Source organism: Melanerpes formicivorus, unplaced genomic scaffold, assembly GCF_026170545.1.
Source record: "Melanerpes formicivorus ecotype bairdi unplaced genomic scaffold, bMelFor1.0.p_v2 SCAF_31, whole genome shotgun sequence".
In the NCBI taxonomy this organism is placed as follows: Eukaryota; Metazoa; Chordata; class Aves; order Piciformes; family Picidae; genus Melanerpes; species Melanerpes formicivorus.
The window spans coordinates 1902611-1974699 of record NW_027142383.1 but is presented as its reverse complement, the minus strand read 5'-3'; positions in this window follow the sequence as shown (position 1 = coordinate 1974699).

Below are 72089 nucleotides of genomic sequence, written 5' to 3'. Positions count from 1 at the left end.
TAGCCCTAACCTAACCCAATCAAAAACCCTAACCCTAACCTAACCCTAAACCCTAATCCTAACACTTATCCTAACCCTAAACCCTAACCCTAACCATAACCCTAACCCTAACACTAGCCCTAACCTCACCCTTACTGCCTAACCACTAACCCTAAGCCTAAGCCTAACCCTAACCATAACCCTAAACCCTAACCCTAACCCTAACCATAACCCCTAAACCTAACCTAACCCTAAACCCTAATCATAACCCTAACCCTAACCTGAACACTAACCGTAATGCGTAACCCTAACCCTAACCCTAACCCTACCCCTAACCCTAACCCTAACATTAAACACTAACTCTAACCATAACCCTAACACTAACCCTAACCCTAAACCCTTACCATAACCCTAACCCTAACCCTAACCTCACCCTTACTGCCTGAGCACTAACCCTAAGCCTAAGCCTAATCCAAACCCTAATCCTAAACCCTAACCCTAACCTTAACCATTAGCGTAACCCCTAACCCTAACCCTAACCCTACCCCTAACCCTAACCCTAACATTAAACCCTAACTCTAACCCTAACCCTAACACTAATCCTAACCCTAAACCCTAACCCTAACCCTAACCTTCACCCTAACCCTAACCCTAACACTAACCCTAACCCTAAACCCTAACCCTAACCTTAACCATAACCGTAACCCCTAACCCTAACCCTAACCCTAAACCTACCCCTAACCATAACATTAAACCCTGACTCTAACCCTAACCCTAACACTAATCCTAACCCTAAACCCTAACCCTAACGCTGAACTTAACCCTAACCCTAACCTTAACCATAACCGTAACCCCTAACCCTAACCCTAACCCTACCCCTAACCATAACATTAAACCCTAACTCTAACCCTAACCCTAACACTAATCCTAACCCTAAACCCTAACCCTAACCCTAACCTTAACCCTAACCCTAACCCTAACACTAATCCTAACCCTAACACTAACCATAACCCTAAACCCTAACCCTAACCCAAACCCTAACCCAAACCCGAACCCTAACCATACCCCAACTCTAACCTTAAACCTAACGCTAACCCTAAAACCTATCCCTAACCCTAACCGTGACCCAACCCTAACCCTAACCCTAACCCTAACCCTAACCCTAACCCTTAATCCTAACCCTAACCCTAATCCTAACCCTAACCCTTGCCTAACCCTAACCCTAACCCTAACCCTAACCCTAACCCTAACCCTAACCCTAACCCTAACCCTAAAGCTAACCCTAAAACCTAATCCTTAACCTAACCCTAACCCTAAACCAAACCCTAACGCTAACACTAACCCTAACCCTAAACCCTAACCCTAACCCTAACCCTAATCCTAACACTAACCAAACCCTAACCCTAAAACCTAACCCTAACCCTAACACTAACCCAAACCCTTACCCTGAACCACAACCCTAATCGGTAAACCTCATCCTAATCCTAACCCTAACCCTAACCCTTACCCTAACCCTCACCAAACCCTAACCCTAACCCTAACCCTAACCCTAACCCTAACCCCTAACCCTAACCCTAACCCTAACCCTAACCCTAACCCTAACCCTAAACCCAACCTAACCCTAACCCTAACCCTTACCCTAAACCCTTAACCAAAACCGAACCATAACCTTAAACCCCACACCTAACCCTAACCCTAACCCTAACCCTAACCCATAACCCTAACCCTATCCCAGACCCTACCCCTAATGCTTCCCCTAACCCTAACCCTAAATCTAACCCTAACCTAACCCTACCAAAAACCCTAACCCTAACCAAACCCTAAACCCTAATCCTAACCCTAACCGTAACCCTAACCCTAACCCGAACCCTAACCGTAAAGCCTAAACTTAACCCTAACCCTAACCCGAACCCTAGCCGTAAAGCCTAAACCTAAACCTAACCCTAACCACTAACCCTAACCCTAACACTATCCCCAAACTCTTACGCTAACCCATAACCCTGACCCTAACCCCTACCCCTATACCCTAACTTTAACCCTAATCCCTAACCACCAGCCCTAACCCTATCCCGTAACCTTAAACCTAACCCTAACCCTGATCGTAACCCTAAATCTAGCCCTAACCTAACCCAATCAAAAACACTTACCCTGACCTAACCCTAAAACCTAATCTAAACCCTAACCCGAACCCTACCCCTAACCCTAACCCTAACATTAAACACTAACTCTAACCCTAACCCTAACACTAACCCTAACCCTAAACCCTAACCCTAACCCTAACCCTAACCCCAGCCTCACCCTTACTGCCTAACCACTAACCCTAAGCCTAAGCCTAAGGCTAACCCCAACCCTAAACCCTAACACTAACCCTAACCATAACCGTATCCCCTAACCCTAAACCTAACCCTAACCCTAACCCTAATCCTAACATCACCCTTACTGCCTAACCACTAACCCTAAGCCTAAGCCTAACCCTAACCATAACCCTAAACCCTAACCCTAACCCTAACCGTAACCCCTAACCCAAACCCTAACCCTACCCCAACCCTAACCCTAACATTAAACCGTAACTCTAACCCTAACCCTAACACTAACCATAACCCTAAACCCTAACCCTAACCCTAACCCGAACCCGAACCCTAACCATACCATAACTCTAACCTTAAAACTAACCCTAACGCTAAAACCTATCCCTAACCCTAACCGTGACCCAACCCTAACCCTAACCCTAACCCTAACCCTAACCCTAACCCTAACCCTAACCCTTAATCCTAACCCTAACCCTAATCCTAACCCTAACCCTTACCTAACCCTAACCCCAACCCTAACCCCTAACCCTAACCCTAACCCCACCCCTAACCCTAACCCTAACATTAAACCCGAACTCTAACCCTAACCCTAACCCTAACCCTAATGCTAAACCCTAACCCTAACCCTAACCCGAACCCGAACCCCAACCCTACCCTAATTCTAACCTTAAACCTAACCCTAACCCTAAAACGTATCCCTAACCCTAAACCTGACCGTAACCCAACCCTAACCCTAACCCTAGCCCTAACCCTAACCCTAACCCTGACCCTAACCCCCTAACCCTAACCCTGACCCTAACCCTAACCTAACCGTAACCCTAACCCTGACCGTAACCCTAAATCTAGCCCTAACCTAACCCTATCAAAAACCCTAACCCTAACCTAACCCTAAACCCTAATCCTAACCCTAACCCAATCCCTAACCCGAACCCTAACCCTAAACATAACCCTAATCCTCGCCCTAACCCTAACCCCTACCCTGAACCCTACAACAAAGGTGAACCCTAACCCTGAACCCCAAACCTAACCCCTAACCTAACCCTGTCCCTAACCCCTAACCCTAACCTGAACCCTGACCCTACCCCTAACGCTACCCCTAACCCTAACCCTAAAGCAAACCCTAATCTGACTGTAACCCTAACCCTGATCGTAACCCTAAATCTAGCCCTAACCTAACCCAATCAAAAACCCTAACCCTAACCTAACCCTAAACCCTAATCCTAACCCTAACCCTAACCTGAACACTAACCGTAAAGCGTAGCCCTAACCCTAACCCTAACCCTACCCCTAACCCTAACCCTAACATTAAACCCTAACTCTAACCATAACCCTAACACTAACCCAAAACCTAAACCCTTACCATAACCCTAACCCTAACCCTAACCTCACCCTTACTGCCTAAGCACTAACCCTAAGCCTAAACCTAACCCTAACCCTAAACCCTAACCCTAACCTTAACCATAGCTGTAACCCCTAACCCTAACCCTAACCCTACCCCTAACCCTAACACTAACATTAAACCCTAACTCTAACCCAAACCCTAACACTAATCCTAACCCTAAACCCTAACCCTAACCCTAACCTTAACCCTAACCCTAACACTAATCCTAACCCTAAACCCTAACCCTAACCATAACCCTAACCCTAACCTCACCCCTACTGCCTAACCACTAACCCTAAGCCTAAGCCTAACCCTAACCCTAACCCTAAACTTAACCCTAACCCTAACCCTAACACTAATCCTAACCCTAACACTAACCATAACCCTAAACCCTAACCCTAACCCTAACCCTAACCCTAACCCAAACCCGAACCCTAACCATACCCTAACTCTAACCTTAAACCTAACGCGAACACTAATGCCTATCCCTAACCCTAACCGTGACCCAACCCTAACCCTAACCCTAACCCTAACCCTAACCCTAGCCCTAACCCACTAACCCTAACCCTAACCCTAACCCTAACCCTTAATCCTAACCCTAACCCTAATCCTAACCCAAACCCTTACCTAACCCTAACCCTAACCCTAACCCTAACCCTAACCCTAACCCTAAAACCTAAGCCTAAACCTAACCCTAACCCTAACCCAAACCCTAACACTAACACTAACCCTAATCCTAACACTAACCTAACCCTAACCCTAAAACCTAACCCTAACCCAAACACTAACCCTAACCCTTACCCTGAACCACAACCCTAATCGGTAAACCTCATCCTAATCCTAACCCTAACCCCAACCCTAACCCTAACCCTAACCCTCACGAGACCCTAACCCTAACCCTAACCCTAACCCTAACCCTCACGAGACCCTAACCCTAACCCATAACCCTAACCCTATCCCAGACCCTACCCCTAATGCTACCCCTAACCCTAACCCTAAATCTAACCCTAACCTAACCCTACCAAAAACCCTAACCCTAACCAAACCCTAAACCCTAATCCTAACCCTAACCGTAACCCTAACCCTAACCCGAACCCTAACCGTAAAGCCTAAACCTAACCCTAACCCTAACCCGAACCCTAACCCTAACCCCTAACCCTAACCCTAACCCTAACCCTAACCCTAACCCTAACACTAACCTAACCCTAACCCTAAAACCTAACCCTAACACTAACACAAACCCTAACCCTTTCCCTGAACCACAACCCTAATCGGTAAACCTCATCCTAATCCTAACCCAAACCCTAACCCTACCCCTAACCCTAACCCCTAACCCTAACCCTAACCCTAACCCTAACCCTAACCCTAAACCCAACCTAACCCTAACCCTAACCCTTACCCTAAACCCTTAACCAAAGCCGAACCATAACCTTAAACCCCACACCTAACCCTAACTCTAACCCTAACCCTTTCCCTAACCCTAACCCTAACCCATAACCCTAACCCTATCCCAGACCCTACCCCTAATGCTTCCCCTAACCCTAACCCTAAATCTAACCCTAACCTAACCCTACCAAAAACCCTAACCAAACCCTAAACCCTAATCCTAACCCTAACCGTAACCCTAACCCTAACCCGAACCCTAACCGTAAAGCCTAAACTTAACCCTAACCCTAACCCAAACCCTAGCCGTAAAGCCTAAACCTAAACCTAACCCTAACCACTAACCCTAACCCTAACACTATCCCCAAACTCTTACGCTAACCCATAACCCTGACCCTAACCCCTACCCCTATACCCTAACTTTAACCCTAATCCCTAACCACCAGCCCTAACCCTATCCCGTAACCTTAAACCTAACCCTAACCCTGATCGTAACCCTAAATCTAGCCCTAACCTAACCCAATCAAAAACCCTTACCCTGACCTAACCCTAAAACCTAATCTAAACCCTAACCCTAACCCTACCCCTAACCCTAACCCTAACATTAAACACTAACTCTAACCCTAACCCTAACACTAACCCTAACCCTAAACCCTAACCCTAACCCTAACCCTAACCCCAGCCTCACCCTTACTGCCTAACCACTAACCCTAAGCCTAAGCCAAAGGCTAACCCCAACCCTAAACCCTAACCCTAACCCTAACCATAACCGTATCCCCTAACCCTAAACCTAACCCTAACCCTAACCCTAACACTAATCCTAACCCTAACACTAACCATAACCCTAAACCCTAACCCTAATCCAAACCCTAACCCAAACCCGAACCCTAACCATGCCCCAACTCTAACCTTAAACCTAACGCTAACCCTAAAACCTATCCCTAACCCTAACCGTGACCCAACCCTAACCCTAACCCTAACCCTAACCCTAACCCTAACCCTTAATCCTAACCCTAACCCTAATCCTAACCCTAACCCTTGCCTAACACTAACCCTAACCCTAACCTTAACCCTAACCCTAACCCTAACACTAATCCTAACCCTAACACTAACCATAAACCTAAACCCTAACCCTAACCCAAACCCTAACCCAAACCCGAACCCTAACCATACCCCAACTCTAACCTTAAACCTAACGCTAACCCTAAAACCTATCCCTAACCCTAACCGTGACCCAACCCTAACCCTAACCCTAACCCTAACCCTAACCCTAACCCTAACCCTAACCCTAAAACCTAACCCTAACCCTAATCCTAACCCTAACCCTTGCCTAACCCTAACCCTAACCCTAACCCTAACCCTAACCCTAACCCTAACCCTAACCCTAAAACCTAATCCTTAACCTAACCCTAACCCTAACCCAAACCCTAACGCTAACACTAACCCTAACCCTAAACCCTAACCCTAACCCTAACCCTAATCCTAACACTAACCTAACCCTAACCCTAAAACCTAACCCTAACCCTAACACTAACCCTAACCCTTACCCTAACCCTCACCAAACCCTAACCCTAACCCTAACCCTAACCCTAACCCTAACCCTAACCCCTAACCCTAACCCTAACCCTAACCCTAACCCTAAACCCAACCTAACCCTAACCCTAACCCTAACCCTTACCCTAAACCCTTAACCAAAACCGAACCATAACCTTAAACCCCACACCTAACCCTAAACCTAACCCTAACCCTAACCCATAACCCTAACCCTATCCCAGACCCTACCCCTAATGCTTCCCCTAACCCTAACCCTAAATCTAACCCTAACCTAACCCTACCAAAAACCCTAACCCTAACCAAACCCTAAACCCTAACCCTAACCGTAACCGTAACCCTAACCCTAACCCGAACCCTAACCGTAAAGCCTAAACCTAACCCTAACCCTAACCCGAACCCTAACCGTAAAGCCTAAACCTAAACCTAACCCTAACCACTAACCCTAACCCTAACACTATCCCCAAACTCTTACGCTAACCCATAACCCTGACCCTAACCCCTACCCCTATACCCTTACTTTGCCCCTAATCCCTTACCACCAGCCCTAACCCTATCCCGTAACCTTAAACCTAACGCTAACCCTGATCGTAACCCTAAATCTAGCCCTAACCTAACCCAATCAAAAACCCTTACCCTGACCTAACCCTAAAACCTAATTCTAACCCTAACCCTAACCCTACCCCTAACCCTAACCCTAACATTAAACACTAACTCTAACCCTAACCCTAACACTAACCCTAACCCTAAACCCTAACCCTAACCCTAACCCTAACCTCACCCTTACTGCCTAACCACTAACCCTAAGCCTAAGCCTAAGGCTAACCCCAACCCTAAACCCTAACCCTAACCCTAACCATAACCGTATCCCCTAACCCTAACCCTAACCCTACCCCTAACCCTAACCCTAACCCTAACATTAAACCCTAACTGTAACCCTAACCCTAACACTAATCCTAACCCTAAACCCTAACCCTAACCCTAACCCTAACCCTAAACCTAACGCTAACACTAATCCAAACCCTAAACCCTAACCCTAACCCTAACCCTAACCCTAACCCTAACCCTTAATCCTAACCCTTATCCTAACCCTAACCCTAACTCTAACCCCTAACCCTAACCCTAACATAAAGCGCAACCGTAAAGCACTAACCCTAACCCTAACACTAATTCTACCCCTAACCCAAAACACTGACCCTAACCCTAACACTAACCCTGACCTTGACCCTAACACTAACCCTAACCCTAAACCCTAACCCACTAACCTAACCCTAACCCTAAAACCTAACCCTAACCCTAACACTAACCCTAACCCTTACCCTGAACCACAACCCTAATCGATAAACCTCATCCTAATCCTAACCCTAACCCTAACCCTAACCCTCACCAAACCCTAACCCTAACCCTTACCCTAGCCCTAACCCCTAACCCTAACCCTAACCCTAACCCTAACCCTAAACCCAACCTAACCCTAACCCTAACCCCTACCCTAAACCCTTAACCAAAACCGAACCATAACCTTAAACCCCACACCTAACCCTAACCCTAACCCTAACCCTTACCCTAAACCCTTAACCAAAACCGAACCATAACCTTAAACCCCACACCTAACCCTAAACCTAACCCTAACCCTAACCCATAACCCTAACCCTATCCCAGACCCTACCCCTAATGCTTCCCCTAACCCTAACCCTAAATCTAACCCTAACCTAACCCTACCAAAAACCCTAACCCTAACCAAACCCTAAACCCTAACCCTAACCGTAACCGTAACCCTAACCCTAACCCGAACCCTAACCGTAAAGCCTAAACCTAAACCCAACCCTAACCACTAACCCTAACCCTAACACTATCCCCTAACTCTTACGCTAACCCATAACCCTGACCCTAACCCCTACCCCTATACCCTAACTTTAACCCTAATCCCTAACCACCAGCCCTAACCCTATCCCGTAACCTTAAACCTAACCCTAACCCTGATCGTAACCCTAAATCTAGCCCTAACCTAACCCAATCAAAAACCCTTACCCTGACCTAACCCTAAACCCTAACCCTAACCCTAACCCCAGCCTCACCCTTACTGCCTAACCACTAACCCTAAGCCTAAGGCTAACCCCAACACTAAACCCTAAGCCTAACCCTAACCATAACCGTATCCCCTAACCCTAACCCTTAATCCTAACCCTTACCCTAACCCTAACGCTTACCTAACCCTAACCCTAACCCTAAAACCTAACCCTAAACCTAACCCTAACCCTAACCCAAACCCTAACGCTAACCCTAACCCTAACCCTAATCCCTAACCCTAACCCTAACCCTAACCCTAACCCAAACCCGAACCCTAACCATACCCCAACTCTAACCTTAAACCTAACGCTAACCCTAAAACCTATCCGTAACCCTAACCGTGACCTAACCCTAACCCTAACCCTAACCCTAACCCTAACCCTAACCCTAACCCTTAATCCTAACCCTAACCCTAATCCTAACCCTAACCCTTACCTAACCCTAACCCTAACCCTAACCCTGACCCTAACCCTAACCCTAACCCTAACCCTAACCCTAACCCTAACCCTAAAACCTAACCCTTAACCTAACCCTAACCCTAACCCAAACCCTAACGCTAACACTAACCCTAACCCTAAACCCTAACCCTAACCCTAACCCTAATCCAAACACTAACCTAACCCAAACCCTAAAACCTAACCCTAACCCTAACACTAACCCTAACCCTTACCCTGTACCACAACCCTAATCGGTAAACCTCATCCTAATCCTAACCCTAACCCTAATCCTAACCCTAACCCTAACCCCTAACCCTAACCCTAACCCTAACCCTAACCCCTGACCCCTAACCCTAACCCTAATCCTAACACTAACCTAACCCTAACCCTAAAACCTAACACTAACCCTAACACTAACCCTAACCCTTACTCTGAACCACAACCCTAATCGGAAAACCTCATCCTAATCCTAACCCTAACCCGAACCCTAACCCTAACCCCTAACCCTAACCCTAAGCCTAACCCTAACCCTAACCCTAACACTAACCTAACCCTAACCCTAAAACCTAACCCTAACCCTAACACAAACCCTAACCCTTTCCCTGAACCACAACCCTAATCGGTAAACCTCATCCTAATCCTAACCCAAACCCTAACCCTACCCCTAACCCTAACCCCTAACCCTAACCCTAACCCTAACCCTAACCCTAACCCTAAACCCAACCTAACCCTAACCCTAACCCTTACCCTAAACCCTTAACCAAAGCCGAACCATAACCTTAAACCCCACACCTAACCCTAACTCTAACCCTAACCCTTTCCCTAACCCTAACCCTAACCCATAACCCTAACCCTATCCCAGACCCTACCCCTAATGCTTCCCCTAACCCTAACCCTAAATCTAACCCTAACCTAACCCTACCAAAAACCCTAACCAAACCCTAAACCCTAATCCTAACCCTAACCGTAACCCTAACCCTAACCCGAACCCTAACCGTAAAGCCTAAACTTAACCCTAACCCTAACCCGAACCCTAGCCGTAAAGCCTAAACCTAAACCTAACCCTAACCACTAACCCTAACCCTAACACTATCCCCAAACTCTTACGCTAACCCATAACCCTGACCCTAACCCCTACCCCTATACCCTAACTTTAACCCTAATCCCTAACCACCAGCCCTAACCCTATCCCGTAACCTTAAACCTAACCCTAACCCTGATCGTAACCCTAAATCTAGCCCTAACCTAACCCAATCAAAAACCCTTACCCTGACCTAACCCTAAAACCTAATCTAAACCCTAACCCTAACCCTACCCCTAACCCTAACCCTAACATTAAACACTAACTCTAACCCTAACCCTAACACTAACCCTAACCCTAAACCCTAACCCTAACCCTAACCCTAACCCCAGCCTCACCCTTACTGCCTAACCACTAACCCTAAGCCTAAGCCAAAGGCTAACCCCAACCCTAAACCCTAACCCTAACCCTAACCATAACCGTATCCCCTAACCCTAAACCTAAACCTAACCCTAACCCTAACACTAATCCTAACCCTAACACTAACCATAACCCTAAACCCTAACCCTAATCCAAACCCTAACCCAAACCCGAACCCTAACCATGCCCCAACTCTAACCTTAAACCTAACGCTAACCCTAAAACCTATCCCTAACCCTAACCGTGACCCAACCCTAACCCTAACCCTAACCCTAACCCTAACCCTAACCCTTAATCCTAACCCTAACCCTAATCCTAACCCTAACCCTAGCCTAACACTAACCCTAACCCTAACCTTAACCCTAACCCTAACCCTAACACTAATCCTAACCCTAACACTAACCATAAACCTAAACCCTAACCCTAACCCAAACCCTAACCCAAACCCGAACCCTAACCATACCCCAACTCTAACCTTAAACCTAACGCTAACCCTAAAACCTATCCCTAACCCTAACCGTGACCCAACCCTAACCCTAACCCTAACCCTAACCCTAACCCTAACCCTAACCCTAACCCTAACCCTAAAACCTAACCCTAACCCTAATCCTAACCCTAACCCTTGCCTAACCCTAACCCTAACCCTAACCCTAACCCTAACCCTAACCCTAACCCTAACCCTAAAACCTAATCCTTAACCTAACCCTAACCCTAACCCAAACCCTAACGCTAACACTAACCCTAACCCTAAACCCTAACCCTAACCCTAACCCTAATCCTAACACTAACCTAACCCTAACCCTAAAACCTAACCCTAACCCTAACACTAACCCTAACCCTTACCCTAACCCTCACCAAACCCTAACCCTAACCCTAACCCTAACCCTAACCCTAACCCTAACCCTAACCCCTAACCCTAACCCTAACCCTAACCCTAACCCTAAACCCAACCTAACCCTAACCCTAACCCTAACCCTTACCCTAAACCCTTAACCAAAACCGAACCATAACCTTAAACCCCACACCTAACCCTAAACCTAACCCTAACCCTAACCCATAACCCTAACCCTATCCCAGACCCTACCCCTAATGCTTCCCCTAACCCTAACCCTAAATCTAACCCTAACCTAACCCTACCAAAAACCCTAACCCTAACCAAACCCTAAACCCAAACCCTAACCGTAACCGTAACCCTAACCCTAACCCGAACCCTAACCGTAAAGCCTAAACCTAACCCTAACCCTAACCCGAACCCTAACCGTAAAGCCTAAACCTAAACCTAACCCTAACCACTAACCCTAACCCTAACACTATCCCCAAACTCTTACGCTAACCCATAACCCTGACCCTAACCCCTACCCCTATACCCTTACTTTGCCCCTAATCCCTTACCACCAGCCCTAACCCTATCCCGTAACCTTAAACCTAACGCTAACCCTGATCGTAACCCTAAATCTAGCCCTAACCTAACCCAATCAAAAACCCTTACCCTGACCTAACCCTAAAACCTAATTCTAACCCTAACCCTAACCCTACCCCTAACCCTAACCCTAACATTAAACACTAACTCTAACCCTAACCCTAACACTAACCCTAACCCTAAACCCTAACCCTAACCCTAACCCTAACCTCACCCTTACTGCCTAACCACTAACCCTAAGCCTAAGCCTAAGGCTAACCCCAACCCTAAACCCTAACCCTAACCCTAACCATAACCGTATCCCCTAACCCTAACCCTAACCCTACCCCTAACCCTAACCCTAACCCTAACATTAAACCCTAACTGTAACCCTAACCCTAACACTAATCCTAACCCTAAACCCTAACCCTAACCCTAACCCTAACCCTAACCCTAACGCTAACACTAATCCAAACCCTAAACCCTAACCCTAACCCTAACCCTAACCCTAACCCTTAATCCTAACCCTTATCCTAACCCTAACCCTAACTCTAACCCCTAACCCTAACCCTAACATAAAGCGCAACCGTAAAGCACTAACCCTAACCCTAACACTAATTCTACCCCTAACCCAAAACACTGACCCTAACCCTAACACTAACCCTGACCTTGACCCTAACACTAACCCTAACCCTAAACCCTAACCCACTAACCTAACCCTAACCCTAAAACCTAACCCTAACCCTAACACTAACCCTAACCCTTACCCTGAACCACAACCCTAATCGATAAACCTCATCCTAATCCTAACCCTAACCCTAACCCTAACCCTAACCCTCACCAAACCCTAACCCTAACCCTTACCCTAGCCCTAACCCCTAACCCTAACCCTAACCCTAACCCTAACCCTAAACCCAACCTAACCCTAACCCTAACCCCTACCCTAAACCCTTAACCAAAACCGAACCATAACCTTAAACCCCACACCTAACCCTAACCCTAACCCTAACCCTTACCCTAAACCCTTAACCAAAACCGAACCATAACCTTAAACCCCACACCTAACCCTAAACCTAACCCTAACCCTAACCCATAACCCTAACCCTATCCCAGACCCTACCCCTAATGCTTCCCCTAACCCTAACCCTAAATCTAACCCTAACCTAACCCTACCAAAAACCCTAACCCTAACCAAACCCTAAACCCTAACCCTAACCGTAACCGTAACCCTAACCCTAACCCGAACCCTAACCGTAAAGCCTAAACCTAAACCCAACCCTAACCACTAACCCTAACCCTAACACTATCCCCTAACTCTTACGCTAACCCATAACCCTGACCCTAACCCCTACCCCTATACCCTAACTTTAACCCTAATCCCTAACCACCAGCCCTAACCCTATCCCGTAACCTTAAACCTAACCCTAACCCTGATCGTAACCCTAAATCTAGCCCTAACCTAACCCAATCAAAAACCCTTACCCTGACCTAACCCTAAACCCTAACCCTAACCCTAACCCCAGCCTCACCCTTACTGCCTAACCACTAACCCTAAGCCTAAGGCTAACCCCAACACTAAACCCTAAGCCTAACCCTAACCATAACCGTATCCCCTAACCCTAACCCTTAATCCTAACCCTTACCCTAACCCTAACGCTTACCTAACCCTAACCCTAACCCTAAAACCTAACCCTAAACCTAACCCTAACCCTAACCCAAACCCTAACGCTAACCCTAACCCTAACCCTAACCCTAATCCCTAACCCTAACCCTAACCCTAACCCAAACCCGAACCCTAACCATACCCCAACTCTAACCTTAAACCTAACGCTAACCCTAAAACCTATCCGTAACCCTAACCGTGACCTAACCCTAACCCTAACCCTAACCCTAACCCTAACCCTAACCCTTAATCCTAACCCTAACCCTAATCCTAACCCTAACCCTTACCTAACCCTAACCCTAACCCTAACCCTGACCCTAACCCTAACCCTAACCCTAACCCTAACCCTAACCCTAACCCTAAAACCTAACCCTTAACCTAACCCTAACCCTAACCCAAACCCTAACGCTAACACTAACCCTAACCCTAAACCCTAACCCTAACCCTAACCCTAATCCAAACACTAACCTAACCCAAACCCTAAAACCTAACCCTAACCCTAACACTAACCCTAACCCTTACCCTGTACCACAACCCTAATCGGTAAACCTCATCCTAATCCTAACCCTAACCCTAATCCTAACCCTAACCCTAACCCCTAACCCTAACCCTAACCCTAACCCTAACCCCTGACCCCTAACCCTAACCCTAATCCTAACACTAACCTAACCCTAACCCTAAAACCTAACACTAACCCTAACACTAACCCTAACCCTTACTCTGAACCACAACCCTAATCGGTAAACCTCATCCTAATCCTAACCCTAACCCGAACCCTAACCCTAACCCCTAACCCTAACCCTAACCCTAACCCTAACCCTAACCCTAACACTAACCTAACCCTAACCCTAAAACCTAACCCTAACCCTAACACAAACCCTAACCCTTTCCCTGAACCACAACCCTAATCGGTAAACCTCATCCTAATCCTAACCCAAACCCTAACCCTACCCCTAACCCTAACCCTAAACCCAACCTAACCCTAACCCTAACCCTTACCCTAAACCCTTAACCAAAGCCGAACCATAACCTTAAACCCCACACCTAACCCTAACTCTAACCCTAACCCTTTCCCTAACCCTAACCCTAACCCATAACCCTAACCCTATCCCAGACCCTACCCCTAATGCTTCCCCTAACCCTAACCCTAAATCTAACCCTAACCTAACCCTACCAAAAACCCTAACCAAACCCTAAACCCTAATCCTAACCCTAACCGTAACCCTAACCCTAACCCGAACCCTAACCGTAAAGCCTAAACCTAACCCTAACCCTAACCCGAACCCTAACCGTAAAGCCTAAACCTAAACCTAACCCTAACCACTAACCCTAACCCTAACACTATCCCCAAACTCTTACGCTAACCCATAACCCTGACCCTAACCCCTACCCCTATACCCTTACTTTGCCCCTAATCCCTTACCACCAGCCCTAACCCTATCCCGTAACCTTAAACCTAACGCTAACCCTGATCGTAACCCTAAATCTAGCCCTAACCTAACCCAATCAAAAACCCTTACCCTGACCTAACCCTAAAACCTAATTCTAACCCTAACCCTAACCCTACCCCTAACCCTAACCCTAACATTAAACACTAACTCTAACCCTAACCCTAACACTAACCCTAACCCTAAACCCTAACCCTAACCCTAACCCTAACCTCACCCTTACTGCCTAACCACTAACCCTAAGCCTAAGCCTAAGGCTAACCCCAACCCTAAACCCTAACCCTAACCCTAACCATAACCGTATCCCCTAACCCTAACCCTAACCCTACCCCTAACCCTAACCCTAACCCTAACATTAAACCCTAACTGTAACCCTAACCCTAACACTAATCCTAACCCTAAACCCTAACCCTAACCCTAACCCTAACCCTAACCCTAACGCTAACACTAATCCAAACCCTAAACCCTAACCCTAACCCTAACCCTAACCCTAACCCTTAATCCTAACCCTTATCCTAACCCTAACCCTAACTCTAACCCCTAACCCTAACCCTAACATAAAGCGCAACCGTAAAGCACTAACCCTAACCCTAACACTAATTCTACCCCTAACCCAAAACACTGACCCTAACCCTAACACTAACCCTGACCTTGACCCTAACACTAACCCTAACCCTAAACCCTAACCCACTAACCTAACCCTAACCCTAAAACCTAACCCTAACCCTAACACTAACCCTAACCCTTACCCTGAACCACAACCCTAATCGATAAACCTCATCCTAATCCTAACCCTAACCCTAACCCTAACCCTAACCCTCACCAAACCCTAACCCTAACCCTTACCCTAGCCCTAACCCCTAACCCTAACCCTAACCCTAACCCTAACCCTAAACCCAACCTAACCCTAACCCTAACCCCTACCCTAAACCCTTAACCAAAACCGAACCATAACCTTAAACCCCACACCTAACCCTAACCCTAACCCTAACCCTTACCCTAAACCCTTAACCAAAACCGAACCATAACCTTAAACCCCACACCTAACCCTAAACCTAACCCTAACCCTAACCCATAACCCTAACCCTATCCCAGACCCTACCCCTAATGCTTCCCCTAACCCTAACCCTAAATCTAACCCTAACCTAACCCTACCAAAAACCCTAACCCTAACCAAACCCTAAACCCTAACCCTAACCGTAACCGTAACCCTAACCCTAACCCGAACCCTAACCGTAAAGCCTAAACCTAAACCCAACCCTAACCACTAACCCTAACCCTAACACTATCCCCTAACTCTTACGCTAACCCATAACCCTGACCCTAACCCCTACCCCTATACCCTAACTTTAACCCTAATCCCTAACCACCAGCCCTAACCCTATCCCGTAACCTTAAACCTAACCCTAACCCTGATCGTAACCCTAAATCTAGCCCTAACCTAACCCAATCAAAAACCCTTACCCTGACCTAACCCTAAACCCTAACCCTAACCCTAACCCCAGCCTCACCCTTACTGCCTAACCACTAACCCTAAGCCTAAGGCTAACCCCAACACTAAACCCTAAGCCTAACCCTAACCATAACCGTATCCCCTAACCCTAACCCTTAATCCTAACCCTTACCCTAACCCTAACGCTTACCTAACCCTAACCCTAACCCTAAAACCTAACCCTAAACCTAACCCTAACCCTAACCCAAACCCTAACGCTAACCCTAACCCTAACCCTAATCCCTAACCCTAACCCTAACCCTAACCCAAACCCGAACCCTAACCATACCCCAACTCTAACTTTAAACCTAACGCTAACCCTAAAACCTATCCGTAACCCTAACCGTGACCTAACCCTAACCCTAACCCTAACCCTAAAACCTAACCCTTAACCTAACCCTAACCCTAACCCAAACCCTAACGCTAACACTAACCCTAACCCTAAACCCTAACCCTAACCCTAACCCTAATCCAAACACTAACCTAACCCAAACCCTAAAACCTAACCCTAACCCTAACACTAACCCTAACCCTTACCCTGTACCACAACCCTAATCGGTAAACCTCATCCTAATCCTAACCCTAACCCTAATCCTAACCCTAACCCTAACCCCTAACCCTAACCCTAACCCTAACCCTAACCCCTGACCCCTAACCCTAACCCTAATCCTAACACTAACCTAACCCTAACCCTAAAACCTAACACTAACCCTAACACTAACCCTAACCCTTACTCTGAACCACAACCCTAATCGGTAAACCTCATCCTAATCCTAACCCTAACCCGAACCCTAACCCTAACCCCTAACCCTAACCCTAACCCTAACCCTAACCCTAACACTAACCTAACCATAACCCTAAAACCTAACCCTAACCCTAACACAAACCCTAACCCTTTCCCTGAACCACAACCCTAATCGGTAAACCTCATCCTAATCCTAACCCAAACCCTAACCCTACCCCTAACCCTAACCCCTAACCCTAACCCTAACCCTAACCCTAACCCTAACCCTAACCCTAAACCCAACCTAACCCTAACCCTAACCCTTACCCTAAACCCTTAACCAAAGCCGAACCATAACCTTAAACCCCACACCTAACCCTAACTCTAACCCTAACCCTTTCCCTAACCCTAACCCTAACCCATAACCCTAACCCTATCCCAGACCCTACCCCTAATGCTTCCCCTAACCCTAACCCTAAATCTAACCCTAACCTAACCCTACCAAAAACCCTAACCAAACCCTAAACCCTAATCCTAACCCTAACCGTAACCCTAACCCTAACCCGAACCCTAACCGTAAAGCCTAAACCTAACCCTAACCCTAACCCGAACCCTAACCGTAAAGCCTAAACCTAAACCTAACCCTAACCACTAACCCTAACCCTAACACTATCCCCAAACTCTTACGCTAACCCATAACCCTGACCCTAACCCCTACCCCTATACCCTTACTTTGCCCCTAATCCCTTACCACCAGCCCTAACCCTATCCCGTAACCTTAAACCTAACGCTAACCCTGATCGTAACCCTAAATCTAGCCCTAACCTAACCCAATCAAAAACCCTTACCCTGACCTAACCCTAAAACCTAATTCTAACCCTAACCCTAACCCTACCCCTAACCCTAACCCTAACATTAAACACTAACTCTAACCCTAACCCTAACACTAACCCTAACCCTAAACCCTAACCCTAACCCTAACCCTAACCTCACCCTTACTGCCTAACCACTAACCCTAAGCCTAAGCCTAAGGCTAACCCCAACCCTAAACCCTAACCCTAACCCTAACCATAACCGTATCCCCTAACCCTAACCCTAACCCTACCCCTAACCCTAACCCTAACCCTAACATTAAACCCTAACTGTAACCCTAACCCTAACACTAATCCTAACCCTAAACCCTAACCCTAACCCTAACCCTAACCCTAACCCTAACGCTAACACTAATCCAAACCCTAAACCCTAACCCTAACCCTAACCCTAACCCTAACCCTTAATCCTAACCCTTATCCTAACCCTAACCCTAACTCTAACCCCTAACCCTAACCCTAACATAAAGCGCAACCGTAAAGCACTAACCCTAACCCTAACACTAATTCTACCCCTAACCCAAAACACTGACCCTAACCCTAACACTAACCCTGACCTTGACCCTAACACTAACCCTAACCCTAAACCCTAACCCACTAACCTAACCCTAACCCTAAAACCTAACCCTAACCCTAACACTAACCCTAACCCTTACCCTGAACCACAACCCTAATCGATAAACCTCATCCTAATCCTAACCCTAACCCTAACCCTAACCCTAACCCTCACCAAACCCTAACCCTAACCCTTACCCTAGCCCTAACCCCTAACCCTAACCCTAACCCTAACCCTAACCCTAAACCCAACCTAACCCTAACCCTAACCCCTACCCTAAACCCTTAACCAAAACCGAACCATAACCTTAAACCCCACACCTAACCCTAACCCTAACCCTAACCCTTTCCCCAACCTTAACCCAAACTCATAACCCTAACCCTATCCCTGACCCTACCCCTAATGCTACCCCTAAACCTAACCATAAATCTAACCCTCTCCTAACCCTACCAAAAACCCTAACCCTAACCAAACCCTAAACCCTAACCCTAACCGTAACCGTAACCCTAACCCTAACCCGAACCCTAACCGTGAATCCTAAACCTAACCCTAACCCTAACCCGAACCCTAACCGTAAAGCCTAAACCTAAACCTAACCCTAACCACTAACCCTAACCCTAACCCTATCCCCTAACTCTTACGCTAACCCATAACCCTGACCCTAAGCCCTATCCCTATCCCCTAACCTTAACCCTAATCCCTAACCACCTGCCCTAACCCTATCCCGTAACCTTAACCCTAACCCTAACCCTAACCGTAACCCTTGCCCTGATCGTCACCGAACCCTAACCCTAACCCCTAACCCTAACCCTAACCTCACCCTTACTGAAAGCCTAACCACTAGCCCCTAACCCTGAACCTAACCCTAACCCTAACCCCTAGCCCTAAACCGATCCCTAAGCCTCACCCTAAACGTACACCTGACCCTAAACCTAACCCATACCCTAACCCTCACCAAAACCTAACCCTAACCGTGACCCTAACCCTAACACAAAGCCTAACCTTAATGCACTAACCCTAACCCTAAACCCTCCCCTAACCCTAACCCTAAACCGAAACCTAACCCTAACCCTAACCCAAACCCATAAGCCTAACCCTAACCCTAAACTCTAACCCTAACCCCTACCCTAACACAAAGCCTAACCTTAACGCAATAACCCTAACCCTAACCCTACCCCTAAACACCGACTGCAGCCCTAACGCTAACCCTGACCCTATCCCCTACACTAACCCCTAACCCGAACCCTATCTCTCACCCTGACCCCAACGCTGACCCCTAACCGTAACCCTAACCCTAAAACTAACACTAAACACCGACCCTAGCCCTAACACTAACCTTGACCCTAAACCCTAACCCTCATCCTAACCCTAACCCTAACCCTAACCATTACCCTAACCTTCCCCAAAGCTTAACTCTAACCCTAACCCTAACCCTAAAACTAAACCTAGCCTAACCCTAACCCTATCCCTAACTGTCGAGGGTTGGAAGAGAAAGGCCTCCTCCCCCCCAGAAAAGTGAAAGGAAAAAAAACTCACAGCTGATTTTGCAAAGCAGCGGGTGCTGTATATTTACAAAGCAATATAGGATATGCAGGGCAATATACCGAATTTACAATATTTACAATATATACAAAAATATACAATATAGTAGCACAGAAATGAGAGTTCCCCCCCTCTGCTGAGGGGGTTCCCCACCTCTGCTCCCCCTTCTCTCCCCCTTTCCCCAGAGAGGGTTAGAAAGAGAGAAAAGAGAAAAAAGGGCAGTGATTAATTACAAGCAGGCCGTTACGTGTTAGAAAGTTCGTACCTCTTCCCAAGGCCGAGTCTGGCTGAACGCCCAGAAGCAGTGAGCTGCAAGCCACCCAAGCAGGGGAAGACAGACTGACCAGAAAAGTGCAGGAATGCCCAGGATACTCTGCTGCACTCCCAGTTCAGAAGGTGCTTCCTCCCAATCTACCAATGAAATTAGTTTAGATCCGTCTTTCCGTTTACAAACATCCGACCACCATATTCCCTTTCTTAAGGGGACAGCCTCAAACGGTCACACTAACCCTAACCCTAATCCACCCTAACCCTTAACCCAAAACATATCCCTAAACCTTAGCACTAACCCTAACCCTACCCCTAACCCTTTACACTAACCCTAACCCTAACCCGAACCCCGAATCCTAAACCTAACCTAACCCAAAAATAACGCTAACCCTAGCCCTAACCTTAACCCTAACCCTAACCCTAACCCTTAACCCATACCCTAACCATTACAACGAAACGTAACCCTAACACTAACCCCTAACTCAAACCCCAACCCTAACCCTAACTGTAACCACTAACCCCTAAAGCTAACCCAAATCCTAACCCTAAACCCTAACCCTGATCCCCAGCCCTATACCCTAAACCTAACCCTAAACGTTAACCCCAAACCCTAACCCTTACCCTACCCCTAAACCTAACCCTAATCCTCACCCTAAAACTAACCCTAACACTAACCCTAACCCCTAATCCTAACCCAAACCCTAAACTGAACCCTAACCGTAAACCCTAAACCTAACCTTAACCACTAACCCTAACCTGAACCCCGAACCCTTACCCTAAAACAAACCCTAACCCAAACCCTAACCCTAAACATAAGCCTAATCCTCACCCTAACCCTAACCACTAACCCTAACCCCTACCCTAAACCCTACAACAAAAGCGAACCCTAATCCTGAACCCCAAACCTAACCCCTACCCTAACCCTATCCCTAACCCCTAACCCTAACCCTAACCCTGACCCTACCCCTAATGCTACCCCTAACCCTAAAGCAAACCCTAATCTAACCGTAACCCTAACCCTGATCGTAACCCTAAATCTAGCCCTAATCTAACCCAATCAAAAACCCTAACCCTAACCTAACCCTAAACCCTAATCCTAACCCTAACCTGAACCCTAACCATAAAGCCTAAACCTAACCCTAACCTCTAACCCTAACCCTAACCCCTAACCCTGAGCCTAAACCTAACCCTAATCCTCACCCTAACCCTAACCACTAACGCTAACCCCTATACTAAATCCTACACCAAAAGCGAACCCTAACCCTGAACCCCAAACCTAACCCCTACCCTAACCCTATACCTAACCCCTAACCCTAACCCTGACCCTACACCTAATGCTACCCCTAAGACTAACCCTAAAGCAAACCCTAACCTAACCGTAACCCTAACCCTGACCGTAACCCTAAATCTAGCCCTAACCTAACCCTATCAAAAACGCTAACCCTAACCTAACCCTAAACCCTAATCCTCACCCTAACCCGAACCCTAACCCAAACCCTAACCCTTAACCCATACCCTAACCATAACAACGAAACGTAACCCTAACGCTAACCCCTAACTCAAACCCCAACCCTAACCCTAACTGTAACCCCTAAAGCTAACCCAAATCCGAACCCTTAACCCTAACCCTAATCCCCTACCCTATACCCTAAACCTAACACTAAATCCTAACACTAAACCCTAACCCTTACCCTACCCCTAAACCTAACCCTAATCCTCACCCTAAAACTAACCCTAACCCTAACCCTAACCCCTAATCCTAACCCTAACCCTAACCCTAACCTGAACCCTAACTGTAAAGCCTAAAACTAACCCTAACCACTAACCCTAACCCGAACCCCTAACCCTTACCCTAACCGTAAACATAACCCTAATCCTCACCCTAACCCTAACCACTAACCCTAACCCCTACCCTAAACCCTACAACAAAAGCAAACCCTAACCCTGAACCCCAAACCTAAACCCTAACCCTAACCCTAACCCTGACCCTACCCCTAATGCTACCCCTAACCCTAACCCTAAAGCAAACCCTAATCTAACCGTAAACCTAACCCTGATCGTAACCCTAAATCTAGCCCTAATCTAACCCAATCAAAAACCCTAACCCTAACCTAACCCTAAACCCTAATCATAACCCTAACCCTAACCTGAACCCTAACCGTAAAGCCTAAACCTAACCCTAACCACTAACCCTAACCCTAACCCCTAACACTTACCCTAACCCAAACCCTAACCCTAACCATAACCCTAACCCTAAACCTAACCCTAATCCTCACCCTAACCCTAACCACTAACCCGAACCCCTACACTAAATCCTACACCAAATGCGAACCCTAACCCTGAACCCCAAACCTAACCCCTACCCTAACCCTATCCGTAACCCCGAACCCTACCCCTGCCCCTGCCCCTAATGCTACCCCTAACCCTAACACTAAAGCAAACCCTAACCTAACCATAACCCCAACCCTGACCGTAACCCTAAATCTAGCCCTAACCTAACTCTATCAAAAACCCTAACCCTAACCTAACCCTAAACCCTAACCCTAACCCTAACCCCAAACCTAACCCGAGCCCTAACTGTAAAGCCTAAACCTAAACCTAACCCTAACCACTAACCGTAACCCTAACCTTACCCCTACCCCTTACGCTAAGCCATAATCATAACCCTACACCCCTAACCCTATGCCCCAACCTTAACCCTAATCCCTAACCACCAGCCCTAAACCTAACCCGAAACCTTAACCCTAACCCTAACCCTTGCCCTGATCGTCACCAAACCCTAACCCTAACACCTAACCCTAACTTTAACCCTAACCTCACCCTTACTGCCTAACCACTAACCCTAACCCTAACCCTAACCCTAACCCTAACTCCAACTCTAAGTCTAACTCTAATCCCTAAGCCTAACATTAATCCTAACCCTAACCCCTTCCCCTAACACGAACCCTAACCCTAACACTAATCCTAACCCTGACTCTACACCTAATGCTAACCCTAAGCCTAACCCAAATGCTAACCCTAACATAACCCTAAGTCTAACCCGAACCCAATCCCTAACCCTAACCCGAAGACTTAACCAATACCCTAACGCTAAAAACTAACCCTAACTCTAACCGTAACCCTAACCGTAACCCCAACCCCAATTCGTAACTCTAAACGTATTCCTAAAACTAACCTTAACCTAAAACTAACTCGAAACCTAACCCTAACCCTAACCCTAACCCTTCAGCCTAACACTAACGTTTACCCTAACCCTAACACTAACCCCTACCCTAACACTAAACCTAACCCTAACCCTAACCCCTAAGCCTAACCCTAACCCTCACACTATCCCTAATGCTACCCCTAAACCTAACCCTAAAGATAACCCCAACCTAACCCTATGAAAAACCCTAACCCTAACCTAACCCTAAAACCCAAACCTAACCCTAACCCTAGCCCTAACTCTAACCTGAATCCTAACCGTAAAGCCTAAACCTAAACCTAACCCTAACCACGAACCTCTTTCTTATCCTGAGATACATGCTTTACTATGCAGCTGCATACAGCACTTCTGAGACAATTCGAAGAGAAGCAAAACATTGTTGGGGTAAAACCTAAAGGGAAAAGCGTAGGACCAAATTGTATTTGCCATCTGATGTAACTTCTGGAGACAGTCGAAATGATCCTTAGAATCCTGCCCTACCTCTTTCCTGTGCTGAGATACAGGGTGGTCTACACTTATGTCAAATGCTTGATTTCCAGATTGATGGAAACTAATGAAACATTGCTGGGGTAAAAGCTAAAGGGAATAGCCCAGCACCAAATTGCATTTGCCATCTGATATAACTGCTGGAGGTAGTCAAAAAGATCATTAGAATTCTGCCGTAAAGCTTTCCTGTGCTGAGATACATGCGTTACTCTGCAGCTGCATACAGCACTTCTGAGACAAGTCGAATACAAGCAAAACATTGTTGGGGCAAAACCTAAAGGGAAAAGCCTAGCACCAAATTGCATTTGCCATCTGATCTAACTTCTGGAGACAGTCAAAATGATCCTTGGAATTCTGCCCTACCGCTTTCCTGTGCTGAGATACAGGGTGGTCCACACTGCTGCAAAATGCTTAATTTCGAGATTGTTTTTAACTAATGAAAACATTGTTGGGGGAAAACCTACAAGGAAAAGCCTAGCACCAAACTGCATTTGCCATCTGATCTAACTTCTGGAGACACTCCAAATGAGTATTTGAATTCTGCCCTCACACTTTCCTCTGCTGAGATACTTGCTGTGCTCTGCAGCTGCATACAGCTGTGAGAGTCTAATAAGTTTGTCTCTCTCTACGTGAGTCAACAAAGATAAAGTGATAGCAGAGCCACTGGAAAGAAGGTGGAAAGAATCCTGTCCACCAATCCTGGATGCAAATCCGCTTGTGATTGCATCGTGATAACACGGGACTACAACAATGGACCCAAGGACCCAGCCATCACGCTTTCTGGGCAGGGTGGTTTCCGCCCATCAAGTACCTTGGGCAGGGTGATACGATGGTTTTCACCACCTGTGTAAAGGAATGTGGGAGGACTTGTCTGGAAGGAGATGGGGTAGACGGAGATTCCCCCCCCCCTCCAGCCAGGGTCTTGCCCAAACACACAGATTTCCTGCCACTGGAATTCCTGAGGGACAATATTTGACTACATACCTAAGGACTAAAAAACTGTATAAAAGACTTGAGCAACTGCTGGTTTGTAGAGAGAAACAGAGGAGAGAAACAGAGGAGAAAAACGGGGAGAAAAACGGAGATGAAGGAAAACACAGGAGACGGGCCAGGCCGCTGAGAAGAGAAAGCCGGGACGATGCTGCTCTGGAGAAAAGAAGCTGCCCGGAGGACCACAGCTCCAGCCAAATCCTCAGCACCCCTTCTCTACAGACCCAGGCTGCCCAGAGGAGCCTCAGCACTGTTCCTGTATCAACCCAACATCTCCCCAGAGGACCACAGCTGTTCTCCAGCAAAAGCCTCACCACGGTTTCTTTACAAACCCAACATCTCCTGCAGCACCTTTCCTCCACAGACTTTATCTTGGGGGGGATGAGTGGTGTGGTAATATAATTCCTTTCCTCTTCTATCTCTCGTCCCTCTCTCTCTCTCTCTTTTCTCCCTTTCCCTTCTTATGTCCACTTTCTCTATTTTCTCCCTCTTCCTTTCTTATGTCCACTTTATTTATGTAATAAATAGTCTAGCTGTTGATACTTTGGCCTCGTTTGTGCCTTTAATTTCACAACACGGGAATATTTAAAAGAACTGTGTCTCTGGACGGAGACATCTAATGTCTCCGGACCGTGACAACAGCACATCTGAGACAATTCGAATAGAAGCAAAATATTGTTGGGGTAAAACCTAAAGGGAAAAGCCTAGCACCAAATTGCATTTGCCATCTGATCTAACTACTGGAGGCAGTCAAAATGATCCTTAGAATTCTGTCCTACCTCCTTCCTGTTCTGAGATGCAGGGTGGTCCACACTGCTGCAAAATGCTTGATATCGAATTTGATGGAAAATAATGAAAACATTGTTGGGGTAAAACCTAAAGGGAAAAGCCTAGCACCAAATTGCATTTGCCATCTGATCTAACTTCTGGAGACAGTCAAAATGATCCTTAGAATTCTGCCCTAACACTTTCCTCTGGTGGAATACATGCTTTACTCTGCAGCTGCATACAGCACTTGTGAGACAATTCGAATAGAAGCAAATCATTGTTGGGGTAAATCCTAAAGGGAAAAGCCTAGCACCAAATTCCATTTGCCATCTGATCTAACTTCTGGAGGCAGTCAAAATGAGTATTTGAATTCTGCCCTAACACTTTCTTCTGCTGAGATACAGGGTGGTCCACACTGCTGCAAAATGCTTGATTTCAAGATTGTTCGAAACTAATGAAACTTTGTTGGGGTAAAACCTAAAGGAAATAGCCTAGCACCAAATTGCATTTGCCATCTGATGTAACTTCTGGAGACAGTCGAAATGATCCTTAGAATCCTGCCCTAACACTTCCCTCTGCTGAGATACTTGCTGTGGTCTGCAGCTGCATAGAGCACTTCTGAGACAAATCGAATAGAAGCAAAACATTGTTGGGGTGAAACCTAAAGGGAAAAGCCTTGCACCAAATTGCATTTGCCATCTGATCTAACTTCTGGAGGAAGTCCAAATGATCCTTACAATTCTGCCCTACCTATTTCCTGTGCTGAGATACAGGGTGGTCCACACTGCTGCCAAATGCTTGTTTTCCAGATTGATCAAAACAAATGAAAATATTGTGGGGGTAAAACCTGAAGGGCAATGCCTAGCACCAAATTGCATTTGCCATCTGATCTAACTTCTGGAGACAGTCAAAATGATCCTTAGAATTCTGCCCTACCTCTTTCCTGTGCTGAGATAAAGGGTGCTCCACACTGATACCAAATGCTTGATTTCCACATTGATGGAAACTAATGAAAACATTGTTGGGGTAAAAGCTAAAGGGAACAGCCCAGCACCAAATTGCATTTGCCATCTGATCTAACTTCTGGAGGCAGTCAAAATGATCCTTAGAATTCTGCCCTACCTCTTTCCTGTGCTGCGATACAGGGTGTTCCACACTGCTGCCAAATGCTTGATTTCGAGATCCATCGAAAGTAATGAAAACATTGTTGGGGTAAAACCTAAAGGCAAAAGCCTAGCACCAAATTGCATTTGCCATCTGATCTAACTTCTGGAGGCTGTCAAAATGATCCTTAGAACTCTGCCCTAACACTTCCCTCTGCTGAGATACATGCTTTACTCTGCAGCTGGATACAGCACTTCTGAGACAACTCGAAGAGAAGAAAAATATTGTTGGGGTAAAACCTAAAGGAAAAGCCTAACACCAAATTGCATTTGCCATCTGATCTAACTTCTGGAGGTAGTCAAAATGATCCTTAGAATTCCGCCCTAACACTTCCCTCAGCTGAGATACTTGCTGCACTCTGCAGCTGCTTACAGCACTTCTGAGACAATTCGAATGGAAGCAAAAAATTGTTGGGGTAATAGCTAAAGGGAAAAGCCTAGCACCAAATTGCATTTGCCATCTCATCTAACTTCTGGAGGCAGTCAAAATGATCCTTAGAATTCTGCCCTACCTCTTTCCTGTGCTGCGATACAGGGTGCTCCACACTGCTGCCAAATGCTTGACTTCGAGATTGATCAAAACTAATGAAAACATTGTTGGGGTAAAACCTAAAGGGAAAAGCCTAGCACCAAATTGCATTTGCCATCTGATCTAACTTCTGGAGACAGTCAAAATGATCCTTAGAAGTCTGCCCTAACACTTCCCTCAGCTGAGATACTTGCTGCACTCTGCAGCTGCTTACAGCACTTCTGAGACAATTCGAATGGAAGCAAAACATTGTTGGGGTAAAAGCTAAAGAGGAAAGCCTAGCACCAAATTGCAATTGCCATCTGATCTAACTTCTGGAGACAGTCAAAATGATCCTTACCATTCTGCCCTACCTCTTCCCTGTGCTGCGATACAGGGTGGTCCACACTGCTGCCAAATGCTTGATTTCGAGATTGATCGAAACAAATGAAAACATTGTTGGGGTAAAACCTGAAGGGCAATGCCTAGAACCAAATTGCATTTGCCATCTGATCTAACTTCTGGAGACAGTCAAAATGATCCTTACAATTCTACCCTACCTCTTTCCTGTTCTGCGATACAGGGTGCTCAACACGGCTGCCAAATGCGTGATTTGAAGATTGATCGAAAGTAATGGAAACATTGTTTGGGTAAAACCTAAAGAGGAACGCCTAGCACCAAATTGCATTTGCCATCTGATCTAACTTCTGGAGGCAGTTAAAACGATCCTTACAATTCTGCCCTAACACTTCCCTCTGCTGAGATGCATGCTTTACTCTGCAGCTGCATAGAGCACTTCTGAGACAATTCGAATAGAAGCAAAACATTGTTGGGGTAAAACCTAAAGGGAAAAGCCTAGCAACAAATTGCATTTGCCATCTGATCTAACTTCTGGAGGCAGTCAAAATGATCCTTAGAATTCTGCCCTAACACTTTCTTCTGCTGAGATACAGGGTGGTCCACACTGCTGCAAAATGCTTGATTTCAAGATTGATCGAAACTAATGAAACATTGTTGGGGTAAAACCTAAAGGGAATAGCCTAGCACCAAATTGTATTTGCCATCTGATGTAACTTCTGGAGACAGTCGAAATGATCCTTAGAATCCTGCCCTAACACTTCCCTCTGCTGAGATACATACTTTACTCTGAGGCTGCATACAGCACTTCTCAGAAGATTCGAACGGAAGGAAAACATTTTTGGGGTGAAACCTAAAGGGAAAAGCCTAGCACCAAATTGCATTTGCCATCTGATCTAGCTCCTGGAGGCAGTCAAAATGATCCTTACAATTCTGCCCTACCTCTTTCCTGTGCTGAGATACAGGGTGGTCCACACTGCTGCCAAATGCTTGATTTCCAGATTGATCAAAACTATTGAAAACATTGTTGGGGTAAAACCTAAAGGGAAAAGCCTAGCACCAAATTGCATTTGCCATCTGATCTAACTTCTGGAGGCAGTCAAAATGATCCTTAGAATTCTGCCCTACCTCTTTCCTGTGCTGCGATACAGGGTGTTCCACACTGCTGCCAAATGCTTGATTTCGAGATCCATCGAAAGTAATGAAAACATTGTTGGGGTAAAACCTAAAGGCAAAAGCCTAGCACCAAATTGCATTTGCCATCTGATCTAACTTCTGGAGGCTGTCAAAATGATCCTTAGAACTCTGCCCTAACACTTCCCTCTGCTGAGATACATGCTTTACTCTGCAGCTGGATACAGCACTTCTGAGACAACTCGAAGAGAAGAAAAATATTGTTGGGGTAAAACCTAAAGGAAAAGCCTAACACCAAATTGCATTTGCCATCTGATCTAACTTCTGGAGGTAGTCAAAATGATCCTTAGAATTCCGCCCTAACACTTCCCTCAGCTGAGATACTTGCTGCACTCTGCAGCTGCTTACAGCACTTCTGAGACAATTCGAATGGAAGCAAAAAATTGTTGGGGTAATAGCTAAAGGGAAAAGCCTAGCACCAAATTGCATTTGCCATCTCATCTAACTTCTGGAGGCAGTCAAAATGATCCTTAGAATTCTGCCCTACCTCTTTCCTGTGCTGCGATACAGGGTGCTCCACACTGCTGCCAAATGCTTGACTTCGAGATTGATCAAAACTAATGAAAACATTGTTGGGGTAAAACCTAAAGGGAAAAGCCTAGCACCAAATTGCATTTGCCATCTGATCTAACTTCTGGAGACAGTCAAAATGATCCTTAGAAGTCTGCCCTAACACTTCCCTCAGCTGAGATACTTGCTGCACTCTGCAGCTGCTTACAGCACTTCTGAGACAATTCGAATGGAAGCAAAACATTGTTGGGGTAAAAGCTAAAGAGGAAAGCCTAGCACCAAATTGCAATTGCCATCTGATCTAACTTCTGGAGACAGTCAAAATGATCCTTACCATTCTGCCCTACCTCTTCCCTGTGCTGCGATACAGGGTGGTCCACACTGCTGCCAAATGCTTGATTTCGAGATTGATCGAAACAAATGAAAACATTGTTGGGGTAAAACCTGAAGGGCAATGCCTAGAACCAAATTGCATTTGCCATCTGATCTAACTTCTGGAGACAGTCAAAATGATCCTTACAATTCTACCCTACCTCTTTCCTGTTCTGCGATACAGGGTGCTCAACACGGCTGCCAAATGCGTGATTTGAAGATTGATCGAAAGTAATGGAAACATTGTTTGGGTAAAACCTAAAGAGGAACGCCTAGCACCAAATTGCATTTGCCATCTGATCTAACTTCTGGAGGCAGTTAAAACGATCCTTACAATTCTGCCCTAACACTTCCCTCTGCTGAGATGCATGCTTTACTCTGCAGCTGCATAGAGCACTTCTGAGACAATTCGAATAGAAGCAAAACATTGTTGGGGTAAAACCTAAAGGGAAAAGCCTAGCAACAAATTGCATTTGCCATCTGATCTAACTTCTGGAGGCAGTCAAAATGATCCTTAGAATTCTGCCCTAACACTTTCTTCTGCTGAGATACAGGGTGGTCCACACTGCTGCAAAATGCTTGATTTCAAGATTGATCGAAACTAATGAAACATTGTTGGGGTAAAACCTAAAGGGAATAGCCTAGCACCAAATTGTATTTGCCATCTGATGTAACTTCTGGAGACAGTCGAAATGATCCTTGGAATCCTGCCCTAACATTTCCCTCTGCTGAGATACATACTTTACTCTGAGGCTGCATACAGCACTTCTCAGAAGATTCGAACGGAAGGAAAACATTTTTGGGGTGAAACCTAAAGGGAAAAGCCTAGCACCAAATTGCATTTGCCATCTGATCTAGCTCCTGGAGGCAGTCAAAATGATCCTTACAATTCTGCCCTACCTCTTTCCTGTGCTGAGATACAGGGTGGTCCACACTGCTGCCAAATGCTTGATTTCCAGATTGATCAAAACTATTGAAAACATTGTTGGGGTAAAACCTAAAGGGAAAAGCCTAGCACCAAATTGCATTTGCCATCTGATCTAACTTCTGGAGACAGTCAAAATGATCCTTAGAATTCTGCCCTACCTCTTTCCTGTGCTGAGATTCAGGGTGCTCCAAACTGATGCCAAATGATTGATTTCCAGATTGATGGAAACTAATGAAACCTTGTTGGGGTAAAATCTAAAGGGAATAGCCCAGCACCAAATTGCATTTGCCACCTGATCTAACTGCTGGAGGTAGTCAAAAAGATCCTTAGAATTCTGCCGTAACGCTTTCCTGTGCTGAGATACAGGGTGGTCCACACTGCTGTAAAATGCTTGATTTCAAGATTGATCAAAACTAATGAAAACATTCATGGGGTAAAACCTAAAGGGAAAAGCCTAGCACCAAATTGCATTTGCCATCTGATCTAACTTCTGGAGGCAGTCCAAATGTGTGTTTGAATTCTGCCCTAACACTTCTCTCTGCTGAGATACATGCTTTATTCTGCAGCTGCTTACAGCACTTCTGAGACAATTCGAATACAAGCAAAACATTGTTGGGGTAAGACCTAAAGGGAAAAGCCTAGCACCAAATTGCATTTGCCATCTGATCTAACTTCTGGAGGCTGTCAAAATGATCCTTAGAACTCTGCCCTAACACTTCCCTCTGCTGAGATACATGCTTTACTCTGCAGCTGGATACAGCACTTCTGAGACAACTCGAAGAGAAGCAAAACATTGTTGGGGTAAAACCTAAAGGAAAAGCCTAACACCAAATTGCATTTGCCATCTGATGTAACTTCTGGAGGCAGTCAAAATGATCCTTAGAATTCTGCCCAAACACTTTGCTCTGCTGAGATACATGCGTCATTCTGCAGCTGCATGCCGCACTTCTGAGACAAGTGGAATACAAGCAAAACATTGTTGGGGTAAAACCTAAACGGAAAAGCCTAGCACCAAATTGCATTTGCCATCTGATCTAACTTCTGGAGGTAGTCAAAATGATCCTTAGAATTCCGCCCTGACACTTCCCTCTGCTGAGATACATGCTTTACTCTGCAGCTGCATACAGCACTTCTGAGACAGTTCGAATGGAAGCAAAACATTGTTGGGGTAAAAGCTAAAGGGAAAAGCCTAACACCAAATTGCATTTGCCATCTCATCTAACTTCTGGAGGCAGTCAAAATGATCCTTAGAATTCTGCCCTATCTCTTTCCTGTGCTGAGATACAGGGTGGTCCACACTGCTGCCAAATGCTTGATTTCGTGATTGATCGAAACTAATGGAAACACTGTTCGGGTAACACCTAAAGAGGAAAGCCTAGCACCAAATTGCAATTGCCATCTGATCTAACTTCTGGAGACAGTCAAAATGATCCTTACCATTCTGCCCTACCTCTTCCCTGTGCTGCGACACAGGGTGGTCCACACTGCTGCCAAATGATTGATTTCGAGATTGATCGAAACAAATGAAAACATTGTTGGGGTAAAACCTGAAGGGCAATGCCTAGAACCAAATTGCATTTGCCATCTGATCTAACTTCAGGAGACAGTCAAAATGTTCCTTACAATTCTACCCTACCTCTTTCCTGTTCTGCGATACAGGGTGCTCAACACTGCTGCCAAATGCGTGATTTCAAGATTGATCGAAACTAATGGAAACATTGTTTGGGTAAAACCTAAAGAGGAAAGCCTAGCACCAAATTGCATTTGCCATCTGATCTAACTTCTGGAGGCAGTTAAAATGATCCTTACAATTCTGCCCTAACACTTCCCTCTGCTGAGATGCATGCTTTAATCTGCAGCTGCATAGAGCACTTCTGAGACAATTCGAATAGAAGCAAAACATTGTTGGGGTAAAACCTAAAGGGAAAAGCCTAGCAACAAATTGCATTTGCCATCTGATCTAACTTCTGGAGGCAGTCAAAATGATCCTTAGAATTCTTCCCTACCTCTTTCCTGTGCTGCGATACAGGGTGGTCCACACTGCTGCCAAATGCTTGATTTCAAGATCCATCGAAAGTAATGAAAACATTTTTGGGGTAAAACCTAAAGGGAAAAGCCTACCACCAAATTGCATTTGCCATCTGATCTAACTTCTGGAGGCTGTCAAAATGATCCTTAGAACTCTGCCCTAACACTTCCCTCTGCTGAGATACATGCTTTACTCTGCAGCTGCATACAGCACTTCTGAGACAGTTCGAATGGAAGCAAAACATTGTTGGGTTAAAACCTAAAGGGAAAAGCCTAACACCAAATTGCATTTGCCATCTGATCTAACTTCTGGAGACAGTCAAAATGATCCTTAGAATTCTGCCCTAACACTTCCCTCAGCTGAGATACTTGCTGCACTCTGCAGCTGCTTACAGCACTTCTGAGACAATTCGAATGGAAGCAAAACATTGTTGGGGTAATAGCTAAAGGGAAAAGCCTAACACCAAATTGCATTTGCCATCTCATCTAACTTCTGGAGGCAGTCAAAATGATCCTTAGAAGTCTGCCCTATCTCTTTCCTGTGCTGAGATACAGGGTGGTCCACACTGCTGCCAAATGCTTGATTTCGTGATTGATCAAAACTAATGGAAACATCGTTCGGGTAAAACCTAAAGAGGAAAGCCTAGCACCAAATTGCAATTGCCATCTGATCTATCTTCTGGAGTCAGTCAAAATGATCCTGACAATTCTACCCTACCTCTTTCCTGTTCAGCGATACAGGGTGCTCCACACTGCTGCCAAAGGCTTGACTTCGAGATTGATCAAAACTAATGAAAACATTGTTGGGGTAAAACCTAAAGGGAAAAGACTAACAACAAATTGCATTTGCCATCTGATCTAACTTCTGGAGGCAGTCAAAATGATCCTTAGAACTCTGCCCTAACACTTCCCTCTGCTGAGATACATGCTTTACTCTGCAGCTGGATACAGCACTTCTGAGACAACTCGAAGGGAAGCAAAATATTGTTGGGATAAAACCTAAAGGAAAAGCCTAACACCAAATTGCATTTGCCATCTGATCTAAATTCTGGAGGCAGTCAAAATGATCCTTAGAAGTCTGCCCTAACACTTCCCTCAGCTGAGATACTTGCTGCACTCTGCAGCTGCTTACAGCACTTCTGAGACAATTCGAATGGAAGCAAAACATTGTTGGGGTAAAAGCTAAAGGGAAAAGCCTAACACCAAATTGCATTTGCCGTCTCATCTAACTTCTGGAGGCAGTCAAAATGATCCTTAGAATTCTGCCCTGCCTCTTTCCTGTGCTGAGATACAGGGTGGTCCACACTGCTGCCAAATGCTTGATTTCGTGATTGATCAAAACTAATGGAAATATTGTTCGGGTAAAACCTAAAGGGGAAAGCCTAGCACCAAATTGCAATTGCCATCTGATCTAACTTCTGGAGGCAGTCAAAATGATCCTTAGAATTCTGCCCTGCCTCTTTCCTGTGCTGAGATACAGGGTGGTCCACACTGCTGCCAAATGCTTGATTTCGTGATTGATCGAAACTAATGGAAATATTGTTCGGGTAAAACCTAAAGAGGAAAGCCTAGCACCAAATTGCAATTGCCATCTGATCTAACTTCTGGAGACAGTCAAAATGATCCTTACCATTCTGCCCTACCTCTTCCCTGTGCTGCGATACAGGGTGGTCCACACTGCTGCCAAATGCTTGATTTCGAGATTGATCGAAACAAATGAAAACATTGTTGGGGTAAAACCTGAAGGGCAATGCCTAGAACAAAATTGCATTTGCCATCTGATCTAACTTCTGGAGACAGTCAAAATGATCCTTACACTTCTACCCTACCTCTTTCCTGTTCTGCGATACAGGGTGCTCAACACTGCTGCCAAATGCGTGATTTCAAGATTGATCGAAACTAATGAAACCTTGTTGGAGTAAAACCTAAAGGGAAAAGCCTAGCACCAAATTGCATTTGCCACCTGATCTAACTGCTGGAGGTAGTCAAAAAGATCCTTAGAATTCTGCCGTAACGCTTTCCTGTGCTGAGATACAGGGTGGTCCACACTGCTGCAAAATGCTTGATTTCAAGATTGATCAAAACTAATGAAAACATTCTTGGGGTAAAACCTAAAGGGAAAAGCCTAGCACCATATTGCATTTGCCATCTGATCTAACTTCTGGAGGCAGTCCAAATGTGTATTTGAATTCTGCCCTAACACTTCTCTCTGCTGAGATACATGCTTTATTCTGCAGCTGCTTACAGCACTTCTGAGACAATTCGAATACAAGCAAAACATTGTTGGGCTAAAACCTAAAGGGAAAAGCCTAGCACCAAATTGCATTTGCCATCTGATCTAACTTCTGGAGGCTGTCAAAATGATCCTTAGAACTCTGCCCTAACAATTCCCTCTGCTGAGATACATGCTTTACTCTGCAGCTGGATACAGCACTTCTGAGACAACTCGAAGAGAAGCAAAACATTGTTGGGGTAAAACCTAAAGGAAAAGCCTAACACCAAATTGCATTTGCCATCTGATGTAACTTCTGGAGGCAGTCAAAATGATCCTTAGAATTCTGCCCTTACAATTTCCTATGCTGAGATATAGGGTGCTCCACACTGCTGCCAAATGCTTGATTTCGAGATTGATCGAAACTAAGGAAAACATCATTGGGGTAAAATCTAAAGGGAAAAGCATAGCACCAAATTGCATTTGCCATCTGATCTACCTTCTGGAGACAGTCAAAATGAGTATTTGAATTCTGCCCTCACATTTCCCTCAGCTGAGATACATGCTTTACTCTTCAGCTGCATACAGCACTTCTGAGACAAGTCGAATAGAAGGAAAACATTGTTGGGGTAAAACCTAAAGGGAAAAGCCTAGCACAAAATTCCATTTGCCATCTGGTCTAACTTCTGGAGGCAGTCAAAATGTGTATTTGAATTCTGCCCTAACCATTCTCACTGCTGAGATACATGCTTTATTCTGCAGCTGCTTACATCACTTCTGAGACAATTCGAATACAAGCAAAACATTGTTGGGGTAAAACCTAAAGGGAAAAGCCTAACACCAAATTGCATTTGCCATCTGATCTAACTTCTGGAGGCAGTCAAAATGATCCTTAGAACTCTGCCCTAACACTTCCCTCTGCTGAGATACATGCTTTACTCTGCAGCTGGATGCAGCACTTCTGAGACAACTCAAAGGGAAGCAACATATTGTTGGGATAAAACCTAAAGGAAAAGCCTAACACCAAATTGCATTTGCCATCTGATCTAACTTCTGGAGGCAGTCAAAATGATCCTTAGAACTCTGCCCTAACACTTCCCTCTGCTGAGATACATGCTTTACTCTGCAGCTGGATACAGCACTTCTGAAACAACTCGAAGGGAAGCAAAATATTCTTGGGGCAAAACCTAAAGGAAAAGCCTAACACCGAATTGCATTTGCCATCTGATCTAACTTCAGGACGCAATCAAAAGCATCCTTAGAATTCTGCCCAAACACTTTGCTCTGCTGAGATACATGCGTCATTCTGCAGCTGCATGCCGCACTTCTGAGACAAGTGGAATACAAGCAAAACATTGTTGGGGTAAAACCTAAAGGGAAAAGCCCAGCACAAAATTGCATTTGCCATCTGATCTAACTTCTGGAGGCAGTCAAAATGTGTATTTGAATTCTGCCCTAACCCTTCTCTCTGCTGAGATACATGCTTTATTCTGCAGCTGCTTACAGCACTTCTGAGACAATTCGAATACAAGCAAAACATTGTTGGGGTAAAACCTAAAGGGAAAAGCCTAGCACCAAATTGCATTTGCCATCTGATCTAACTTCTGGAGGTAGTCAAAATGATCCTTTGAATTCTGCCCTCACATTTCCCTCAGCTGAGATACATGCTTTACTCTGCAGCTGCATACAGCACTTCTGAGACAGTTCGAATGGAAGCAAAACATTGTTGGGGTAAAAGCTAAAGGGAAAAGCCTAACACCAAATTGCATTTGCCATCTCATCTAACTTCTGGAGGCAGTCAAAATGATCCTTAGAATTCTGCCCTATCTCTTTCCTGTGCTGAGATACATGGTGGTCCACACTGCTGCCAAATGCTTGATTTCGTGATTGATCGAAACTAATGGAAACATTGTTCGGGTAAAACCTAAAGAGGAAAGCCTAGCACCAAATTGCATTTGCCATCTGATCTAACTTCTGGAGGCAGTCAAAACGATCCTTACAATTCTGCCCTAACACTTCCCTCTGCTGAGATGCATGCTTTACTCTGCAGCTGCATAGAGCACTTCTGAGACAATTCGAATAGAAGCAAAACATTGTTGGGGTAAAAGCTAAAGGGAAAAGCCTAACACCAAATTGCATTTGCCATCTCATCTAACTTCTGGAGACAGTCAAAATGATCCTTACAATTCTACCCTACCTCTTTCCTGTTCTGCGATACAGGGTGCTCAACACTGCTGCCAAATGCGTGATTTCAAGATTGAACGAAACTAATGAAAACATTGTTGAGGTGAAACCTAAAGGGAAAAGCCTAGCACCAAATTGCATTTGCCATCTGATCTAACTTCTGGAGGCAGTCAAAATGATCCTTAGAATTCTGCCCTTACACTTTCCTCTGCTGAGATTTAGGGTGCTCCACACTGCTGCCAAATGCTTGATTTCGAGATTGATCGAAACTAAGGAAAACATCGTTGGGGTAAAACCTAAAGGGAAAAGTCTAGCACCAAATTGCATTTGCCATCTGATCTAACTTCTGGAGGCAGTCAAAATGAGTATTTGAATTCTGCCCTAACACTTTCTTCTGCTGAGATACAGGGTGGTCCACACTGCTGCAAAATGCTTGATTTCAAGATTGATCGAAACTAATGAAACATTGTTGGGGTAAAACCTAAAGGGAATAGCCTAGCACCAAATTGTATTTGCCATCTGATGTAACTTCTGGAGACAGTCGAAATGATCCTTAGAATCCTGCCCTAACACTTCCCTCTGCTGAGATACATGCTTTACTCTGAGGCTGCATACAGCACTTCTCAGACGATTCGAATGGAAGGAAAACATTGTTGGGGTGAAACCTAAAGGGAAAAGCCTAGCACCAATTGCATTTGCCATCTGATCTAGCTCCTGGAGGCAGTCAAAATGATCCTTACAATTCTGCCCTACCTCTTTCCTGTGCTGAGATACAGGGTGGTCCACACTGCTGCCAAATGCTTGATTTCCAGATTGATCAAAACTAATGAAAACATTGTGGGGGTAAAACCTGAAGGGCAATGCCTAGCACCAAATTGCATTTGCCATCTGATCTAACTTCTGGAGGCTGTCAAAATGATCCTTAGAACTCTGCCCTAACACTTCTCTCTGCTGAGATACATGCTTTACTCCGCAGCTGGATACAGCACTTCTGAGACAACTCGAAGAGAAGCAAAATTTTGTTGGGTTAAAACCTAAAGGAAAAGCCTAACACCAAAGTGCATTTGCCATCTGATCTAACTTCTGGAGGCAGTCAAAAAGATCCTTAGAATTCTGCCGTAACGCTTTCCTGTGCTGAGATACATGCTTTACTCTGCAGCTGCATACAGCACTTCTGAGACAGTTCGAATGGAAGCAAAACATTGTTGGGTTAAACCTAAAGGGAAAAGCCTAACACCAAATTGCATTTGCCATCTGATCTAACTTCGGGAGGCAATCAAAAGGATCCTTAGAATTCCGCCCTAACACTTCCCTCAGCTGAGATACTTGCTGCACTCTGCAGCTGCTTACAGCACTTCTGAGACAATTCAAATGGAAGCAAAACATTGTTGGGGCAAAACCTAAAGGGAAAAGCCTAACACCAAATTGCATTTGCCATCTCATCTAACTTCTGGAGGCAGTCAAAATGATCCTTAGAATGCCATTTTGGCTCAGTAGCTGATCGGGACCGCTCGTCCGGAACCGCTCCACTTAAGCTGTGAGTTTCTCGGGGTTTTTCTTTTGCTTTTGCTTTCCTTTCGGGGCTTCGCGGGTCGGGAGGACTGCTAGTAGGGGGAGGAGCCGGCAGGATCGTGCTCACGAGAGCCTGCACGGGTCACGGGAGCCTGACGTCAGCCGCGGCAGTTTTAAAAGCCGCCCAGGCTGTGCGCGCGGCGCCATTTTGGCTCAGTAGCTAGGCTAGCAGCCGGGTGACAAAAAAAAAAAAAAAAAAAAAAAAAAATCCCAAACAGAAAACCTGAACCTTAAACATTGCATCATGGTCGTCACTCGGACGAAGGGTAAAAAAGCAGCGTCTGCCCAGACAGAGCTGTTTCACCAACATGCTGGAGTCCAGGCTGTCAGCTGCAGAGAGTGCTTCAGCCTGGCACTTGGAATAGAGGGGGAGGGAGAGGACAGCTGTGTCCGGTGTGAGCAGGTGAATTTTCTCCTCAGCATGGTGGCAGAGCTGAAGGATGAAGTGGCCGAGCTGAAGGAGGAGGTAGCTAGGCTAAGGACCATAAGGGAAAGCGAAAGGGAGTTAGACTTGCGGGAGAAGGCTCTGCAGATCTCCCCTGCTGAGGGAAGGGTTTCTGGAGGCAGAGAGGGATGGATACGGGTCCCTGCCAGGGGTGGCAAGAGAAATCCACCCCGACCCTCTCCTCCTCCTCCTCTGCCCTTGCATAATAAGTATGAGGCCCTGCAGGCTGAGGGCAGTAAGGATGAGAGGGCTGAGGCTGAGGAGCAGCCATCCAGAGGGGAGCCTAAGGCCAAGCGGACCCCACCAGCTGTAACGGCCAGCTCTGGGGGGAAGCCTAAGCCCAAGCGGTCCCCACCGGCTATAACGACTAGCTCCACAAAGAAAGGGAGAAGGGTTATAGTTGTTGGGGACTCTCTCCTGGGGGGTACTGAGGGACCCATATGTCGTCCCGACCCATCCCACAGGGAGGTCTGCTCCCTACCAGGGGCAGGGGTTAGGGACATTGCGAAGAGATTCCCTGAATTAATCCAGCCCACTGACTATTACCCTCTGATGGTAATACAGGCTGGGAGTGATGAGATTGACAGGAAGGGCACTAGGACAATTAAGAAGGAATTCAGGGCCCTTGGACAATTGATTGATGGGGCAGGAGCTCAAGTGGTGTTCTGCTCAATTCCTTCAGTGTCAGGGGTGTACACTGAGAGGAATGGGAGAACCCACACCATCAACAATTGGCTCAGGGGATGGTGCCAGAGGCAGAACTTTGGGTTCTATGACCACGGGGCAACTTTCACTGCACCTGACCTGCTGGGTCCTGATGGGGTGCATCTATCTAGAAGGGGTAAAAGAGTCCTGGCACTGGAGTTGGCAGGGCTCATTAGGAGGGCTTTAAACTAGGTCTGAAGGGGGTGGGTGAGGCAATCGGTCCCTCTGCAGAGGTAAGAGTAGGGCGCAAGGTAGGGTCAGTTGAGAAGTCAGGAACCCAGCTGCGATGCATGTACACCAATGCACGCAGCCTGGGCAACAAGCAAGAGGAGTTGGAGGTCCTAATCCATCAGGGCGACTATGATGTAGTCGCCATCTCAGAAACTTGGTGGGACAGCACCCACGATTGGAGTGCTACAATGGGGGGTTACAGGCTCTTTAGGAGGGACAGGCGAGGGAGAAGAGGAGGAGGGGTGGCTCTGTATATTAGAGAGTCAATCTCTACCACACAACTTGTGGTGGAAGATGAGGTAGTTGAGAGCCTGTGGGTCAAAATCAGAGGACAACCTAACAAGTCTGACATCCTGATTGGAATCTGTTACAGACCACCCAACCAGGATGAGGCGGCTGATGAGTTGTTCTACAAGCAACTGGAGGCTGTCTCAAGATCATCTGATCTTGTCCTTGTTGGTGACTTCAACCTCCCAGATATCTGCTGGGAACTTAATTCAGCAGGGAGGAGGCAGTCCAGAAGATTCCTGGAGCGAATGGAGGACTGCTTCCTGACACAGCTGTTAAGCGAGCCTACCAGGGGACAGGCTCTGCTTGACCTGCTGTTCTGCAATAGGGAAGGGCTGGTGGGAGATGTGATCGTGGGAGGCTGCCTAGGGTGCAGTGACCACGAGATAGTGAAGTTTTCAATATGCAGGGAGATTGGGAGGAGCACCAACAGAACCTCCACCTTGGACTTCCGAAGGGCGAACTTCAGCCTATTTAAAAAACTTGTCTGCAAAGTCCCCTGGGTACCAGCCCTCATGAACCAAGGGGTTCAGGAGGGTTGGACCTACTTCAAACAGGAGCTCTTGAAGGCACAGGAATTGGCGGTTCCCATGTGCTGGAAGGCAAGCCGGCGGGGAAGGCGACCAGCCTGGATGAGCAAGCAGCTCCTGGAGGATTTAAGGGGGAAGAGGAGGCTGTATCACCTTTGGAAGGAGGGGAAGGCTTCTCGAGGTATGTTCAAGGAAGCTGTTAGATTATGTAGGAATAAAATTAGGGAGGCTAAGGCCCAGCTGGAACTGAAGCTGGCCACCTCAGTCAAAGATAATAAAAAGCATTTTTATAAATATATTAACAATAAGAAGAAGGGCAGGAAGAACCTGAACTCCCTAGTGGACCTGGAGGGGAACACAGTTACTGAGGATGAGGATAAAGCTGAGGTCCTGAACACCTTCTTTACCTCAATTTTTAACAGCAAGGCAGGAGTTCAGGACGAGTGGTCTCCGGAGCTGGGCGTTGGGGTCGGGGAGCAGAGTAATACCCTGGAAATCCATGAGGAGTTAGTTCGGGACCTGCTGAGCCACTTGGATATCCACAAGTCCATGGGACCAGATGGGATCCATCCTAGGGTGCTGAGAGAGCTGGCGGATGTGCTAGCTAGGCCACTCTCCATCATTTTCCTCCAGTCCTGGCTCACTGGTGAGGTCCCAGATGACTGGAAACTGGCCAACGTGGTCCCCATCCACAAGAAGGGTCGGATGGAGGAACCTGGAAACTACAGGCCAGTCAGCCTGACCTCAGTGCCAGGGAAAGTGATGGAGCAGATTATCCTGGCAGCAATAACTGCGCACCTGAAGGATGGCCAAGGGCTCAGGTCCAGCCAACATGGATTCAGGAAGGGCAGATCCTGCCTCTCCAACCTGATCTCTTTCTATGATCAGGTGACCCGCCTGGTGGATGTGGGGAGGCCTGTGGATGTGGTCTACCTAGACTTCAGCAAGGCCTTTGACACCGTCCCCCACAGCAAACTGCTGACTAAGCTGTCAGCCTGTGGATTGGACCACTACACTCTGTGCTGGGTTAGGAACTGGCTGGAGGGCCGGGCCCAGAGAGTGGTCGTGAACGGTGCCGCATCCAGCTGGAGGCCAGTCACCAGTGGTGTCCCCCAGGGATCAGTGCTGGGCCCTGTCCTCTTCAACATATTCGTTGATGATCTGGATGAAGGGGTAGAGTCAGTCATCAGCAAGTTTGCAGATGACACAAAGTTAGGGGCAGATGTTAGTCAATTAGAGGGTAGAAAGGCTCTGCAGAGGGACCTCGACCGACTGGAAAGATGGGCAGAGTCCAATGGGATGGCTTTCAACAAGTCCAGGTGCCGAGTGCTGCACTTTGGCTATGGCAATCCCATGCAGAGCTATAGGCTGGGGTCGGAGTGGCTGGACGGCTCCCAGACAGAGAGGGACCTGGGTGTGCTGATCGACAGCCACCTGAATATGAGCCAGCAGTGTGCTCAGGTGGCCAGGAGGGCCAATAGCATTCTGGCCTGCATTAGGAATAGTGTGGCCAGCAGGAGCAGGGAGGTCATAGTGCCCCTGTACTCTGCTCTGGTTAGGCCGCACCTTGAGTACTGTGTCCAGTTCAGGGCTCCTCAGTTTAAGAAGGACATTGAGACACTTGAGCGTGTCCAGAGAAGGGCAACAAGGCTGGTGAGAGGCCTTGAACACAAGCCCTATGAGGAGAGGCTGAGGGAGCCGGGATTGTTTAGCCTGGAGAAGAGGAGGCTCAGGGGTGACCTTATTGCCCTCTACAACTACCTGAAGGGTGGTTGTAGCCAGGAGGGAGTTGGCCTCTTCTCCCAGGCAACCAGCACCAGAACAAGGGGACACAGTCTCAAGCTGCGCCAGGGGAGGTTCAGACTCGAGGTGAGGAGGAAGTTCTTCACCGAGCGAGTCATTCGGCATTGGAATGGGTTGCCCAGGGAGGTGGTGGAGTCATCGACCCTGGAGGCGTTCAAGGGGAGATTGGACGTGGCACTTCGTGCCATGGTCTAGTCATGGGGTCTGCGGTGTCAGGTTGGACTCGATGATCCTCGAGGTCCTTTCCAACCTAAGTGATACTGTGATACTGTAACTCGAAGAGAAGCAAAACATAGTTGGGGTAAAACCTAAAGGGAAAAGCCTAGCACCAAATTGCATTTGCCATCTGATCTAACTTCTGGAGGCAGTCAAAATGATCCTTAGAATTCTGCCCAAACACTTTCCTGTGCTGAGATACTTGCTTTACTCTGCAGCTGCATGCCGCACTTCTGAGACAAGTGGAATACAAGCAAAACATTGTTGGGGTAAAACCCAAAAGGGAAAAGCCTAGCACCAAATTGCATTTGCCATCTCATCTAACTTCGGGAGGCAATCAAAAGGATCCTTAGAATTCTGCCCAAACACTTTCCTGTGCTGAGATACTTGCTTTACTCTGCAGCTGCATAGAGCACTTCTGAGACAAGTGGAATACAATCAAAACATTGTTGGGGTAAAACCTAAAGGGAAAAGCCTAGCACCAAATTGCATTTGCCATCTGATCTAACTTCTGGAGGCAGTCAAAATGAGTATTTGAATTCTGCCCTAACACTCTCCTCAGCTGAGATACTTGCTGTACTCTGCAGCTGCTTACAGCGATTCTGAGACAATTCGAATAGAAGGAAAACATGGTTGGGGTAAAACCTTACGGGAATAGCCTAGCACCAAATTGCATTTGCCATCTGATCTAACTTCTGGAGGCAGTCAACATGATCCTTAGAATTCAGTCCAAACACTTCCCTCTCCTGAGATACTTCCTGTACTCTGAAGCTGCTTACGGCACTTCTGAGGCAAGTCGAATACAAGGAAAACATTGTTGGGGTAAAACCTAAAGGGAAAAGCCTAGCACCAAATTGCATTTGCCATCTGATGTAACTTCTGGAGACTGTCAAAATGATCCTTAGAATTCTGCCCAAACGCTTTCCTCTGCTGAGATACAGGGTGCTCCACACTGCTGCCAAAGGCTTGATTTCGAGATTGATCGAAACTAATCAGAACATTGTTGGGGTAAAACCTAAAGGGAAAAGCCTAGCACCAAATTGCATTGGCCATCTGATCTAACTTCTGGAGGCAGTCAATATGAGTATTTGAATTCTGCCCTAACACTTTCCTCGGCTGAGGTACTTCCTTTACTCTGCAGCTGCATACAGCACTTCTGAGACAACTTGAATACAAGCAAAAGATTGTTTAGGTAAAACCTAAAGGGAAAAGCCTAGCACCAAATTGCATTTGCCATCAGATCTATCTTCTGGAGGCAGTCAAAACGATCCTTAGAATTCTGCCCTAACACTTCCCTCTGCTGAGATACATGCTGTACTCGGCAGCTGCTTACAGCACTTCTGAGACAATTCGAATAGAAGCAAAACATTGTTGGGATAAAACCTAAAGGGAAAAGCCTAGCACCAAATTGCATTTGCCATCTGATCTATCTTCGGGAGACAGTCAAAATGATCCTTAGAATTCTGCCCTACCTCTTTCCTGTGGTGAGATACAGGGTGTTCCACACTGCTGCCAAATGCATGATTTCAAGATTGATCGAAACTAATGGACATATTGTTGGGGTGAAACCTAAAGGGAAAAGCCTAGCACCAAATTGCATTTGCCATCTGATCTAACTACTGGAGGCAGTCAAAATGAGTATTTGAATTCTGCCCTAACACTCTCCTCAGCTGAGATACTTGCTGTACTCTGCAGCTGCTTACAGCGATTCTGAGACAATTCGAATAGAAGGAAAACATGGTTGGGGTAAAACCTTACGGGAATAGACTAGCACCAAATTGCATTTGCCATCTGATCTAACTTCTGGAGGCAGTCAACATGATCCTTAGAATTCAGTCCAAACACTTCCCTCTCCTGAGATACTTCCTGTACTCTGAAGCAGCTTACAGCACTTCTGAGGCAAGTCGAATACAAGGAAAATATTGTTGGGGTAAAACCTAAAGGGAAAAGCCTAGCACCAAATTGCATTTGCCATCTGATGTAACTTCTGGAGACTGTCAAAATGATCCTTAGAATTCTGCCCAAACGCTTTCCTCTGCTGAGAAACAGGGTGCTCCACACAGCTGCCAAATGCTTGATTTCGAGATTCATCGAAACTAAGCAAAACATTGTTGGGGTACAACCTAAAGGGAAAAGCCTAGCACCCAATTGCATTTGTCATCAGATCTAACTTCTGGAGGCAGTCAAAATGATCCTTAGAATTCTGCCCTACCTCTTTCCTGTGCTGCGATGCAGGGTGGCCGACACGGCTGCCAAATGCTTCATTTCCAGATTGATCAAAATTAATGAAAACATTGTTGGGGTAAAACCTAAAGGGGAAAGCCTAGCACCAAATTGCATTTGCCATCTGATCTAACTTCTGGAGACTGTCAAAACGATCCTTAGAATTCTGCCCAAACACTTTCCTGTGCTGAGATACTTGCTTTACTCTGCAGCTGCATAGAGCACTTCTGAGACAAGTGGAATACAATCAAAACATTGTTGGGGTAAAACCTAAAGGGAAAAGCCTAGCACCAAATTGCATTTGCCATCTGATCTAACTTCAGGAGGCAGTCAAAATGAGTATTTGAATTCTGCCCTAACACTCTCCTCAGCTGAGATACTTGCTGTACTCTGCAGCTGCTTACAGCGATTCTGAGACAATTCGAATAGAAGGAAAACATGGTTGGGGTAAAACCTTACGGGAATAGCCTAGCACGAAATTGCATTTGCCATCTGATCTAACTTCTGGAGGCAGTCAACATGATCCTTAGAATTCAGTCCAAACACTTCCCTCTCCTGAGATACTTCCTGTACTCTGAAGCTGCTTACGGCACTTCTGAGGCAAGTCGAATACAAGGAAAACATTGTTGGGGTAAAACCTAAAGGGAAAAGCCTAGCACCAAATTGCATTTGCCATCTGATGTAACTTCTGGAGACTGTCAAAATGATCCTTAGAATTCTGCCCAAACGCTTTCCTCTGCTGAGATACAGGGTGCTCCACACTGCTGCCAAAGGCTTGATTTCGAGATTGATCGAAACTAATCAGAACATTGTTGGGGTAAAACCTAAAGGGAAAAGCCTAGCACCAAATTGCATTTGCCATCTGATCTAACTTCTGGAGGCAGTCAAAATGAGTATTTGAATTCTGCCCTAACACTTCCCTCAGCTGAGATACTTGCTGTACTCTGCAGCTGCTTGCAGCAATTCTGAGACAATTCGAATAGAAGCAAAACATTGTTGGGGTAAAACCTTAAGGGAAAGGCCTAGCACCAAATTGCATTTGCCATCTGATCTAACTTCTGGAGGCAGTCAAAACGACCCTTAATATTCCGCCCTAACACGTTCCTCTACTGAGATACAGGGTGGTCCGCACAGCTGCCAAATGCGTGATTTAGAGATTGATCTAAACTAATGAAACCACTGTTGGGGTAAAACCTAAAGGGGAAAGCCTAGCACCACATTGCATTGGCCATCTGATCTAACTTCTGGAGGCAATCAATATGAGTATTTGAATTCAGCCCTAACATTTTCCTCGGCTGAGATACTTGCCGTACTCTGCAGCTGCTTACAGAAATTCTGAGACAATTCGAATAGAAGGAAAACATTGTTGGGGTAAAACCTAAAGGGGAAAGCCTAGCACCAAAATCCATTTGCCATCTGATCTAGCATCTGGAGGCAGTCAAAACGACCCTTAGAATTCTGCCCTAACACGTCCCTCTGCTGAGATACTTGCTGTACTCTACAGCTGCTTACAGCACTTCTGAGACAATTCGAATAGAAGCAAAACATTGATGGGGGAATACCTAAAGGGAAAAGCCTAGCACCAAATTGCATTTGCCATCGGATCTGGCTTCTGGAGGTAGTCAAAATGAGTATTTGAATTCTGCCCTAACACTTCCCTCAGCTGAGATACTTGCTGTACTCCGCAGCTGCTTGCAGAAACTCTGAGACAATTCGAATAGAAGGAAAACATTGTTGGGGTAAAACCTAAAGGGGAAAGCCTAGCACCAAAATCCATTTGCCATCTGATCTAACTTTTGGAGGCAGTCAAAACGATCCGTAGAATTCTACCCTAACACTTTCCTCTGCTGAGATTCATGCTTTACTCTGCAGCTGCATACAGCACTTCTGAAACAAGTTGAATACAAGCAAAACATTGTTGGGGTAAAACCTAAAGGGAAAAGCCTAGCACCAAATCGCATTTGCCATCTGATCTGACTTCTGGAGGCAGTCAAAATGAGTATTTGAATTCTGCCCTAACACTTTCTTCTGCTGAGATACAGGGTGGTCCACACTGCTGCAAAATCCTTGATTTCAAGATTGATCGAAACAAATGAAACATTGTTGGGGTAAAACCTAAAGGGAATAGCCTAGCACCAAATTGTATTTGCCATCTGATGTAACTTCTGGAGGCAGTCAAAATGATCTTTAGAATTCTGCCCTACCTCTTTCCTCTGCTGAGATACAGGGTGCTCCACACTGCTGCCAAAAGCTTGATTTCAAGATTGATCGAAACTAAGCAAAACATTGTTGGGGTAAAACGTAAAGGGAAAAGCCCAGCACCAAATTGCATTTGCCATCTGATCTAACTTCTGGAGGCAGTCAAAATTATCCTTAGAATTCTGCCCTACCTCTTTCCTGTGCTGAGATACAGGGTGGTCCACACAGCTGCCAAATGCGTGATTTAGAGATTGATCTAAACTAATGAAACCACTGTTGGGGTAAAACCTAAAGGGGAAAGCCTAGCACCAAATTGCATTTGCCATCTGATCTAGCTTCTGGAGGCAGTCAAAATGATCCTTAGAATTCTTCCGTAACACTTTCCTGTGCTGAGGTACAGGGTGCTCCTCACTGCAGCCAAATGCTTGATTTCGAGATTGATCGAAACTAAGCAAAACATTGTTGGGGTAAAACCTAAAGGGAAAAGCCTAGCACCAAATTGCATTTGCCATCTGATCTAACTTCTGGAGGCAGTCAAAACGATCCTTAGAATTCTGCCCTAACACTTCCCTCTGCTGAGATACATGCAGTAATCTACAGCTGCTTACAGCACTTCTGAGATAATTCAAATAGAAGCAAAACATTGTTGGGGTAAAACCAAAAGGGAAAAGCCTAGCACCAAATTGCATTTGCCATCTGATCTAACTTCTGGAGACAGTCAAAATGATCCTTAGAAATCTGCCCTACCTCTTTCCTGTGCGGAGATACAGGGTGGTCCATACAGCTGCCAAATGCTTGATTTCAAGTTTGATCGAAACTAATGAAAATATAGTTGGGGTAAAACCTAAAGGGAAAAGCCTACTACCAAATTGGATTTGCCATCTGATCTAGTATCTGGAGGCAGTCAAAACGATCCTTAGAATTCTGCCCTAACACTTCCCTCTGCTGAGATACTTGCTGTACTCTGCAGCTGCTTACAGCACTTCTGAGACAATTCGAATAGAAGCAAAACATTGTTGGGGTAAAATCTAAAGGGGAAAGCCTAGCACCAAATTGCATTTACCATCTGATCTAACTTCTGGAGGCATTCAAAATGAGTATTTGAATTCTGCCCTAACACTTTCCTCTGCTGATATACATGCTTTACTCTGCAGCTGCTTACAGCACTTCTGAGACAATTTGAATAGAAGCAAAACATTGTTGGGGTAAAACCAAAAGGGAAAAGCCTAGCACCAAATTGCGTTTGCCATCTGATCTATCTTCTGGAGACAGTCAAAATGATCCTTAGAATTCTGCCCTACCTCTTTCCTGTGGTGAGATACAGGGTGTTCCACACTGCTGCCAAATGCTTGATTTCAAGATTGATCGAAACTAATGAAAATATAGTTGGGGTAAAACCTAAAGGGAAAAGCCTAGCACCACATTGCATTGGCCATCTGATCTAACTTCTGGAGGCAGTCAAAATGAGTATTTGAATTCTACCCTAACACTTCCCTCAGCTGAGATACATGCTGCACTCTGCAGCTGCTTGCAGCAATTCTGAGACAATTCGAATAGAAGGAAAACATTGTTGGGGTAAAACCTTAAGGGAATAGCCTAGCACCAAATTCCATTTGCCATCTGATCTAACTTCTGGAGGCAGTCAAAAGGATCCTAAGAATTAAGCCCCAACACTTTCCTCTGCTGAGATACATGCTTTAATCTACAGCTGCATACAGCACTTCTGAGACATTTCGAATCGAAGCAAAACATTGTTGGGGTAATACCTAAAGGGAAAAGCCTTGCACCAAATTGCATTTACCATCTGATCTAACTTCTGGAGGCAATCAATATGAGTATTTGAATTCTGCCCGAACACTTTCCTCGGCTGAGATACTTGCCGTACTCTGCAGCTGCATACAGCACTTCTGAGACAATTCGAATAGATGGAAAACATTGTTGGAGTAAAAACTTAAAAGAATAGCCTGGCACCAAATTGCATTTGCCATCTGATCTGACTTCTGGAGGCAGTCAAAATGAGTATTTGAATTCTGCCCTAACACGTTCCTCTACTGAGATACAGGGTGGTCCACACAGCTGCCAAAAGCGTGATTTAGAGATTGATCTAAACTAATGAAACCACTGTTGGGGTAAAACCTAAAGGGGAAAGCCTAGCACCAAATTGCATTTGCCATCTGATCTAGCATCTGGAGGCAGTCAAAACGACCCTTAGAATTCTGCCCTAACGCTTCCCTCTGCTGAGATACTTGCTGTACACTGCAGCTGCTTACAGCACTTCTGAGACAATTCGAATAGAAGCAAAACATTGTTGGGGTAAAACCTAAAGGGAAAAGCCTAGCACCAAATTGCATTTGCCATCTGATCTAACTTCTGGAGGCAATTAATATGAGTATTTGAATTCTGCCCTAACACTTTCCTCGGCTGAGATACTTGCCGTACTCTGCTGATGCTTACAGCACTTCTGAGACAATTCGAATAGAAGCAAAACGTTGATGGGGGAATACCTAAAGGGAAAAGCCTAGCACCAAATTGCATTTGCCATCGGATCTAACTTCTGGAGGCAGTCAAAATGAGTATTTGAATTCTGCCCTAACACTTCCCTCAGCTGAGATACTTGCTGTACTCTGCAGCTGCTTGCAGCAATTCTGAGATAATTCGAATAGAAGCAAAACATTGTTGGGGTAAAACCTTAAGGGAAAAGCCTAGCACCAAATTGCATTTGCCATCTGATCTAACTTCTGGAGGCAGTCAAAACGACCCTTAATATTCTGCCCTAACACGTTCCTCTACTGAGATACAGGGTGGTCCGCACAGCTGCCAAATGCGTGATTTAGAGATTGATCTAATCTAATGAAACCACTGTTGGGGTAAAACCTAAAGGGGAAAGCCTAGCACCAAATTGGATTTGCCATCTGATCTAACTTCTGGAGGCAATCAATATGAGTATTTGAATTCTGCCCTAACACTTTCCTCTGCTGAGATACTTGCCGTACTCTGCAGCTGCTTACAGAAATTCCGAGACAATTCGAATAGAAGGAAAACATTGTTGGGGTAAAACCTAAAGGGGAAAGCCTTGCACCAAAATCCATTTGCCATCTGATCTAGCATCTGGAGGCAGTCAAAACGACCCTTAGAATTCTGCCCTAACACTTCCCTCTGCTGAGATACTTGCTGTGCACTGCAGCTGCTTACAGCACTTCTGAGACAATTCGAATAGAAGCAAAACATTGATGGGGGAATACCTAAAGGGAAAAGCCTAGCACCAAATTGCATTTGCCATCGGATATGGCTTCTGGAGGCAGTCAAAATGAGTATTTGAATTCTGACCTAACACTTCCCTCAGCTGAGATACTTGCTGTACTCTGCAGCTGCTTGCAGAAATTCTGAGACAATTCGAATAGAAGCAAAACATTGTTGGGGTAAAATCTAAAGGGCAAAGCCTAGCACCAAAATCCATTTGCCATCTGATCTAACTTTTGGAGGCATTCAAAACGATCCATAGAATTCTACCCTAACACTTTCCTCTGCTGAGATTCATGCTTTATTCTTCAGCTGCATATAGCACTTCTGAAACAAGTCGAATACAAGCAAAACATTGATGGGGTAAAACCTAAAGGGAAAAGCCTAGCACCAAATCTCATTTGCCATCTGATCTGACTTCTGGAGGCAGTCAAAATGAGTATTTGAATTCTGCCCTAACACTTTCTTCTCCTGAGATACAGGGTGGTCCACACTGCTGCAAAATCCTTGATTTCAAGATTGATCGAAACAAATGAAACATTGTTGGGGTAAAACCTAAAGGGAATAGCCTAGCACCAAATTGTATCTGTCATCTGATCTAACTTCTGGAGGCAGTCAAAATGATCCTTAGAATTCTGCCCTACCTCTTTCCTGTGCTGAGATACAGGGTGGTCCACACAGCTGCCAAATGCGTGATTTAGAGATTGATCTAAACTAATGAAACCACTGTTGGGGTAAAACCTAAAGGGGAAAGCCTAGCACCAAATTGCATTTGCCATCTGATCTAGCTTCTGGAGGCAGTCAAAATGATCCTTAGAATTCTTCCGTAACACTTTCCTGTGCTGAGATACAGGGTGCTCCTCACTGCAGCCAAATGCTTGATTTCGAGATTGATCGAAACTAAGCAAAACATTGTTGGGGTAAAACCTAAAGGGAAAAGCCTAGCACCAAATTGCATTTGCCATCGGATCTAATTTCTGGAGGCAGTCAAAACGATCCTTAGAATTCTGCCCTAACACTTCCCTCTGCTGAGATACATGCAGTAATTTACAGCTGCTTACAGCACTTCTGAGATAATTCAAATAGAAGCAAAACATTGTTGGGGTAAAACCAAAAGGGAAAAGCCTAGCACCAAATTGCATTTGCCATCTGATCTAACTTCTGGAGACAGTCAAAATGATCCTTAGAATTCTGCCCTACCTCTTTCCTGTGCGGAGATACAGCGTGGTCCATACAGCTGCCAAATGCTTGATTTCAAGATTGATCGAAACTAATGAAAATATAGTTGGGGTAAAACCTAAAGGGAAAAGCCTACCACCAAATTGCATTTGCCATCTGATCTAGTATCTGGAGGCAGTCAAAGCGATCCTTGGAATTCTGCCCTAACACTTCCCTCTGCTGAGATACTTGCTGTACTCTGCAGCTGCTTACAGCACTTCTGAGACAATTTGAATAGAAGCAAAACATTGTTGGGGTAAAACCAAAAGGGAAAAGCCTAGCACCAAATTGCGTTTGCCATCTCATCTATCTTCTGGAGACAGTCAAAATGATCCTTAGAATTCTGCCCTACCTCTTTCCTGTGGTGAGATACAGGGTGTTCCACACTGCTGCCAAATGCTTGATTTCAAGATTGATAGAAACTAATGGAAATATAGTTGGGGTAAAACCGCAAGGGAAAAGCCTAGCACCACATTGCATTGGCCATCTGATCTAACTTCTGGAGGCAGTCAAAATGAGTATTTGAATTATACCCTAACACTTCCCTCAGCTGAGATACATGCTGCACTCTGCACCTGCTTGCAGCAATTCTGAGACAATTCGAATAGAAGGAAAACATTGTTGGGGTAAAACCTTAAGGGAATAGCCTAGCACCAAATTCCATTTGCCATCTGATCTAACTTCTGGAGGCAGTCAAAAGGATCCTAAGAATTAAGCCCCAACACTTTCCTCTGCTGAGATACATGCTTTAATCTACAGCTGCATACAGCACTTCTGAGACAATTCGAATAGATGGAAAACATTGTTGGAGTAAAAACTTAAAAGAATAGCCTGGCACCATATTGCATTTGCCATCTGATCTAACTTATGGAGGCAGTCAATATGAGTATTTGAATTCAGCCCTAACACTTTCCTCGGCTGAGATACTTGCCGTACTCTGCAGCTGCATACAGCACTTCTGAGACAATTCGAATAGATGGAAAACATTGTTGGAGTAAAAACTTAAAAGAATAGCCTGGCACCATATTGCATTTGCCATCTGATCTAACTTATGGAGGCAGTCAATATGAGTATTTGAATTCAGCCCTAACACTTTCCTCGGCTGAGCTACTTCCTGTACTCTGCAGCTGCATACAGCACTTCTGAGACATGTCGAATAGAAGCAAAACATTGTTGGGGTCATACCTAAAGGGAAAAGCGTAGCACCAAATTGCATTTGCCATCTGATGTAACTTCTGGAGTCAGTCAAAATGATCCTTAGAATTCCGCCCTACCTCTTTCCTGTGCTGAGATACATGCGTTACTCGGCAGCTGCATGCCGCACTTCTGAGACAAGAGGAATACAAGCAAAACATTGTTGGGGTAAAACCTAAAGGGAAAAGCCTAGCACCAAATTGCATTTACCATCTGATCTGGCTTCTGGAGGCAGTCAAAACGATCCTTAGAATTCTGCCCTAACACTTCCCTCTGCTGAGATACTTGCTGTACTCTACAGCTGCTTACAGCACTTCTGAGACTATTCGAATAGAAGCAAAACATTGTTGGGGTAAAACCTAAAGGGAAAAGCATAGCACCCTATTGCATTTGCCATCTGATCTAACTTCTGGAGACAGTCAAAATGATCCTTAGAATTCTGCCGAAACACTTTCCTCTGCTGAGATACAGGGTGCACCACACTGCTGCCAAATGCTTGATTTCAAGATTGATGAAAATTAATGAAAACATTGTTGGGGTAAAACCTAAAGGGAAAAGCCTAGCACCAAATTATATTGGCCATCCGATCTAACTTCTGGAGGCAGTTAAAATGAGTATTTGAATTCTGCCCTACCTTTTTCCTGTGCTGAGATACAGGGTGGTCCACACTGCTGCAAAATGCTTGATTTCAAGATTGATCGAAAATAATGAAACATTGTTGGGGTAAAACCTGAATGTAATAGCCTAGCACCAAATAGCATTTGCCATCTGATGTAACTTCTGGAGACAGTCGAAATGATCCTTAGAATCCTGCCCTAACACTTCCCTCTGCTGAGATACATGCTTTACCCTGAGGCTGCATACAGCACTTCTCAGGCAATTCGAAGAGAAGGAAAACATTGTTGGGGTGAAATCTAATGGAAAAATCCAGCACCAAATTGCATTTGCCATCTGATCTAAATTCTGGAGACAGTCAAAAGGATCCTAAGAATTAAGCCCCAACACTTTCCTCTGCTGAGATACATGCTTTAATCTACAGCTGCATACAGCACTTCTGAGACAATTCGAATAGATGGAAAACATTGTTGGAGTAAAAACTTGAAAGAATAGCCTGGCACCATATTGCATTTGCCATCTGATCTAACTTATGGAGGCAGTCAATATGAGTATTTGAATTCAGCCCTAACACTTTCCTCGGCTGAGATACTTGCCGTACTCTGCAGCTGCATACAGCACTTCTGAGACAATTCGAATAGATGGAAAACATTGTTGGAGTAAAAACTTAAAAGAATAGCCTGGCACCATACTGCATTTGCCATCTGATCTAACTTATGGAGGCAGTCAATATGAGTATTTGAATTCAGCCCTAACACTTTCCTCGGCTGAGCTACTTCCTGTACTCTGCAGCTGCATACAGCACTTCTGAGACATGTCGAATAGAAGCAAAACATTGTTGGGGTCATACCTAAAGGGAAAAGCGTAGCACCAAATTGCATTTGCCATCTGATGTAACTTCTGGAGTCAGTCAAAATGATCCTTAGAATTCCGCCCTACCTCTTTCCCGTGCTGAGATACATTCGTTACTCGGCAGCTGCATGCCGCACTTCTGAGACAAGAGGAATACAAGCAAAACATTGTTGGGGTAAAACCTAAAGGGAAAAGCCTAGCACCAAATTATATTGGCCATCCGATCTAACTTCTGGAGGCAGTCAAAATGAGTATTTGAATTCTGCCCTACCTTTTTCCTGTGCTGAGATACAGGGTGGTCCACACTGCTGCAAAATGCTTGATTTCAAGATTGATCGAAAATAATGAAACATTGTTGGGGTAAAACCTGAATGTAATAGCCTAGCACCAAATAGCATTTGCCATCTGATGTAACTTCTGGAGACAGTCGAAATGATCCTTAGAATCCTGCCCTAACACTTCCCTCTGCTGAGATACATGCTTTACCCTGAGGCTGCATACAGCACTTCTCAGGCAATTCGAAGAGAAGGAAAACATTGTTGGGGTGAAATCTAATGGAAAAATCCAGCACCAAATTGCATTTGCCATCTGATCTAAATTCTGGAGACAGTCAAAATGGTCCTTAGAATTCTGCCCTACCTCTTTCCTGTGCTGAGATACAGCGTGGTCCACACTGCTGCCAAATGCTTGATTTCGAGATTGATCAAAACTAATGAAAACATTGTGGGGGTAAAACCTGAAGGGCAATGCCTAGCACCAAATTGCAATTGCCATCTCGTCTAACTTCTGGAGACAGTCAAAATGATCCTTAGAATTCTGCCCTACCTCTTTCCTGTGCTGAGATACCGAGTGCTCCACACTGCTGCCAAATGCTTGATTTCGAGATTGATGGAAACTAATGAAAACATTGTTGGGGTAAAACCTAAAGGAAAAAGCCTAGCACCAAATGGCATTTGCCATCTCATCTAACTTCTGGAGGCAGTCAAAACGATCCTTAGAATTCTGCCCTAACTCTTCCCTCTGCTGAGATACTTGCGGTACTCTGCAGCTGCTTGCAGCACTTCTGAGACAATTCGAATAGAAGGAAAACATTGTTGGGGTAAAACCTTAAGGGAATAGCCTAGCACCAAATTGCATTTGCCATCTGATGTAGCTTCTGGAGGCAGTCAAAATGATCCTTAGAATTCTGCCCTAACACTTTCCTCTGCTGAGATACAGGGTGTCCCTCACTGCTGCCAAATGCTCGATTTCGAGATTGATTGAAACTAAGCAAAACATTGTTGGGGTAAATTTTAAAGGGAAAAGCCTAGCACCAAATTGCATTTGCCATCTGATCTAACGTCTTGAGGAAGTCAAAATGATCCTTAGAATTCTGCCCTACCTCGTTCCTGTGCTGAGATTCAGGGTGGTCCACACAGCTGCCAAATGCGTGATTTAGAGATTGATCTAAACTAATGAAACCACTGTTGGGGTAAAACCAAAAGGGAAAAGCCTAGCACCAAATTGCATTTGTCATCTGATCTATCTTCTGGAGGCAGTCGAAATGATCCTTAGAATTCTGCCCTAAAACTTCCCTCTGCTGAGATACTTGCTGTACTCTGCAGCTGCTTACAGCACTTCTGAGACAATTCGAATAGAAGCAAAACATTGTTGGGGTAAAACCTAAAGGGAAAAGCCTAGCACCAAATTGCATTTGCCATCTGATCTCGCTTCTGGAGGCAGTAAAAATGATCCTTAGAATTCTGCCATAAGACTTTACTCTGCTGTGATACAGGGTGCTCCACACTGCTTCCAAATGCTTGATTTCGAGATTGATCGAAACTAAGCAAAATATTGTTGGCGTAAAACCTAAAGGGAAAAGCCTAGCACCAAATTGCATATGCCATCTGATCTATCTTCCGGAGGCAGTCAAAACGATCCTTAGAATTCTGCCCTAACACTTCCCTCTGCTGAGATACAGGGTGGTCCACACTGCTGCCAAATGCTTGATTTCGAGATTGATCGAAACTAAGCAAAATATTGTTGGGGTAAAACCTGAAGGGAAAAGCCTAGCACCAAATTGCATTTGTCATCTGATCTATCTTCTGGAGGCAGTCGAAATGATCCTTAGAATTCTGCCCTAAAACTTCCCTCTGCTGAGATACTTGCTGTACTCTGCAGCTGCTTACAGCACTTCTGAGACAATTCGAATAGAAGCAAAACATTGTTGGGGTAAAACCTAAAGGGAAAAGCCTAGCACCAAATTGCATTTGCCATCTGATCTCGCTTCTGGAGGCAGTAAAAATGATCCTTAGAATTCTGCCATAAGACTTTACTCTGCTGTGATACAGGGTGCTCTACACTGCTGCCATATGCTTGATTTCCAGATTGATCGAAACTAATAAAAACATTGTTGGGGTAAAACCTAAAGGGAAAAGCCTAGCACCAAATTGCATTTGCCATCTGATCGAACTTCTGGATGCAGTCAAAACGATCCTCAGAATTCTACCCTACCTCTTTCCTGTGCTGCGATGCAGGGTGGCCCACACAGCTGCCAAATGCTTCATTTCGGGATTGATCAAAACTAATGAAAACATTGTTGGGGTAAAACCTAAAGGGAAAAGCCTAGCACCAAATTGCATTTGCCATCTGATCAAACTTCTGGAGGCAATCAATATGAGTATTTGAATTCTGCCCTAACACTTTCCTCGGCTGAGATACTTGCCGTACTCTGCAGCTGCATACAGCACTTCTGAAACAAGTCGAATAAAAGCAAAACATTGTTGGGGTAAATCCTAAAGGGAAAAGCCTAGCACCAAATTGCATTTGACATCTGATCTAACTTCTGGAGGCAGTCAAAAGGATCCTTTGAATTCTTCCCTACCTCTTTCCTGTGCTGAGATACAGGGTGGTCCACACTGCTGCCAAATGCGTGATTTAGAGATTGATCTAAACTAATGAAGCCACTGTTGACGTAAAACCTAAAGGGGAAAGCCCAGCACCAAATTGCATTTGCCTTCTGATCTAGCTTCTGGAGGAAGTCAAAATGATCCTTAGAATTCTGCCGTAAGACTTTACTCTGCTGTGATACAGGGTGCTCCACACTGCTTCCAAATGCTTGATTTCGAGATTGATCGAAACTAAGCAAAACATTGTTGGGGTAAAACCCAAAGGGAAAAGCCTTGCGCCAAATTGCATTTGCCATCTGATCTATCTTCTGGAGGCAGTCAAAACGATCCTTAGAATTCTGCCCTAACACTTCCCTCTGCTGAGACACAGGGTGGTCCACACTACTGCCAAATGCTTGATTTAGAGATTGATCGAAACTAATGAAAACATTGTAGGGGTAAAAGGTGAAGGGCAATGCCTTGCACCAAATTGCATTTGCCATCTGATCTAACTCCTGGAGACAGTCAAAATGATCCTTAGAATTTGGCCCTACCTCTTTCCTGTGCTGAGATACAGGGTGCTCCACACTGCTGCCAAATGCTTGATTTCAAGATTGATCGAAAGTAATGAAAACATTGTTGGGGTAAAACCTAAAGGGAAAAGCCTTGCACCAAATTGCATTTGCCATCTGATCTAACTTCTGGAGGCAGTCAAAATGAGTATTTGAATTCTGACCTAACACTCCCCTCAGCTGATATACTTGCTCTACTCTGCAGCTGCTTAAAGCACATCTGAGACAATTCGAATAGAAGCACAACGTTGTTGGGGTAAAACCTAAAGGGAAAAGCCTAGCACCAAATTGCATTTGCCATCTGATCTAACTTCTGGAGGCAGTCAAAATGAGTATTTGAATTCTGACCTAACATTCCCCTCAGCTGAGATACTTGCTGTACTCTGCAGCAGCTTACAGCAGTTCTGAGACAATTCGCATAGACGCAAAACATTCTTGGGGTAAAACCTAAAGGGAAAAGCCTAGTACCAAATTGCATTTGCCATCTGATGTATCATCTGGAGGCAATCAAAACGATCCTTAGAATTCTGCCATAACACTTCCCTCTGCCGAGATACTTGCTGTACTCTGCAGCTGCTTACAGCACTTCTGAGAGAATTCGAATAGAAGCAAAACATTGTTGGGTTAAAACCTAACGGGAAAAGCCTAGCACCAAATTGCATTTGCCATCTGATCTAACTTCTGGGGGCAGTCAATATGAGTATTTGAATTCGTTCCTAACACTTCCCTCGGCTGACATACTTCCTGTACTCTGAAGCTGCATACAGCACTTCTGAGACAAGTCGAATAGAAGCAAAACATAGTTGGGGTAATACCTAAAGGGAAAAGCCTTGCACCAAATTGCGTTTGCCATCTGATCTAACTTCTGGGCACAGTAAAAATGATCCTTAGAATTCTGCCCTTCCTCTTTCCTGTGGTGAGATACAGGGCGCTCCATACCTCTGCCAAAAGCTTGATTTCAAGATTGATCGAAACTAATGAAAAAATTGTTGGGGTAAAACCTAAAGGGAAAAGCCTAGCACCAAATTGCATTTGCCATCTGATCTAGCTTTTGGAGGCAGTCAAAATGATCCTTAGAATTCTGCCCTAACACTTCCCTCTGCTGAGATACTTGCTGTACTCTGCAGCTGCTTACAGCACTTCTGAGACAATTCGAATAGAAGCAAAACATTGTTGGGGTAAAACCTAAAGGGAAAAGCCTAGCACCAAATTGCATTTGCCATCTGATCTAACTTCCGGAGGCAGTCAAAATGAGTATTTGAATTCTGCCCTAACACTTCCCTTTGCTGAGATACAAGCTTTACTCTGCAGCTGGATTCTGCACTTCTGAGACAATTCGAATAGAAGCAAAACATTGTTGGGGTAAAACCTAAAGGGAAAAGCCTAGCACCAAATTGCATTTACCATCTGATCTGGCTTCTGGAGGCAGTTCAAACGATCCTTAGAATTCTGCCCTAACACTTCCCTCTGCTGAGATACTTGCTGTACTCTACAGCTGCTTACAGCACTTCTGAGACAATTTGAATAGAAGCAAAACATTGTTGGGGTAAAACCTAAAGGGAAAAGCATAGCACCCTATTGCATTTGCCATCTGATCTATCTTCTGGAGGCAGTCAAAATGATCCTTAGAATTCTGCCCTACCTCTTTCCTGTGCTGCAATGCAGGGTGTCCCACACTGCTGCCAAATGCTTCATTTCGAGATTGATCAAAACTAATGAAAACATTGTTGGGGTAAAACCTAAAGGGGAAAGTCTAGCACCAAATTGCATTTGCCATCTGATCCAACTTCTGGAGGCAATCAATATGAGTATTTGAATTCTGCCCTGTGGCCGGTTGACGTTGCCCCCTTAAGAAAGGGAATATGGTGGACGGAAGTTGGTAAACGGAAGGAATAATCTAAACTAATTTCATTGGAAGAGTGGGAGGAAGCACCTTCTGAACTGGGCGTGAACTGGGCATTTCCAGACCTTCTCTGTCAGTCTTGCTTCCGCCTCTTCTTCGTGCTGCGGCTCTGTCTGTGCTGGGCTTTCTGCCAAGACTTCGGCCTTGAAACCGATAAGATAGAAGGCCTGTATTGACTCCTTTCCAATTAACACAAAACTGCTTTTAACTTCTTTCTTTCTTCTTTCTCCCTTTTTCTGACCTACTCTGGGGAAAGGGGGGGAAAGAGGGGAGAGAGGAGGTGGGGAACCCCCTCTGCAAGGGGGGCTACTCTCATTTCTGTGTTACTTTATTGTATATATTTGTATATATTGTAGATATTGTAAATTTGTAAATACTCCCCTGCAAGTCCTACACTGCTTTGAAAATATAGCTCCACTGCCTTGCTAATTCAGCTCGTGAGGTTTTTTTTTCCTTCCCTTCAATTTTTTTCCCTTTTACCTTACAAGGGAGAAGGGAGGAGGCTTCTTGGCCTTACCCTTCCACCCCACCACATTTTCCTCGGCTGAGATACTTGCTGTACTCTGCAGCTGCTTGTAGCAATTCTGAGACAATTCGAATAGCAGGAAAACATTGTTGGGGTAAAAACCTAAGGGAATAGCCTAGCACCAAATTCCATTTGCCATCTGATCTAACTTCTGGAGGCAGTCAAAACGATCCTTAATATTCTGCCCTAACACGTTCCAATGCTGAGATACATGCTTTACGCTGCAACTCCATACAGCACTTCTGAAAAAAGTCGAATACAAGCAAAACATTGATGGGGTAAAACCTAAAGGGAAAAGCCTAGCACCAAATTGCATTTGCCATCTGATCTAACTTCTGGAGACAGTCAAAATGATCCTTAGAATTCTGCCCTAACACTTTCCTGTGCTGAGATACAGGGTGGTCCACACTGCTGCCAAATGCTTGATTTGGAGATCGATCGAAACTAATGAAACCACTGTTGGGGTAAAACCTAAAGAGGAAAGCCTAGAACGAAATTGCATTTGCCATCTGATCTAGCATCTGGAGGCAGTCAAAACGATCCTTAGAATTCAGCCCTAACACTTCCCTCTGCTGAGATACTTGCTGTACTCTGCAGCTGCTTACAGCACTTCTGAGACAATTCGAATAGAAGCAAAACATTGTTGGGGTAAAACCTAAAGGGAAAAGACTAGCACCAAATTGCGTTTGCCATCTGATCTATTTTCTGGAGACAATCAAAATGTTCCTTAGAAATCTATCCTACCTCTTTCCTGTGGTGAGATACAGGGTGTTCCACACTGCTGCCAAATGCTTGATTTCAAGATTGATCGAAACCAATGAAAATATTGTTGGGGTAAAACCTAAAGGGAAAACCCAAGCACCAAATTGCATTTGCCATCTGATCTAACTTCTGGAGGCAGTCAAAACGATCCTTAGAATTCTGCCCTAACACTTTCCTCTGCTGAGATACATGCTTTACTCTGCAGCTGCATACAGCACTTCTGAGACAATGCAAATAGAAGCAAAACATTGTTGGGGTAAAACCTTAAGGGAATAGCCTAGCACCAAATTGCATTTGCCATCTGATCTATCTTCTGGAGAAAGTCAAAATGATCCTTAGAATTCTGCCCTACCTCTTTCCTGTGCTGAGATACAGGGTGGTCCACACAGCTGCCAAATGCGTGATTTAGAGATTGATCTAAACTAATGAAACCACTGTTGGGGTAAAACCTAAAGGGGAAAGCCTAGCACCAAATTGCATTTGCCATCTGATCTAGCATCTGGAGGCAGACAAAACGATCCTTAGAATTCAGCCCTAACACTTCCCTCTGCTGAGATACTTGCTGTACCCTGCAGCTGCTTACAGCACTTCTGAGACAATTCGAATAGAAGCAAAACATTGTTGGGGTAAAACCTAAAGGGCAAAGCCTAGCACCAAATTGCATTTGCCATCTGATCTAACTTCTGGAGACAGTCAAAATGATCCTTAGAATTCTGCCCAAACACTTTCCTCTGCTGAGATACAGGGTGCTCCACACTGCTGCCAAATGCTTGATTTCAAGATTGATCGATTCTAATGAAAACATTCTTGGGGTAAAACCTAAAGGGAAAAGCCTAGCACCAAATTGCATTTGCCATCTGATTTAACTTCTGGAGGCAGTCAAAATCAGTATTTGAATTCTACCCTAACACTCCCCTCAGCTGAGATACTTGCTGTACTCTGCAGCTGGATACAGGACTTCTGAGACAATTCGAATAGAAGGAAAACATTGTTGGGGTAAAACCTAAAGGGCAAAGCCTAGCACCAAATTGCATTTGCCATCTGATCTAACTTCTGGAGGCAGCCAATAAGATCCTTAGAATTCTGTCCAAACACTTCCCTCTGCTGAGATACTTCCTTTACTCTGCAGCTGCATACAGCACTTCTGAGACAAGTCGAATACAAGGAAAAAATTATTGGGGTAAAACCTAAAGGGAAAAGCCTAGCACCAAATTGCATTTGCCATCTGATCTATCTTCTGGAGACAGTCGAAATGATCCTTAGAATCTTGCCCTAACACTTCCCTCTGCTGAGATACATGCATTAATCTACAGCTGCTTACAGCACTTCTGAGACAATTCAAATAGAAGCAAAACATGGCTGGGGTAAAACCTTAAGGGAAAAGCCTAGCACGAAATTGCATTTGCCACCTGATCTAACTTCTGGAGGCAGTCAAAATGATCCTTAGAATTCTGTCATACGTCTTTCCTGTGCTGAGATACAGGGTGGTCCACACAGCTGCCAAATGCGTGATTTAGAGATTGATCTAAACTAATGAAACCACTGTTGGGGTAAAACCTAAAGGGGAAAGCCTAGCACCAAATTGCATTTGCCATCTGATCTAACTTCTGGAGACAGTCATAATGATCCTTAATATTCTGCCCTAACACGTTCCTCTGCCGAGATACATGCTTTACTCTGCAGCTGCATACAGCACTTCTGAGACAATTCAAATAGAAGCAAGACATTGATGGGTTAAAACCTAAAGGGAAAAGCCTAGCACGTAATTGCATTTGCCATCTGATCTAACTTCTGGAGACAGTCATAATGATCCTTACGATTCTGCCCTAACACTTTCCTGTGCTGACATACAGGGTGGTCAACACTGCTGCCAAATGCTTGATTTGGAGATTGATCGAAACTAATGAAAACATCGTTGGGGTAAAACCTGAAGGGCAATGCCTAGCACAAAATTGCATTTGCCATCTGATCTAACTTCTGGAGACAGTCAAAATGATCCTTAGAATCTTGCCCTAACACTTCCCTCTACTGAGATGCATGCATTAATCTAGAGCTGCTTACAGCACTTCTGAGACAATTCAAATAGGAGCAAAACATTGTTGGGGTAAAACCAAAAGAGAAAAGCCTAGCACCAAATTGCATTTGCCCTCTGATCTAACTTCTGGAGGCAGTCGAAATGATCCTTAGAATTCTGCCCTAACACTTCCCTCTGCTGAGCTACTTGCTGTAAACGGCACCTGCTTACAGCACTTCTGAGACAATTCGAATAGAAGCAAAACATTAATGGGGTAAAACCTAAAGGGAAAAGCCTAGCACCAAATTGCATTTGCAATCTGATCTAACTTCTGGAGACAGTCGAAATGATCCTTAGAATCTTGCCCTAACACTTCCCTCTGCTGAGATACATGCTTTACTCTGCAGCTGCATACAGCACTTCTGAGACAATTCGAATAGAAGCAAAACATTGCTGGGGTAAAACCTAAAGGGAAAAGCCTAGCACCAAATTGCCTTTGCCATCTGATATAACTTCCGGAGGCAGTCAATATCAGTATTTGAATTCTGCCCTAATACTCCCCTCAGCAGAGATACTTGCTGTACTCTGCAGCTGGATACAGGATTATGAGAGAATTCGAATAGAAGGAAAACATTGTTGGGGTAAAACCTAAATGGAATAGCCTAGCGCCAAATTGCATTTGCCATCTGATCTAACTTCTGGAGGCAGTCAATAAGATCCTTAGAATTCTGTCCAAACACTTCCCTCGGCTGAGATACTTCCTGTACTCTGCAGCTGCATACAGCACTTCTGAGACAAGTCGAATACAAGGAAAACATTGTTGGGGAAAAAACCTAAAGGGAAAAGCCGAGCACCAAATTGCATTTGCCATCTGATATATCTTCTGGAGACAGTCGAAATGATCCTTAGAATCTTGCCCTAAGATTTCCCTCTGCTGAGATACCTGCATTAATCTACAGCTGCATACAGCACTTCTGAGACAATTCAAATAGAAGCAAAACCTTGTTGGGGTAAAACCAAAAGGGAAAAGCCCAGCACCAAATTGCATTTGCCATCGGATCTAACTTCTGGAGGCAGTCAAAATTATCCTTAGAATTCTGCCCTACCTCTTTCCTGTGCTGAGATACAGGGTGGTCCACACTGCTGCCAAATGCGTGATTTAGAGATTGATCTAAACAAATGAAACCAGTGTTGGGGTAAAACCTAAAGAGGAAAGCCTAGAACGGAACTGCATTTGCCATCTGATCTAGCATCTGGAGGCAGTCAAAACGATCCTTAGAATTCAGCCCTAACACTTCCCTCTGCTGAGATACTTGCTGTACTCTGCAGCTGCTTACAGCACTTCTGAGACAATTCGAATAGAAGCAAAACATTGTTGGGGTAAAACCTAAAGGGCAAAGCCTAGCACCAAATTGCATTTCCCATCTGATCTAACTTCTGGAGGCAGTAAAAATGAGTATTTGAATTCTGCCCTAACACTTCCCTCTGCTGAGATACATACTTTAAACTGCAGGTGCTTACAGCACTTCTGAGACAATTCGAATAGAAGCAAAACATTCTAGGGGTAAAACCTAAAGGGAAAAGCCTAGCACCAAATTGCGTTTGCCATCTGATCTAGCTTCTGGAGGCAGTCAAAATGTTCCTTAGAATTCTGCCATAAGACTTTACTCTGCTGTGATACAGGGTGCTCCTCACTGCTGCCAAATGCTTGATTTCCAGATTGATCGAAACTAAGCAAAACATTGTTGGGTTAAAACCTAAAGGGAAAAGCCTAGCACCAAATTGCATTTGCCATCTGATCTAGCTTTTGGAGGCAGTCAAAATGATCCTTAGAATTCTGCCCTACCTCTTTCCTGTGCTGAGATACAGGGCGTTCCACACTGCTGCCAAATGTTTGATTTCAAGACTGATCGATTCTTATGAAAACATTCTTGGGGTAAAACCTAAAGGGAAAAGCCTAGCACCAAAATTGCATTTGCCATCTGATCTAACTTCTGGAGACAGTCAAAATCAGTATTTGAATTCTACCCTAACACTCCCCTCAGCTGAGATACTTGCTGTACTCTGCAGCTGGATACAGGACTTCTGAGACAATTCGAATAGAAGGAAAATTTTGTTGGGGTAAAACCTAAATGGAATAGCCTAGCACCAAATTGCATTTGCCATCAGATCTAACTTCTGGAGGCAGTCAAAACGATACTTAGAATTCTGCCCTAACACTTCCCTCTGCTGAGATACTTTCTGTACTCTGCAACTGTTTACAGCACTTCTGAGACAATTCGAATAGAAGCAAAACATTGCTGGGGTAAAACCAAAAGGGAAAAGCCTAGCACCAAATTGCATTTGCCATCTGATCTGGCTTCTGGAGGCAGTCAAAATGATCCTTAATATTCTGCCCTAACACGTTCCTCTGCTGAGATACATGCTTTACTCTGCAGCTGCATACAGCACTTCTGAGACAGTTCGAATGGAAGCAAAACATTGTTGGGGTAAAACCTTAAGGGAAAAGCCTAGCACCAAATTGCATTTGCCATCGGATCTAACTTCTGGAGGCAGTCAAAATGATCCTTAGAATTCTGCCCTACCTCTTTCCTGTGCTGAGATAGAGGGTGGTCCACACAGCTGCCAAATGCGTGATTTAGAGATTGATCTAAACTAATGAAACCACTGTTGGGGTAAAACCTAAAGGGGAAAGCCTAGCACCAAATTGCATTTGCCATTTGATCGATGTTCTGGAGACAGTCAAAATGATCCTTAGAATTCTGCCCTACCTCTTTCCTATGGTGAGATAAAGTGCGTTCCACACAGCTACCAAATGCTTGATTTCAAGATTGATCGAAACTAATGAAAATATTGTTGGAGTAAAACCTAAAGGGAAAAGCCTAGCACCAAATTGCATTTGCCATCTGATCTAACTTCTGGAGGCAATCAATATGAGTCTTTGAATTCTGCCCTAACACTTTCCTCGGCTGAGATACTTGCCGTACTCTGCACCTGTACACAGCACTTCTGTGACAATTCGAATAGAAGCAAAACATTGATGGGGTAATACCTAAAGGGAAAAGCCTAGCACCAAATTGCATTTGCCATCTGATCTAACTTCTGGAGGCAGTCAAAACGATCCTTAGAATTCTGCCCTAACACTTCCCACTGCTGAGATACTTGCTATACTCGGCAGCTGCATACAGCACTTCTGAGACAATTCGAATAGAAGCAAAACTCTGTTGGTCTAAATCCTAAAGGGAAAAGCCTAGCACCAAATTGCATTTGCCATCTGATCTAACTTCTGGAGGCAATCAATATGTGTATTTGAATTCTGCCCAAACACTTTCCATGGCTGAGATGCTTGCCGTACTCTGCAGCTGCATACAGCACTTCTGAGACAATTTGAATAGAAGGAAAACATTGTTGGGGTAAAAACTTAAGGGAATAGCCTAGCGCCAAATTGCATTTGCCATCTGATCTAACTTCTGCAGGCAGTCAAAACGATCCTTAATATTCTGCCCTAACACGTTCCTCTGCTGAGATACATGCTTTACTCTGCAGCTGCATACAGCACTTCTGAAAAAAGTCGAATACAAGCAAAACATTGATGGGGTAAAACCTAAAGGGAAAAGCCTAGCACCTAATTGCATTTGCCATCTGATCTAACTCCTGGAGCCAGTCAAAATGATCCTTACAATTCTGCTCTAACACTTTCCTGTGCTGACATACAGGGTGGTCAACACTGCTGCCAAATGCTTGATTTGGAGATTAATCGAAACTAATGAAAACAACGTTGGGGTAAAACATGAAGGGCAATGCCTAGCACCAAATTGCATTTGCCCTCTGATCTAACTTCTGGAGGCAGTGGAAATGATCCTTAGAATTCTGCCCTAACACTTCCCTCTGCTGAGCTACTTGCTGTACTCGGCAGCGGCTTACAGCACTTCTGAGACAATTCGAATAGAAGCAAAACATTAATGGGGTAAAACCTAAAGGGAAAAGCCTAGCACCAAACTGCATTTGCCATCTGATCTAACTTCTGGAGACAGTCGAAATGATCCTTAGACTCTTGCCCTAACACTTCCCTCTGCAGAGATACATCCTTTACTCTGCAGCTGCTTACAGCACTTCTGAGACAATTCGAATAGAAGCAAAACATTGCTGGGGTAAAACCTAAAGGGAAAAGCCTAGCACCAAATTGCATGTGCTATCTGATCTAAATTCTGGAGGGAGTCAAAACGATCCTTAGAATTCTGCCCTACCTCTTTCCTGTGCTGAGATACAGGGTGGTCCACACAGATGCCAAATGCGTGATTCAGAGATTGATCTAAAATAATGAAACCACTGTTAGAGTAAAACCTAAAGGGAAAAGCCTAGCACCAAATTGCATTTGCCATGTGATCTAGCTTCTGGAGGCACTCAAAATGATCCTTAGAATTCTTCCGCAACACTTTCCTCTGCAGAGATACAGGGTGCTCCTCACTGCTGCCAAATGCTTGATTTCGAGATGGATCGAAACTAAGCAAAACATTGTTGGGGTAAAACCTAAAGGGAAAAGCCTGGCACCAAATTGCATTTGCCATCTGATCTATCTTCTGGAGGCAGTCAAAACGATCCTTAGAATTCTGCCCTAACACTTCCCTCTGCTGAGATACTTGCTGTACTCTGCAGCTGCTTACAGCACTTCTGAGACAATTCGAATCGAAGCAAAACATTGTTGGGGTAAAATCTAAAGGCAAAAGCCTAGCACCAAATTCCATTTGCCATCTGATCTAACTTCTGGAGGCAGTCAAAAAGAGTATTTGAATTCTGCCCTAACACTTTCCTCAGCTGAGATACTTGCTGTACTCTGCAGCTGGATACAGGATTTCTGAGACAACTCGAAGAGAAGCAAAACATTGTTGGGGTAAAACCAAAAGGGAAAAGCCTAGCACCAAATTGCATTTACCATCTGATCTGGCTTCTGGAGGCAGCCAAACGATCCTTAGAATTCTGCCCTAACACTTCCCTCTGCTGAGATACATGCTGTACTCTGCAGAAGCATGCACCACTTCTGAGACAATTCGAATAGAAGCAAAACATTGTTGGGGTAAAACCTAAAGGGGAAACCCTTGAACCAAATTGCATTTGCCATCAGATCTAACTTCTGGAGGCAGTCAAAATGAGTACTTGGATTTTGCCCTAACACTTTCCTCGGCTGAGATACATTCTTTACTCTGCAGCTGCATACAGCACTTCTGAGACAATTCGAATAGAAGCAAAACATTGTTGGGTTAAAACCTAAAGGGAAAAGCCTATCACCAAATTGCATTTGCCATCTGATCTAACTTCTGGAGGCAGTCAAAATGATCCTTAGAATTCTGTCCTACCTCTTTCCTGTGCTGAGATACAGGGAGGCCTACACTGCTGCAAAATGCTTGATTTCAAGATTGATCGAAACTCATGAAAACATTGTTGGGGTAAAAGCTAAAGGGAAAAGCATAGCACCAAATTGCATTTGCCATCTGCTCTGGCTTCTGGAGGCAGTCGAAACGATCCTTAGAATTCTGCCCTAACACTTCCCTCTGCTGAGATACATGCTGTACTCTGCAACTCCTTACAGCACTTCTGAGACAATTCGAATAGAAGCAAAACATTGTTGGGGTAAAACCTAAAGGGAAAAGCCTAGCACCAAATTGCATTTGCCATCTGATCTAACTTCTGGAGGCAGTCAAAATGATCCTTAGAATTCTGCCCTACCTCTTTCCTGTGCTGCGATGCAGGGTGGCCCACATGGCTGCCAAATGCTTCATTTCGAGATTGATCAAAACTAATGAAAACATTGTTGGGGTAAAACCGAAATGGAGAAGCCTAGCACCAAATTGCATTTGCCATCTGCTCTGGCTTCTGGAGGCAGTCGAAACGATCCTTAGAATTCTGCCCTAACACTCCCCTCAGCTGAGCTACTTGCTGTACTCTGCAGCTGGATACAGGACTTATGAGACAATTCGAATAGAAGGAAAACATTGTTGGGGTAAAACCTAAATGGAATAGCCTAGCACCACATTGCATTTGCCATCTGATCTTACTTCTGGAGGCAGTCAATATGATCCTTAGAATGCTGTCCAAACACTTCCCTCTGCTGAGATACTTCCTGTACTCTGCAGCCTCATACAGCACTTCTGAGACAATTCGAATAGAAGCAAAATATTGTTGGGGTAAAACCTAAAAGGAAAAGCCTAGCACCAAATTGCATTTGCCATCTGATCTAACTTCCGGAGGCAGTCAAAATGAGTATTTGAATTTTGCCCTAACACTTTCCTCTGCTGAGATACTTCCTGTACTCTGCAGCTGCATACAGCACTTCTGAGACAACTCGAAGAGAAGCAAAACATATTTGGGGTAAAACCAAAAGGGAAAAGCCTAGCACCAAATTGCGTTTGCCATCTGATCTAACTTCTGGAGATAGTCAAACTGATCCTTAGAATTCTGCCCAAACACTTTCCTCTGCTGAGATACAGGGCGCTCCACACTGCTGCCAAATGCTTGATTTCGAGATTGATCGAAACTAAGCAAAACATTGTTGGGGTAAATCCTAAAGGGAAAACCCTAGCACCAAATTGCATTTACCATCTGATCTGGCTTCTGGAGGCAGTCAATATGATCCTTAGAATTCTGTCCAAACACTTCCCTCTGCTGAGATACTTCCTGTACTCTGCAGCTGCATGCAGCACTTCTGAGACAATACAAATAGAAGCAAAACGTTGTTAGGGTAAAACCTAAAGGGAAAAGCCTAGCACCAAATTGCATTTGCCATCTGTTCTAACTTGTGGAGGCAATCAAAATGATCCTTAGAATTCTGCCCACCCTCTTTCCTGTGCTGCGATAAAGTGTGACCCACACTGCTGCCAAATGCTTCATTTCGAGATTGTTCAAAACTAATGAAAACATTGTTGGGGCAAAACCTAAAGGGGAAACCCTTGCACCAAATTGCATTTGCCATCTGATCTAACTTCTGGAGGCAGTCAAAATGAGTATTTGGATTTTGCCCTAACACTTTCCTCTGCTGAGATACATTCTTTACTCTGCAGCTGCATACCGCACTTCTGAGACTATTCGAAGAGAAGCAAAACATTGTTGGGGTAAAACCAAAAGGGAAAAGCCTAGCACCAAATTGCATTTGCCATCTGATCTAACTTCTGGAGACAGTCAAACTGATCCTTAGAATTCTGCCCTACCTCTTTCCTGTGCTGAGATACAGGGTGGCCCACACTGCTGCAAAATGCTTGATTTCAAGATTGATCGAAACTCATGAAACCATTGTTGGGGTAAAACCTAAAGGGAAAAGCCTAGCACCAAATTGCATTTGCCATCTGATCTAACTTCTGGAGGCAGTCAAAATGATCCTTAGAACTCTGTCCTACCTCTTTCCTGTGCTCAGATACAGGGTGGCCCACACTGCTGCAAAATGCTTGATTTCAGGATTGATCGAAACTCATGAAAACATTGTTGGGGTAAAACCTAAAGGGAAAAGCCTAGCACCAAATTGCATTTGCCATATGCTCTGGCTTCTGGAGGCAGTCAAAACGATCCTTAGAATTCTGCCCCACCTCTTTCCTGTGCTGCGATACATTGTGGCCCACACTGCTGCCAAATGCTTCATTTCGAGATTGATGAAAACTAATGAAAACATTGTTGGGGCAAAACCTAAAGGGGAAAGCCTTGAACCAAATTGCATTTGCCATCTGATCTAACTTCTGGAGGCAGTCAAAATGAGTATTTGAATTCTGCCCTAACACTTCCCTCTGCTGAGATATATAGTTTACTCTGCAGCTGGATACGGCACTTCTGAGACAACTCGAAGAGAAGCAAAACATTGTTGGGGTAAAACCTAAAGGGAAAAGACTAGCACCAAATTGCATTTGCCATCTGATCTAACTTCTGGAGGCAGTCAAAATGATCCTTAGAATTCTGCCCAAACACTTTCCTCTACTGAGATACAGGGTGCTCCACACTGCTGCCAAATGCTTGATTTCGAGATTGATCGAAACTAAGCAAAACATTGTTGGGATAAAACCTAAAGGGAAAAGACTAGCACCAAATTGCATTTGCCACCTGATCTGGCTTCTGGAGGCAATAAATATGAGTATTTGAATTCTGCCCTAACACTTTCCTCGGCTGAGATACTTGCCGTACTCTGCAGCTCTGTGCAGCACTTCTGAGACAATTCGAATAGAAGCAAAACATTGATGGGGTAATACCTAAAGGGAAAAGCCTAGCACCACATTGCATTTGCCATCTGCTCTATCTTCTGGAGGCAGTCAAAACGATCCTTAGAATTCTGTCCTAACACTTTCCTCGGCTGAGACACTTCCTGTACTCGGCAGCAGCTTACAGCACTTCTGAGACAATTCGAATAGAATCAATACATTGCTGGGGAAAAACCTAAACGGAAAAGCCTAGCACCCAATTGCGTTTGCCATCAGATCTAACTTCTGTAGGCAGTGAAAATGAGTATTTGAATTCTGCCCTAACACTTCCCCCTACTGAGATACGTGCTTTATTCTGCAGCTGCATACAGCACTTCTGAAGCAAGTCGAATACAAGCAAAACATTGTTGGGGTAAAACCTAAAGGGAAAAGCCTAGCACCCAATTGCATTTGCCGTCTGATCTAACTTCTGGAGGCAGTCAAAATGATCCTTAGAATTCTGCTCAAACACTTTCCTCTGCTGA